Source organism: Mirounga angustirostris, unplaced genomic scaffold (assembly GCF_029215605.1).
Source record: "Mirounga angustirostris isolate CCGP_5_RB_7025 unplaced genomic scaffold, mMirAng1.0.hap1 SCAF_5, whole genome shotgun sequence".
Taxonomy (NCBI): Eukaryota; Metazoa; Chordata; class Mammalia; order Carnivora; family Phocidae; genus Mirounga; species Mirounga angustirostris.
The window spans coordinates 53,717,757-53,789,845 of NW_026991713.1; the positions used below are offsets into that span (position 1 = coordinate 53,717,757).

The window sequence follows — 72,089 nt, forward strand, 5'->3', positions numbered from 1 at the left end:
TAATGATAAGTAGCTTTGGGTCACACTGGGAAATAAGTGGAGGAATCACTAGGAATCACTTATGAAATTGCAGGGTCCTCTTTCAAGGGGAACTGGCCTGCTCTTCAGTTGAATGCTCTGTGTTGAAGAACTAACTCAGGTCTGGAAACTGCATGAGGGATGAGATTTTTCCTTTGTGGCAGCTCACATCAAAGATCTGCTTGCCTGATCTTGATCTTTTTGGGTTGTATTAATCAAGTAATACCCTCCCTGGCTGACCATCTATCTATAGTTCCTATCCCCCAGGAACACTGTGGTAGAACTGCCATAACCACACAACCCTGTGAGTCAAGGCCATTGGCTGTCATTTAGATTTTACTGGCCCACTATGATAGTTACATTTACCTTGCTTGCCCCAGATGGCTAAGTGCAACCCCCTGGCCTTTGTTATTTCAGAGTCCTATCATCTCCATTGACATTAAAAAGCCCAGTTCCAGAACATCATCTATCATTATCTTTGTCTATGAAGGGCAACCTTCACTGAGTCCATTAGTGTTTCTGGGGCCCCCCTCACTAGTGTGTTACTAAAGTAATGAAGGAGCATTCTTTGGGCTTTTCTGGGGAAAACGAATCAGTCATGGACTGTATGGATTAAATGGATTTTTTAAAATGACTGCTTCCTTGCACTTTTTTTTTTATTGTGGTAGAAACTTAGCAGGAAGTTAAGTTTAACCATCTTAATAAATTTTGAAATGTACGATACATGTTCAATATATGTACTATGTTGTTCTGCAGATCTCTAGAACTTATTCACCTTCCATAACTAAAACTTTATACCCAATGAACAATTCTCCATCTTCCTTCACCCCCGCCCCTTGTAATCACCATTCCCTTTTCATGAATTTGACCATTTTAGATACCTCATATAAGTGGAATCATGCAGTATTTGTCCTGTGACTGGCTTATTTCACTTAGTATAATGTCCTTAAGGTTTATCCATGTTGTCACATACTGCAGGATTTCCTTCTTGAAGACTGAATAATAGCCTATTGTATGTTTAAACCACATTTTCTTTGCCTGTTCATCTATCAATAGACATTTAGGTTGTTTCCATATGTTAACTATTGTGCAAAATAAAAAGCTTCTGCACAGCAAAGGAAACAAGAGAATGATAAGGCAACCTATAGAAAAGGAGAAAATATTCGCAGACTCTGTATCTGATAAGGGGATGTCTAAAATACATGAGAAACTGTTATAACTCGGGGCGCCTGGGTGGCTCAGTTGGTTAAGTGTCTGCCTTCAGCTTGGGTCGTGATCCCAGAGTCCTGGGATCAAGCCCTGCATTGGGCTCCCTGCTCAGTGGGGAGTCTGCTTCTGCCTCTGCCTCTCCCTTGTGTACTCTCTCTCTCAAATAAAATCTTAAAAAAAAAAGAAACTCTTATAACTCAACAGCAAAAAAACCACAAGTAACCCAAATAAAAAATAGGCAAAATAACTGAATAGACATTTCTTCAAAGAAGACATATAATGGCCAAGAGGTCTATGAAAAGGTACTCAATATCATAAGTCATCAGGGAAATGAGACTAAAAACCACAATGAGATACCACCTCCCATATGTTAGGATGGCCAGTGTAAAAAATACAGTATTGGTGACTGTGTGGAGAAATTGCAATCCTTGTACACTATGGGTGAGAATGTAAAATGGGGCAGCTCCTATAGAAATCGGTATGAAAGGTCCTAAAAAAATTAAAAACAGAACTACCATATGACTCACAATCCCACCTCTGGGCATATATCCAAAGGAATTAAAATTAGGATCTTGAAGAAGTACCTGCAGTCCCGCGTTCGTCACAGTATTCTTTGTACATGTTGATCCCCTTCTCTCAGTTTTCCACCAGGACAGTCCCAGTCTCCCCGACTTCTTCACTGAAGATCGCCATTGTTACCAAGCTTCAAGAAACCATTTAGCAGGAAATTAGGATCAGCTATAGGCATCCTTTCCAGGATTAAATCTCCAGTCATGAGCATGTGCTCTCACACAGTTAACTCTTCTTTATCTGGATTTACATGACATCCTCCCTAGTCAAGTGTATTAGCTTCCTATTTCTGCTATAACAAATCACAGATTTAGTATCTCACAGTTCTAGAGCTCAAGAGTCTAAATAAAATGTGTCCTCCAGGCTGCATTACTTTTGGAGGCTCTAGGGGAGAACTCGTTTCCTTGCCTTTATCCACTTTACAAAAAACATGCTTATTTCTCAGCTTGTGGCCCCCCTTTCCAGTTTCAAAGCTAGCTGGATAGAATCTTTTCTATCTGGTTTGTTTCCTTCCTTACATCTTCTCTCTCTGACTCAGCCTCCTGTCTCCCTTTCATTTCTGTAAATAAATAATCCTTGTCATCCCACAGCACAGATACTACTATTTTTCTGCTTGAGCTTACTTGTGATTTTGCAGCCGCCCCCACCAGGGGTATCTGGCCAAGTCTGGAAACGTTTCTAGTTCGCAACATCAGGGCATTGCCAGCATCTTAGCGGGTGGAGGCCAAGATGCTGCTAAACCGTGCCCAGGACAACACGCCCCTTCCCAACAAAGAATTATTCTGTTCAAAATGTCATTGTCGAGAGACTGTGGTATAAAACAGTGGCATGGTAGGGGTAGATCTGGAAGAGGACCACGGCAATTTTGTGAAATATCTGCTCAGATGAGGCATTTTAGGGCTCTCCGAGCAGCCTTGTTATAAGGAGGAAGGAGCCACTGATCTTGGCCAGATTCAGGGTCATCTGTATTTCAATTACTTCAAGCTCATCTCCTCTTCCCCTACCCCAAATTCCCACATCCTAAAACTCAGGGCCTTCTTCCTTTCCTGTCAAGTTTCCGACGTTAGGGTAGGAGACTTGTCAGGGCTACGAATCCAGCTTCTTTGCTAACACAACACTTAGAAACAAAGCTTGGGCCCATTTTCAGCACATCCTTCTCTCTGCCTGCAGGTAATGAGAATCTCCTTTGATAGTTGTCTTATTTTCTTCCTTCAGTGATTTTTTTAAATGTTATGTATCTTAGGCACTCTTCATTTTTTAATTGAGGAATAATTAACATACAGTGTTATATTAGTTTCAGGTGTATGACATGGTGATTCAACAATTTTACACATTATCCAGTGCTCATCATGGTAAGTGCCATCACCAAACAACCTTATTACAATCTTATTGATTACATTCCCTATGCTGTACCTTTCATCTCTGTGATTTTTTATTTTGTAATGGAAGTTTGTACCTCTTAATTCCCTCTATCTATTTCACCCATCTCCCACCCTCCCCTCTGGCAACCATCAGTTTGTTCTCTGTACTGAAGAGTCTGTTTTTTTATTTGTCTCTTTTTTTCTTTATTTGTCTGTTTTGTTTCTTAAATTTCACATATGAGTGAAATCATATGGTATTTGTCTTTCTCTGACTGACTTATTTAGCGTTATACCTTGTATATCCATCCATGTTGTTGCAAGTGGTAAAATTTCATTCTTTTTTATGGCTGAGTAATATTCCACTGTGTATATATATCACATCTTCTTTACTCATCTATTAATGGGCACTTGGGTTGCTTCCATATCTTGGCTATTGTAAATAATGGCAATAAGCATAAGGGTGCATATATCTTTTTGAATTAGTGTTTTCATTTTCTTTAGGTAAATACCCAGAAGGGAAACCAGACCACTTTCTTACACCATACACAAAAATAAACTCAAAATGGATTAAAGACCTAAATTTAAGACCTGAAACCATAAAACTCCTAGAAGAAAATATAGGTAGTAATTTCTTTGATATCAGCATTAGTAATATTTTTCTAGATATGTCTCCTCAGGCAAGGGAAACAAAAGCAAAAATAAACTACTGGGACTATACCAAAATACAAAACTTCTGCATGGTGAAGGAAATCATAAGCAAAATGACAAGGCAACTTACTGAATGGGAGCAGATATTTGCAAATGATATATCTGATAAGAGGTTAATATACAAAATATATAAATATATTGTATAAAAAACTTCTACAACTCAACATCAAAAAAAAAAAAAAACCAAACCCAAATAATCCAATTAAAAATGGGCAGAAGACCTGAACAGTTTTCCAAAGAAGACATACAAATGGCCGACAGACACATGTAACGATGCTCAACTTCATTCATCATCAGGGAAATGCAAATCAAAACCACAATGAGATATCACCTTACACAGAATGGCTAGAATCAAAAAGATAAGAGATAACAACTGTTGGTCAGGATGTGGCAAAAAAGGAACACTCATGCACTGTTGGTGGGAATGCAAACTGGTGCAGCCACTATTCAAAACAGTATGGAAGTTCCTCAAAAAATTCAAAAAAGAAACACCATACGATCCAGTACTTCAGTGATCTTTTGGCTAATAATAGCAGCCTACTAGCTCTGCAGTGATTGCAATTACCATCCCTCCCATGTCTTTCAAAGGCGAGATAGACTATTGCAGAAGCATGTACACTGACTTCCATTTGTACCCCAACCCAACTTATCACAGGTAAGATTCCTAATAATCTTGTTCCTATCTCATGTCAGGAATTCCACTGCACAAATCAGCTGTGGGGCCCTTGCTGTCAGTTGGCCAGTGAGTGATCCAATTCAAGAATTTCGCCTAGAGGGCCTGCATCCTGAGGCTACTTGGGCATCAAATCTCTTAGGCTGGATTCTCCCAGAAGCAGACTCCAAAAGAAGGCTTTGTGTACTTCAGTACTGTATTTTGGAAGTAATTCCAGGCAGAATTGGTAGTGAAATGGGAAGTGAGAGAGGACAGGAAGGAAGCCAAGTAGAGACATGTTAACAGTCTACCTCCATGGAAAACTGAGGTTCAATCCACCTGGGAGCACTGCAAGACAGTCTTGGACCTACCGTAACTCCAAGGGGGAGGAAGCTGACGTATTTATTCTCCAACTCTTGTCTAGCTTTCATTTACGGCTGTTCCCAGGGGCTCTACCTCCCCAGCATTTCTGACCTCCTCTGCCCTCAAGCCAAGCGTGCTGCTGAAGCAAGAGGGAGGTTTCATGCAGAGCTGCTGTTGTTGGCAGTCGGAATGAGCAGGAATCACAGGGGCTGCAAAGATAAGGGCAGGGCACTGGCAATATCGGTCACATATGCTGTCTATTTTACTTAGTTTTTTAAATATTTATTTATTTGGGCAGAGGGAGAGGGAGCAGACTCCCCTCTGAGGATGGAGCTGAAACCAAGAGTCGGACACCTAACTGACTGAGCCACCCGGGCACCCCATTTAATAATCTCTTAACAGCATTTATAAAATCTGTTTTACTCTGATCTGGGTTTACCGAGGTGAAGCTGTCAGTCAGCTGCTTATGTCTTCTATGCTTTAAAGCTTCTAGGATGCATCTTAGATGTCATGTTACTACTAATTATGTCACTTGTTTTGGCACAGCACAGTTTTCGGGAAGAATGTTTTCTATTATCAGTGAGGGGTAACATATTTAACATGGATTAGGTGATCCGATGAACGAGCCCGAGCAAGGGCCTCACGATTTGGGACATCTAGAACTGAAAGGAAATTAACATTTCTCAAGCACCTGCTATCTTCCAGGCTCTGTGCCAGGAACTTTACACACATCATCTCCCTAATCCTCACAACAAGCATATGAGGAGGATGCAGTGATAGTCGTTTACAGATGGGAAAACAAAGGTGCATGGGGGCTGACTAATCCTGCAAAGCTCCTCCAGGTAGTGTGAGGACACTGATTCCTATCCAGGGGCCTCCATATGCTCTGTATGTTGTGACGGGGGACAGGAGGTTAGCATCTGTCTCACATGGCCCATAAACCAAAAATACAGTAGGCCTGTGGCTAAAAATACTGCTTTTAGCTGGCAGTAGGTGTCTTTAGGGGAAATTCTAATGGGACCATCTTCAGGGGAATGATCTAATCTTCAAAATTAAGGAAAGGGACTTTGGGAGTTATTTCCATTTTTTGGGCTACGATGAGAATGTATATTTAGTGCCCTTCAGTCCATGCCAGGAAAATGCTCCATAGTTCCTTTTAAGGAAAGAAGTTATAAACTTTTCCACCCTGATAGCTTCTGTTGATTTAAGAAATGCCTTCCCCCACATACGCTTAGCACGTACACAACATTCATGCACCTTGAAGCATGTAATGCTCATTCTCAGATAACAACACCTGAATCATTATTTGCATCACTGGCCTCCATGGCACTTTGGAAGATAATGTGGGAGGATATGGAACATATTTTAGAAATTGTGCAGCATCCTTCATATTTTCAGCGCACATTTGAGGGAAACGTATCAGCTCTTACACTGGGGTCCTTTTTATTTCTATTTATTTATTTCTGCTGTTATAATTTATTCTGTCTTTATCTTCTCACCCACAGTATTTTTGGATGAGTAAGAAGATCACTGACATGTGACATTTGAAGAACAGGGTGCTTGTCCTGGCTAATGCAAATAGAAATAGTACCGTGGCCAAACACCAGTAGCAATAGTAAAATTACCAGATATTTATTAAGCTCTACCATATTCAATAAATATTTACTGAGCATTACATATGGAACAGGTATCCAGGCAGTCTTCTATTCACTGGGAATACAGCAGAGAACCAGACACAAATCCCTGCTGTGATAGCTTACAATGGTGTGTGTGTGTGTGTGTGTGTGTGTGAGAGAGAGAGAGAGAGAGAGAGAGAGAGATGAGGAGAGAGACAAGAAACAAAATAACTAAAACATGGAGTATATCAAATAGTAAAAAGTATTGTGGAAGCAAATGCAATAGGGAGGAGGTTGGGCAGTTCATGGAGTCATGGGAGGGTTACGATTTAAAACGGGGTGGCTAGGCAAGCTGAAAGGTGACCTGAGGACCTCAAGGAGGTAAAGAAGTTAGCCAGGCAACTATGTGGGGTGGAGTGGGGCTGTGTAGGTGGAGAAGAGCAGCGCAAAGGCCTTGAGGCAGCTGCATGCACGGTGCCCTCTATGAACAGGAGGAGAGCCAATGTGGCAGGGGCAGGTGAGTAAAGGGAAAATAATTTCAGGTCACCTGAGAGAGGTAATAGAGGGCCAGATCAGATAGAACTCTCTAGGGCATGGTCAGGACTTTGGTTTTGATTCTCAGTGAGACAGGAAACTACTGGAGGACTTGAGCTGCAGGATGACATAATTAAATCTATGTTTTAAAAATATCACCTGATGTGCTATATTTTGGCTAATTGAATTTAAACAAACAAAAAAAGAAACAAACAAACAAAAAACCCATCACCTGAGATGTTATGTGAGAATGAATAATAAACCGTGGGGGTACCAATTAAAAGCCTACTAGAATAAGCTGGATGAAAGAGCGTGATTTGGCCAGGTGGTGATGTGGAAGTAGTAAGAAGTATAATTTGTCTGCTAAGCATTTTATAGCTCATTTAGCTAGCTTTATGCATGTGCTAAAAGAACTGAACTAGTCCGAGTGTCAGTTTTCTCATCTTTAAATTGGGAACGTAAAATGAATTCGGTTTCTCAAAATTAGCTTAAGGATGGACAGTGATAGCTCTAAAGAGAAACATAATCAAGCTGAACTTGCTGGCTAAACTCAGGGAGATGTGGCAGGAGAGAAGGCACAGGAGAAAGACAGTTCCTTGGAAAAAGGCAGGGCCTGATCTGCCTGTGGAACTGAATGTCCATGTCAAATAAAGAGAATCTCAAAAACTAGGTCAAAGATGAGGCATAGGAAACAAAACGGAAGAACCATCGGAATGACAGAATTACAGAGCAGTGTTATCTGACTGGTGGCTCTGGACGAGCCCTCTACACCCTTTGGGGTCAGAACTATGGGGGAAGAAAACAAGAGGCTCAACCTATTAACCCTGGCATGAGACTTCTCGCCGGAGAGATGGCAAGTTGGTTGTGACAAACCAGTGTGGTTCATCCCATCACAGCAACACAGGTGGGAAAGTAATGTTGGCGCCAGTTACTCATATTTTTATGGAAAAATTTCCCCTCATCACCAGTGAGGAGAACTACAAATTCCAAGAAGAACAAGAAACATGTGCTCAGATATCACAGAAGTCACAGCTCCCAGTGACCCTGCTCTACATCTTTATCCCTCATACTGAGGTAGGGCCTTTTATTCATGAGTTGTGGGGATCTAGCTGGTGGAGTTGAACTATGGTCTAAAGGGTATATAATCACATCGAGTCCTGTCTGGATCCCTGCATGGATGGAACTTGAGAGCTAGTTGATAACACTGAATGATTTGAAAACATATATATTTTATTCATGAATAGCATAATAATAGTTAAATCTATAATCAGGACCAACATCAGGCAAACTGTGAATACAGGAAAAGGCTAGTAACTGGCTCCGTCCCACATACTATTACTTGACCTCTCTGTTGCCCAAAGACCTTCACTAAATGCCTCTATGTTAGCACATCACAGTTTTGCTGAAACCCCACTCTTCTTTCCAAACTGATCTCACCTAATACCAATCTCCAAGTGTTCATCCTTACCAGATCTTAATAATAGCCTACTATTATTTTTAGAAATCTATCCTCTTAGGGCTCTATTCCACGGTCTTCCTTGACAGCAAGCACTCTTAGTCTCCTCTACACTTGTGATCATTACCGTGACCATTTTCTTTACACACTCCTGATTTTCTGTTGTTCACATCATGGTCCTGGTATATTACCTTTCGTCTTATTACTCATGTATTTAGTTTGAAAGTGCCTATAAGAAATCTGGCAGTAGATGTCAAATAGGTAGTTGAACAGATTGGTCAATTGGTCCCAGACTCAGTCTGAGCTGGAAAAGTACTTCTAAGAATCATAAGAGAATAGACAGTAGGTAGAGCCATTGGAGTAGAATGCATCACCAGGCAGAGAGTAGCCCTGAAGAGAAATACACCTCGGAGAGACCCCCGGGGAAGCCTGACATTTAAAGTTCAGGTAGAGGAGATTCAGCCACCAAAGGAGCCCGATATGACATAGCCTTGGAAGTAGAAGGCATGTTGTGAGAATGAGAAGGTCTGCAATTAGAAGTAGGGGAAGGTCATCTGACCAGTGCTAATGAGAAGTCAACCAAATAGTGTTTATTGGATTTAATGACATTGAAGTCTTAAGGGACATTATATGGGCACTTTTACTGGAGCTGGTATAGGAGCAGAAGCTCAAAGAGAGAGGTGAGGATCTCACACATCTATATGAGATGATGAATGTCAACGAGACTTACTGTGGTGGTCATTTCACAATATATACATCAGGTCATCATGCTGTACACCTTAAACTTATGCAGTGCTGTATGCTAAATATATTTCAATAAAATTAGGAAAAAATGCCAATGGGGTTTTGTTGAAGGAAGATAAATTGTTCACACATGCTTATCTCCACTCCTTACCAAAACCAACTAAAATGAAAATAAGGGGATTAAGATAGGTTATGTATTACAGTGATGAGAATGAGACTGTAACACACTTTTAAAAAAATTTTTATTTAAATTTTAGTTAGTTAACATACAGTGCAATATTGGTTTCAGGAGTAGAATTCAGTGTATAACACTCTTTTAGAAGCCAGAAAGCAGATAGAGAGATGATAAGCCACTTATGGAGCATATAAATTTAGAAACTAGGCTCTTATAGAGGGAGATACCAACATGGCTGAAGTTTCAGTACCCCAGAATGACTCAAGACCCTCCACAGAGCTTCAGATCTTAGAGACATCATGTACCACGGGAAGTAAATGGTAGACAGAGGAAGAGACCGATTTTGAAGATCTGTGTATAGAGCACCTGGGATTGCTGATCTGCTGCCCAGTCAGCAAAGCCAGAAACATCGTTCCACACAGCAATCCAGAGGACTTTTTCTCTGAAGAAATTAAACCAAAAAGGCTCAGGACACCTGACACAACAAGAGGGGTGTGTGTGTGTGTGTGTGTGTGTATGTTTGGATGTGTAGGTGGTGAAGTACAGGACCAAAAACAAAGGAATTAAGTGGAAGTTTACATACTGAAGAGTGGGCATCCCAGATGATATTCTTCACCTTGCCCGTTAAATGGCAGAAGCTAGAAACACTCTCCTGGAGGGCACTTAAAAGAGTTGTTGTATTCATTTGCTAGGACTGGGTGACAAAATACTACAGACTGGATGGCTTAAACAACTTAATTTTATCATCTCAGAGTTCTGGAGACCAGAAGTCCAAGATCAAAGCGTCAGCAGAGCTGGTTTCTTCAGAGGGCTGTGAAGGAAAATCTATTCAACACCTCTCTCCTAACTTTTAGTGTTTTGCCTATAATGTTTGGCATTCCTTGGCTTCTACTGCATGACCTCAAGGTCTGCCTTAATCTTCACACAATATTCTCCATGTGTGGGTGTGTGCATGTGTGGGTGTATGTCCAAATTTCCCCTTTTTATAAGGACACCAGTCACATTGGATTAGGGACCCACCCTACTCCAGCAAGACCTTATCTTAATTACATCTGTAACAACCTTATTTCCAATTAAATTCACATTGCAAAGAAATGAGGGTTAGGACTCCAACATATGAATTCTGGGGGACTACAATTCAACCCATAACAGATGTCAAACTTGAACTAACCCAATATATTTTGGAGTCCCCAAAGTTCAGATTGCCCTTCCCCCAAACAGTGATTCCATTAGGGCATCAGCGCTCTGAAAATGAAGAGAGCAAACAACATGCTTTAGAAATCTCCATCATGAAAGGCAGATCAAAATAAACAGAGATGAAAGGATCATGGATGACACAGATATAATTATGGAGAAAACAAAGTAATCATCAAAATGTTATAATTAATGTCCTTCGAGAGACAAGTTTTTGTGCACCTTAAACAAGAAAAAGGTAAAACTAAGAAAGAAGTAACTGGACCAAGAAATATCTCTCAACTGCTAAAAATATAATAGCAAAATAAGTTAAAAAATTTTTTTGGAATGTAAGAAGAGGAGATTCCCCAGAAATCATAATGTTAGGGTCTCGAAGCAGAGGAGAGAGAGAGTATAATAACCAGAGTAAGACTTCTGAGGCGATGGGGGGTAGGGAACGGCAATCCAGAGATAAATAGAGGGATTATTCTAATTGGAAGAATGGAGGAGTGTCGGAAAGAGTGGGGACACATACCTCCTTTTAGACTTGTTAGTGGGACATTGAGAGAATGTCTATAAAATGGTGTTTATATGTTTTCTGTGAAGGATGATGAACTAAGAGCAGATTCTGTACAATCAGATTGCCTGGGTCTTGAGTCCTGGCTCTGCCTCTTTCTTGCTGCGTGACCTTGGGAAGCTGCTGCTTCTTTTGTGCCTCAGTTTATTTCTCCGTACTAACCTCATATATAAAATGAGTTTTCGTAAGCAAAAAAACTTGGAACAATGCCCGGCATAGAAGCTTTCAAATATATATTAGCTGTCCAAGTGCAGGTATAGAAAAAAAAAAACACATGAAAATTGGATTCATTTCAAGTTGTACTGATGATATTTGGTTTCCAGGTGGTCCTAGAGAAGGTCAAAGCAGCAAGGAAGTTTATTGACAAATGGTGGGAGTGAAAACCCAGACCATTTACACTGAACCAGGAGGGAAGTGAACACACAGCAGGGTGCTTTTGGTAGAGTGAAGGTTGAAGTACCATTGGACTGGAGAATTAGTTGGGATTGATGAACAGGCAGAGGAATTAGATGAAAAGCCAAGTTGGAAGAACATAAGTTTGTGGTCAGAAGAGGGACATTGGCCCTAGTGATATTGGGGGAAGTACTATTTGGGGTGCTGCCAAGGTCCATGTGACTGAAGACAAGTGAGAGAAGGAATCTGGACATGAAGCATTACTTTAGTTAAAACTCTCCAAGTAACTCAAGAAAATAATAAAGAACATTTATTGGATATATTTATATAGGGCTAGTTCATGGAACAAATCCAAGGGCAGTCTGGCACTAAGCCATGTTATAAAAGAAAGTATAAAACATTAATAATTCAAGTGATATGCTGTATCTTTTTTGCTTCTGCTCTATGTATCTGCTTCAGTATTCTCCCTCTGCACACCAGATTTTACTGCTTGGCATGTACATGAACAAAGGAGGCCACTTCTCAGGGCCAGAGTTTAAACATTTTCTCTGTTCAACTGAACAGCCCAATTCTAAATTCTTAGGAGGGAGATGATTGGCATAGCTGCAGTTAAGTATCTCTGCTCATCTAATTAACTGTGTCTCAGGAACGTGTTACATACTGCTAACATGACTTCCAGGATTCATATCCCTGCACACAAGGGTCCGTTCCCAGAGAAAGGAGATCTGGATAAGAGTAGGAGATGTCTGCAGAGATATCTACTGAAGGCCTTCAGGAAACTGAGATACCAGCATGCTGGAGGGGGTACCCAATCTTACCCGGGATGATGGCAGGTGTTGAAGGAGAGAGACAGTGAGCTAGGTGTTTAATTTGTCTCCAAATGTGTGCGATTCTGCAGGATAGTACCGTGAAAGTTAACACAACACGAGCTCTCATTCATTCACTCGTTTTCGTAAATAAGTATTTATTTAGTATCTAACAAGGACTAAACATTGCCTCAGTCACTGAAGACAGAAGACCAGTAATGCAAACTAGCGAAGACCGGCTTAATTGTATGGCCTCAAGCAAACCATCTTTTTGGGGGGGACACCCGGGTGGCTCAATTAAGTGTCTGCCTTCAGCTCAAGTCATGATCCCAGGACCCTGGGATTGAGCCCCGAATCTAGCTCCCTGCTCGGTGTGGAGTCTGCATCTCCCTCTGCTCCTTCCTACCCCCGCCCCCCGCTCGTGCTCACTCTCTTTCTCTCTCTCCCAATGGATAAATAAAATCTTTAAAAAAAAGAAGCCATCTTTTTTGTTTGTTTGTTTTCTGAGACTGCTTTCCCTTTTGAAATATAAAGCAAACAATTCCTATCTCTGACTTTTAACAATTAAAGGCTACCCCAGAGGTCTGGGTACTTAGCATAAAAGCAGATGCAGAAAGAGATCCTAAAATAGACACATGTTAATGTATCAGTGAGTCAAACTGCTTGCGGGTGGCAGGCCAGTGAAAGAGCCGTGGAAAGTTACCATAGGTCTGTGTACAGCAGATCTCTGGGGCACAGAGGTGAGAGAGACTTGGGGAGGAGGGACATGGAAAGCTTCCAGCAGGTTCTATGCCTGAGCAGTTTTGAGTGAGCTTCCTAAAGGGAGAGAAAGAACTTTCGAAGGTACAGAGTCCGGGGACCCTATGCCTCCGTCACAGAACTCCAGGTGGTGGAGTAGGACTTCAGGAACAGGCGTGTTTTGTTGTTGGCGGCACTGGAAGGGCGAGAGAAGAGGCTGGGCTACAGTGATGAGTGTTAACAGACGGTCGGCAGCTGGTGTTTAATCTTATCATTTAAAATTAGGGCTACGTGAGGGTCTTTGGCACAGAGCCAGTAGAAGCCCAATTATTAGACACAGGCTGGACAAGGCGAGGTGGGTATGTAACAAGTTGCCTTGTTACCTATCCAGTGCATCAGATCACGATGACCTAGGAACCAGAGTGCTTGCTGCTGAACCTGGAGAGCTGAGCTTGTACGAGCTCCAGCCTGTAGACGTGGCATACACTTCCCCAGGGCTACTGATGAAATACACCTACAAAATGGGTCGGGTGGCCCAAAAATCCTAGTATGTGGAGAGGGGGGTGAGGGCCTTAGTCCAGTAATAGGTGGGAACTAAATCTAACACGTCCATTCCACCTGCAGCAGTCTTTTTTTTTTTTTTTTAAAGATTTTATTTATTTATTTGACAGAGACACAGCGAGAGAGGGAACACAAGCAGGGGGAGTGGGAGAGGGAGAAGCAGGCATCCCACCGAGCAAGGAGGAGCCCGATGCGGGGCTCGATCCCAGGACCCTGGGATCATGACCTGAGCCGAAGGCAGACGCTTAACGACTGAGCCACCCAGGCGCCCCAGCAGTCTTTTTTTTTTAAACGATTTATTTTCTTTATTTGAGAGAGAGAGAGAGCACGTGAGCAGGGGGAGGAGCAGAGGGAGAGGGAGACTCTTAAGCAGGCTCCACACCTTGATCTCATGACCCCGAGATCATGACCTGAGCCAAAAATCAGGAGTGAGGCACTCAACCGGCTGAACCACCCAGGCACCCCTGCAACCATCCCTCTGACAAGGAGGCTGTGCGCAGGGCATGAAGGCAGAGGCACTTTGTGGGCACTGGCTGGCTCCGCATTAGGTAGTAAAGTGGGAGGCGAAGACAGTGTCAGGGTGCACCGCGCGTCCTCCTAATGAAGCAGCCTCAAACCATGAAAGCAGAGAGCCTGGAACAGTTGCTATGCCATGAATTTTTGCTGAATGAATATTATATCTCATTCAAAGTCTTCCAGGAATATCAGAGGAAAATAAAGGAAAAATTTTCAAGAGTTTTCTTTTCCATAAGAGGAGTTTCTTAATGACTGAAATTCAGGCACATTAGAGGTTTTACTACAGAAACCGGAAGACAGGTGAACCTTATTTTAAGCAATAAATGTGATGGGGGAAAGATATTTTAGCCCAGTTAAGGTGCACGATGCAAGAGCTAATTTACAGGAGACCTCCTGAATCCTTTCAGTGATATTTTTCATAAGCCACTCCTTAATTCATTTGTCTCTCTAGCTTGAGGTGACATCTTACAACTACAAAAACTGTAGATATGGTAAGATATACGGTCTTCAGAGCTTTGAGAGATAAAGATTGATGATTTTTTTTCCTCCTTCCTTTTCTGGGGTTCTCTTTCTCCCCTGTACCTCTGGAAATTTGGCCTAAACTCAGAATCAGGCCTTTTCTTTTATGTTCTTTACCTGATTGCACTCAGTCAGGTCACATACTACAGAAACCTTTAAAGAGAAAAAAGTTCCATTTTCTGATTGTCTGGGGACACTTACGATTTAATCTTAAAAGTGCTGATTACTAGTTCCTTGATTTCTCTCTGGGGCCCTAAAAAGACTTAATATAGAGAGATGTTTGGAGTTTTTTTTTTATATTTTGGAGCTTTTGAAGGTGCACTTGAATTTGAACGCGATGATTAGCAACTTTTAAACGATCTTTCTCCTAAGTTCTTATTTACCAAGTCCAGTTTAGTTTTGTCCTCCGTAGGACTGTGATTTAGGGGAAATTGCTTTTCATTCTTTCATATACCAAAGCCATTTTAAAAGAAGCAACCTAAAATATTCCTTTTCTTTTTTTTTTTTTTTCTTCTTTTCATTTTTGTTTCATGCTGCATGGTCACATCTTCTTCCTCTCTTCCTTTTCTTCCCTTTATGGCCCTGGCTCCCCCCAGATCATATCTGGAACAAGATTATTATATCAAGCGATCTCCTTTTATGAAGTTTTCTTGCCAGCAGCTTCAGTGGAACTCGGGCGTGCAAAGCTGTGATTTACCACCACTCAGCACTGGGTGATTTAATATATTCACACATCTGGAAAAGCAAGGCTATTAGATAAATGGGAAAATACCTGGGAATGAAAATGCTTGGTTCACTCACTAACACTGCTCAAGTGTGAAGCTGGCTGCTTAAGTAAATGAATGGAGCTTGCTTATTGAAATGAACAGTTTTGGGAATTCAGGCAGGATGTCATTGTACTTGAGCTGTGTTTGAACACTGTATAAAACACCTTCTCCTGCTTGGAGAGAACTGACTGCTTGTTCTTAATAGGAGAGCTCCGTGTACAGAACTGATGTAAGGAAATGGTAAGTGCGGAGGAGGAGTCATGCGAAGAAACGGACTTTGCTCTTCAGGAATTCTGAGGCAGCAAAGCAGGAAATGACAGGTTCGAATAGAAAGACATATGTCTTAACACACAAATATTTGGTTTATTTTTTTTCCTGAAAACTCATCCACTGAGAGCGTTCACTTGTTTCAATAAAATATTCTTGGTTATAAGACAATCACTTACGGTTTGGTTCTTCCACCTGAGGTGATCAGCAGAGTGTGGTCTCCAATGTCAGTGACATGTGACTCCCTGAGAAGAATTCTACATTTGGCCCTGGATAATGAACACCTTCCTTTCCTGTGGAGATCCTGGACCGTTCCAGGGAACTGGAGAGCTCTTTTGCAATGTATTTTGAGTCAGAACTTAAGAGTTGTTTTGTAACAGTGGTTCCAGAATTGCCTCTTTGTGTCCCACAGTAACTGTCTCTGCTTTCCTGTACCACTCTGGCCCCATGTAGTTGGTCCATATATCAACTGCATCAGTCACTGGGGGGGTGCCTTGGAATGTGTATTTCTGGGTACTACTCCAGACCTATTTGTTGGAATTACTGGGAATTGGAGACCAGGAACCCACATGATTACAAGCACCCTAGAAGGCTTTGATGTACAGTAACATCTCGACCACCAAATAAAGAGATGAGGGAAAAGAGCACACATTTCATGAGCGCCTCTGTCTTGTCACTTTTCCATGTGTGTTTGCATGTGAGCATTTTAGCCCCTGTGCCTGATAGAAGCCAGTCATTATTATTTCACAGGAGAAAATGTGGTTCAGCTCTCTCTTTTCCAAGATCACAAAGCCAGGAAGTACAATAGCTTACTGCAAAACCAGGTTTATCGAACCCTGCTTCGAAGCCTGTGTTCTGTTCTTTCTCTTAAAGCCTTGACCTCTCTTCATCATCGAGGTTGAGTTATGTCCCTGGAACTTTCCCAGGCTGCGCTGCCATGTAGCTCTCTGCAATGAGGATAAATAGACGCTCCTCTTGCCTGGTCTACTTCTAAGCCCCAGCATTTCCTTTCGCGGCATTGCCAGGTGTCTCTTCGAGCTCTGTTAGAGATGGTTCAGACTAACGATGGACTCAGGATCATTCTACAACAGTGACTCACGTGTACGTTGCTCTGCCAACCCATCCGTGTGATTGCTTAGCAAATACTGCAACACTACGCTGACCTGTTGACTCCCAGTGTGTTTCACTTCATAAGATTCGATTCTCCAATTTCAGGTTTCAGGTGGGTAAACCCTGTGATAACCAGCATTAGTCTCCATGTTCAATCTGCTTTACAGACTCGGGCACTGTCTCTTGCCAAAATGATTTTCATTCATACAGGGTACTCACACATCAAGTTACGGCTGATTAAATGTGACATTTGAGGTCTGGAGTGTAAAATATTGGATATCAACCTTTTGGTTAGAACATCATTCCCCTTTATGAAAATATTTGGGGAATTAGACTTCAATGGTATTATTTTGACTTCTAGGGTTATTCTGAGTGTTATTCTCACGCTGATATGTTATTAGCAAGAAGGTGGAAGGAAGGATTGAGGGAAGATGTCCATTAGGCTGTTGGATTGCAAAGTATATTAAGTATTTCAACTAAGTCACATTGCAAGTCATCAACCTCTAACCTAGACTTTCAAATCCCTTTCTCCTCTCCTGTGTCCTTCCCTTACTGATGTCACCAAATCCTGGGGGACCACCAAAATCTTGGCTTAAAAAAAAAAAAGATTCGGATTTCTAAGAATTGCTTAAATCCATCCTCTCCCGTCTAATGCTCCAATGGTAATGCAGACCTTCATATTTTCTTCCTGTAGTTTTGTCATCACCTTTTAACTGGTCTTTCATTGGGCTTGCCATCTTCGATTTACTAAAATGACAACCTTACCTTCCTGACCCCTGTTTAAAATCTTTCACTATCACCTCCACCCCCACCCCCATTCTTCCACCATTGTCTTCAGCTACTTTAATAGTTTCCTAATTGGTATTAGCTCTGGCCTCATTCCAGACCGTATGTCAGAGTGATTTTGAAATCTGATCATGTCCGTGCTTGCTTAAAACCTATTTATGCTCTTCAGATCAACACAAAGTTCCTCAGTATGGCCTCAGGGTCAGGCATGGTCTGGCACCTACCCCAGCAACTACCTTCATCTCATGCCAGGTTGCCTCTGGTTCTTTGCCCTCCCACAAAGCTAGCCATTTTCAATGATTCCTTCCCCCCATGCTGTATCTGGTCCCATTGCCTTTTCACACGCTGTTGCCTTTGTCCTAAAAGCTTTTCTCTTCCTACTAGTTAACTTTTTCTCCTCCTGAAAATCTTTTATTAGCACTGGCTGATCAGATGTTCCTCTGCCTGGGAGATCAGCTCCGAGTGGCTGTTGAAACTTCTCAGCAGCCTTCGTAGAGTTGGTCCTGTGTCTGCAGTCTTGTGAGCTCAGGACTTCTCTGAAACTTCTGGCTTTTGAGCCAGCCCTAAGATTTTGGGCTTGGCCAAGAAGCTGACATTGGGTGCCCACGTAGGGCTGCCTTTTAGAACCTGAGGGGTTCTCAACTTTGTATCATTCATTCTCATTATTTTTGGAGAAAGGCTAAGATGTGAGCTGACACTGTAAGTATATATTTATCTGTGAAATAGTATAAATATATATGCATAAATATTGGGATAGTTGTGAAATAGTGAATACATATCCCCCCCACACACATGCACACACAAACATACATATATTGCCACACTATTCCACTGTTTTGATAACGCTAAGCACTTATCCCTCTGTGTCTGTTAAACAGCCCATTAACAGAAAAGGCATTAATTCTTCACTAATCTCCCTCCTCCTTCTCCTACTTCTTCCTCTAATTATCTTTTATGTGCCAAGCACTGTGACGAATATTCTACATACAGTCTTATATAACATCGTTCTACAGCTGATATTGAGCAGGCAGAGGGTTCAATAACACGCTCAAGGTCACACAGTTGTTAAGCGGCATAACTTGGATACAAATAACTTGGATACAAAGCGGCATAACTTGGATACAAATAACTTGGATACAAATCCAAGTTATTTAATTCTAGAGCCACTTCCTTAACCACCAAGCTCCTGCTCTTTGAAGTGTGGTACCTGGCTCAGCAGCAGCAACATCAACCCAGAGTTTGCTAGAAATGCAGAATCTCAGTCCTACTCCAGACCTACTAAAATGGAATTTTAATTCAACAAGATCCCACAGTGATTCATATGCACTTTCATGTTTGAGAAATACTGCAAACATGCTGTGGGACTTCTTCATTTTACAGGGGGATTCACTTCCTATTTTCACTTCCATCTCTGAAGAATATTATCTTGAGTTGATAGTCATATATTTGTCTCCTTTCATTCACTGTTACAAAGTGTAGGAAAAATGGGCCTAGTAAGTTCTCTTTGGACAGTTAGAATGTTGTATTTTTAGTTATTGCTTCCATTATTTTAAATGTCTGATAGATCATAATTCAATGTACCTGAAATAACAATCTACTAATACAGAACTTGCTAGGAGATAAATATTCAGAAGATGTTTTGGGAGTGAGAATTTAGGGAAATCAATGACTGTAAATTATTTTTCAACTCAGATGTTCGATATGAAAACAAGATTAAGCTGTAAGAATCCTTGTTCTGGCCTGAAGTTATCTTTTAATGAAATAAAAGTTATTTTTGTTTGATATTATGTTTGGGTCTGGAGGGCATTTTCATAAGAAGAAAGTAAATAGGAGGCGGAAAGCATGGGGTTGTTCAGGGAGTAGGAAGCACTGGGGGGCCCGTGAAAATTGTGACAGTATCTTCCTGCCAAGGAAATGCTTGGCAGCCTGGCATCATGAGAGTGGCTTTAAAAAAGAATAGCATTCTTGGGGCGCCTGGGTGGCTCGCTTGGTTAAGCGTCTGACTTCAGCTCAGGTCCTGATCTCAGGGTCCTGGGATCGAGCCCCACGTTAGGCTCCCTGCTCAGTGGGGAGTCTGTTTCTCCTTCTCCCTCTCCCTTGCCCCCTTCCTCTACCCCTCCCCCTGCTTGTGCTCTCTCTCTCTCTCTCTCTCATATAAATATAAAATCTTTTTTTTAAAAAAAGGAATAGCATTCTTTGTAGTTTGGAGTACTTTCTGGATAGTCCAACCTTGACCAGATTATCTCTTTAGAGTTTACGCTGTATCACCCAGGGCCTTTACTTGCCTTTGCTTATGTTGGCATGTGCCTTAAGTCAGGTGCTTCTGTAAGGATGCTAATTCACTTGGAGGTTAAATGAGGGTCATCTGTACTGTGGTTTGGGACTATAACCTAATCTTTAAGGCTAAGAAAGTTGAGCAGGCCTTAAATTTTGGTTCTGACATGCTGTATCACCTTGGGCTATTTAGTTCACCTTTATGAACCTCAATTTCATTTTTTTTTAAGATTTTATTTATTTATTTGAGAGAGAGAGAGAGTGAGAGAGAGAGCGCAAGAGGGGGTAGGGTCAGAGGGAGAAGCAGACTCCCTGCCGAGCAGGGAGCCCAATGCGGGACTCGATCCCAGGACTCCGGGATCATGACCTGAGCCGAAGGCAGTCGCTTAACCGACTGAGCCACCCAGGCGCTCTATGAACCTCAATTTCTAAAAGTAATATAGGCATACCAGTGACTATCTCTAGGTTGTTGTGAGGATAAATGGGGATACATCTGAAGTGCTTAGCGTGATGTCTATTACACAGTTAGTGCTCCCAAGTCATTTTACCACAAGAACTTTGTCTCCTATTTTGCTAGCCATGACTGAAAAAAATAGTTTATGATAATTTGTTTCATTATATATACTTTATGTGTATATTTTTATATATATAAATAAGTTACCTCGCAAATAATCTTTGTGTTTTTATAGACACACATGGAGCATATGTATAGCAAAAGCCTACAAAGTGCCTGGTTTCTTGCGCTGGAGAACTCTCACTGTGAAGTAGCTCTCTTTTTAAGTGGACTACGTTCTTTATCCATGATTTCTTCTTGAGGGGAGGCAGGCTGGGCCTATAAAAAAAGCATGGGTTTTCAGGTAGGTGCAGTGGCTCCTTCACTTGGATCACGATAAGGTTATGGACAGTGTAGTCCTGACAAGAAAGTGTTAATTTTGGAGACGGAGGTCATCTTTGAAGGGGTTACCAAGTGGCACGGAAGCCTGCATGAACAACGTGTTTGAACACTTCCGATAGTGGTAGGCTTGGTATTAGAAAATCAGGATGAGAAAAGGAGGAGAGGATCAGAAAGTAATTTCTGGCAAAGGGGGTCTGAGGGAACATGAACCCAAGAGTCGTTGAGCCTTAAGTCCACACAGGCATTGCTGTAGTTCATGTCCTTAAGTCGCTAGCTTCTTGGGGGGGCAGCTTCCTATGCACAAAACCATAAAATTAAGAACTCTCCCAGGAACAGAGATTCTCCACTAAATAATTACACGTCTCCTAAAAATCCATGAAGCAGAACATTGTGAATTCAAAGTCTAATAAGACAAAAACACCAATGCACACCATTTCCGTTCACTCCCACGTGATCCTCCCCTGCAAGCCCTGACAAAACTGAGCTAAGTTTAGGAAGCCTGACTAGTATCTTGTGTTGGTTGTCATGCTCACCATCGGAACCCTGCCTAGCCTGACCAAGACACCAAGGGTTAGCCCCATACTTCAACTAAAGCTAGCCTGCTCCCTACCCACCTGTGGAAATGAAAATGGAAAGACCAATAACTGCCAAGCAGCTTGCACAGACTGGTTACACTGGAGCATGAAAGAGTTTAAAATTATTAGCTCAACATCTTCTGTAAAGTTTAAGTCTTTCATCTTTTGTTATGGAATAAATGTCTTGTTTCTTTTTAAGAAAATGCAGGATTTAGCAGGCAGATAGAATTTTCTTTCTTTCTTTCTTTCTTTCTTTCTTTCTTTCTTTCTCTCTCTCTCTCTCTCTCTCTCTCTCTCTCTCTCTCCTTTCTTTCTTTCTTTCTTTCTTTCTTTCTTTCTTTCTTTCTTTCTTTCTTTCTTTCTTTCTTTCTTTCTTTCTTTCTTTCTTTCTTTCTTTCTTTTTTTTCCCAGAATTTAGATGGGAGTGTCCCAAGTAATATGAAATATTCCATACTGGAATAATATGGCCTATGAACCTTTTTTCTTTTAAGATTTTAGTTATTTATTTGTCAGAGAGAGAGCACACAAGCAGGGGAGCGGCAGGCAGAGGGAGAAGCAGGCTCCCCGCTGAGCAAGGAGCCTGATGTGGGGCTCCATCCTAGGATCCCGGGATCGTGACCTGAGCCGAAGGCAGCTGCTCAACTGACTGAGCCACCCAGGTGCCCCTGCCCTATGAACTTCTTATTCCACCCCAGTAGGTTCCCCCTTTCCTCAGGAAGCTGGGCTGACCTCCCCTGGCCTTGGGGACCTTGCATAGGATGATGTTGAGCCCTGCAGGCTGGCTCACTGGAAGGACAGCTTCTCCTCACTCCTCTTCTCCTCCCCACCCTGCCTCTTCTCTTCCCTTTGCTCTCTTCTTCACCCTGTCTCTTAGCATTTCTTTCACTTGGCACTGTTCAAAATCAAATTTATATTTCATAAAAATATTTTATTTATTTATTTGAGAGAGAGAGAGAGAGAGAGAGGGCATGAGCAGGGGTGGGGCAGAGGGAGAGGGAGAAGCAGACTCCCCGCTGAGCAGGGAGCCTGATGTGGGGCTCAATCCCAGGACCCTGGGATCATGACCTGAGCTGAAGGCAGACACTTAACCGACTGAGCCACCCAGGCATCCCTGTATTTCATTTTAAATACATGAGATACCATTTTAGCTGATAATGAATATAATGTAATGTGATTATATTGCTTTCCTAATGAAATACCACACAGTCCTATATATTGAAAACTATATTTACTGCCATTTGTTAAGTCATTACTAAATGCCAGGCACTACACACTTACATGTCTTTTCTCATTTAATGCAATGAAGTAAGGATCATCATCCCCATTTTAGTTGAGGAAATTGAAGTCTGGAGAGGTAAACAAACTTACTAAGGCAAATAGTATCCAATGATGAAAAGGCAAATTTAGTTTGATTCTTGCCTTGGTAAATAATTGAATAGGGAAACAGACAACTTACTAAGAATCTTCTTAGTTCATGACATGATAAGTTCTATGCTAGAGAAGCACTACAAAGAAGTGGAAGCTAAGCAAGACCTGGGAGAGGTTAGGTGGGTGCTTTTCCATCTAAGTAAGTCTAAGCAGCAACCTGGAATCAACAGTTAGCCAGCAAGGGCAAAGGCGAGACCAGAGTAGAGGGTAAAGAGAATATTGCTTTGTAGGAAGTGAAAGAAGGTCAAATTGACAGGCATATGAGTTTCAAGGAGAAAATGATTATGAAAGGTCCTATGAGCCATTGATAAGCTGAATTACAGACTAAGGATAATGAGAAGGCATTGCAAGTTTTAAACCATAGAGAATGGTATGGTTAAACTGTCTTTTAAAAAAGATCAGCCTGATAGTACTGGGAAGAACAGTCAAGGGGAAAGACTGGAGATAAGACTAGTTAGGAAGATGTTTCAGGGAAGGAGGTGAGAGAGGATGGATGCTGAACCTGATTCATATGAATGGTGGTGAGAAGTGGACAAACTTTAGAAATCATTTTAAAATAGAAATGCAGGACTGGAGTCCTAATCTGAGGTAGTATAGTCTATTTATATTTACTAAGAGTATGTGATCTGGGGACAGACTTTTTTAGGACCAAAGTCCACTTCCAATACTTACAGCTATGTGGCTTTGGTCAAGTCACCAAAGTGTTATAGACCTTAGTTTTCTCATTTGTAAAAATGTGTTGGGCAAGGCTCACCTAAGCCAATACACATAAAGCACTTAGAATAATATGTAACAATAGTAAGCCCTTAAAACATATTAGTTATCACTTTTTGCACAAGAATCTAACGCTCCGGCATAAAAGTGCACTCATTCATTCCCCGAGCCTGTATTCAGTGTCTACAATGTCCCAGTGGTGCATTTCCTCTTTGGACTTCAATTTTCTCATCTGTAAAACGACTGCCTCGGAGAAGTTCTCTGGGTAGCTTCCAGCTGAAATTTGGTTGGACTAATGTTCATTCGCACTGAGACTACCATGCTGATTAAGCTGCAGTTAAGGAGAAAGGGACTCATTTCACTAACCAGGCCTCTGTGTGTCATTTGTCAATCCTCTTCTGTAGTGGGAAACAGGGAATGGGAATGTAATTGATTCTACAACTCGAAGTGACTCCCTATTAAACCGCAGAGCAGGAGGATTTACTCTGGAGCATTTAATGACTTAGCAAGACTGTGCCACAGGATAACAAAGTTTACCTGGGCGAACGTTAAGTTTGCTTTCTGAGTTATTACAGCCCTCTAAACAAAGTGATACAAGTCAAAGACAGAAAGTGAGAAACGTAACCAGTCGCTGTGTTGGTTCCAGAGGCTCACAGGAGGCGTAAAAGGCAGGTCTTCTATGGCTGAGGATCGTTAGTGCAGACAGACAGGTAGGGCTGGGAAACTTTTAAGCGTGAAAGGTGTTTCAATGGATTTCCTGCTGAGTTGAATAATGTAAGCCACAGCTTTAGGGTATTAAAATAGTGTCTCTTTCTCTCCAGAGGCTGAGAAAAGAATGATTAAGAAGTACAAACTTTACAAGATGTAATAGTAGTTCTCTGCATTGAGCATTTACTATGTCCTACATTTTGGGGCTTCACATTTATGTTTAGTCAGAGCCCTTAGGTCAATCCTTCGAGTTAAAACTATACCTGATTTTCAGATGAGTTAACTAAGATTCAGGGAGCTTATGTAATTTACCAAGCCCATATGGCTAATTAGTGGTGCAACAGAAGACTCACGCTCAACATGATCTCCCTCCAACACACTCAGTCTTTCAGCTACCATGTATTTTGTTTAAATCATCAATTATTTTAATTAACTCAATTCATCTTTTACCAATAATGAGAATAATGTATAACTATTTTGGGAGGAAAACACAAAAATATCTATGAAAAACAAATCACTGATCATCTCAACATTTGATTTAATTACTGATAGGATTTTTAAGCATTTCTTTCTAGGTCACATGCCATCTTTCCTTAAGAAAAAAAAAACCCCTTATTGAGGTATGATTGACTTGCAGAAAGCTGTACATATTTAATGCATGCAACGGCATGAGTTTGGGGTAAGTATATACCTGTGAAACCATCACCACCATCAATGCCATAAACATATCCATCACCTTCCAAATTTTCCACCTGCCCCTTTATTATTTTCTTTCATTCATTCATTTATTTGTGTGTGTATGTGGGGGGGGGAGATAAGAACACTTAACACAGATCTAATCTATTAGCAAATTTAAGTATATAATGCAGTTAGCTATGGGCATTATGCTGTACAGGGGACATCTAGAACTATTATTTATCTCGCATAACTGAAATGTGTGCGACCATCACTTCTGCATTGCCCCCTACCTCCCAGGCCCTGGCAAGTACCCATTCTACTTTCTGCTTCTGTGAGTTTGATTATTTCAGATTGCATACATAGGTGAGACAACACAGTAATTGTCTTTCTGCGTCTGGCTTATTTCACTTAGCATAACATCCTCCAGTTCCATCCATGTCCCAGCAACTCTTGATGTACCAATGTTTTAAATGTTACATTTTTCTTTGACTTCTTCCATTATATTTAAGGACAGAAATCCTTTATTATAAGGAAAATTAATAAATATATCTATTTTCTACTTTTTTTCCCCTTCTAGATATACCTGGAATTACTCTATTTTTTAAGGGGGGGGGGATTAGAAAAGATCAGAATAAATTGGATGGGTGATACTTTTCTCAGCAGAGTGGTGCTCAGAAGTTCTTTCTTTCTGCCTCCAACAAAGGATGTGAGAATTCAGAAACCGGTACCTGGCAGGAATCCAAGTGTCAAGGGTGATCAGGAAGATGTGATGAAGATGAGGCTCCTTCCAGAAGATTTGGAAGGTGTGGCCACCTGAAGAGCCTAGGAGAAGATAGGATCTGTGATCTGACTAGTCCCAGGGCCAGGGCAGAATTCCCCTTGTCTCAGGCATGTGCCCAGGGACATCACTAACAGCCCTTAGAAGACTGGTAAATCTGGGATTGTACCTAGAGAAAACACAGCCCGGGGAAACATCACAAACAACACACTAGGATTAGTTACTAGAGAAGAGAAATACTGAATGTTTTGCAAATGATTGCAGGATGACAAACAAAGAAAATCCCTTTTCCTGAATAGACTGTGTCTTTCCTGGATAGAAGTGTCTTTCTCTCTTTGTTACATTGCACATATATCCTCATGCAAAGACCCCCAAATAGGCAGAGGCTAGAAGTAACAGTAATAGAATGCTAACACGGCTTTCAGCAGAAATCTTCATCTGTTAAAATCAAGGACATATGAGGACCACCATTGTCAGCATAATTTTTGAGATTATTTTTATTAGCAGCAAACGCAGTCAGTCCAAATTAGGCAATTGGGCTTCAAGATCAGGGCACTGATAAAAAGGACTGGGATCAAAAATATAACTTGGTTGCTGGTGCAGCTTCCATGGAAAACAGTATGGCGATATGTAAAAAATTAAACTCAGAATTACCATATGACCCAGCAATTTCACCTAAAAGAACTGGGTACACACCTCAAAGAAGTGAAAGCTGGAACTGAAACAGATCTTTGCACACCAATGTTCACGGCGGCCAAAAGATGGAAGGAACTCAAGTGTCCATCAACAGACAAATGGATAAATGAGATGTGATACACACACAATGGAATATTATTCACACTTAAAAGGGAAGAAAATTATGACACGTGATACAACATAGATGAACCCTGAGGACATTTTGCTGAGTGAAATCAGCCAGTCACCGAAGGACAAATATTATGATTCTATGTACATGAGGAACCTAGAATAGTAAAATTCATCTGGTCAGAAAGGAGCATGGTAGCAGCCAGGCGCTGGGGGGAAGAGAAATGGGGAGCTGGTGTTTAATGGACATAGGGTTTCAGTTCGGGAAGTTGAAAAAGTTCTGGAGATGGATGGTGGTGATGGGTACACAAAAATGTGAACAGACTTAATACTACAGAACTGAACACTTACTGGCTACAATGGTAAATTTTATGTTGTGTATGTTTTCCCACAAGAAAAAAAGTAGATATACATATTTTAGGCTTAGATCCTTCATCATAGCAATATAGATCATAAATAGATTGAAATTAATAATTTAGTTTTAGTAAAATAACACAACCTGTTAAATTAACGATACAAAATTTGTATTAGTGGTATGAAATTTGTATTTTTTACTTAAAGATTTTATAAATTTAGAACAGCTATCCACATATTAAGTTTGTAACTAATTATAGGTTTGTAGTATAGTAAAAATAGTAAGAAGAAGTGTGACTTGTCATTTGTAGCTAGAAAATTAAGATTGGAGCCTAAGAATTGTTCAAACTGGAAGCACTATTTTATTGTTACTATACACAAAATACCTGATTATGCATACATCTTTGTTCCCTATTTTTTCACAAAAGACTTCATTTTTTACAGCAATTTAAAGTTTACCACAAAATTGAGAGGGTCTTTGTTAATTATTTACTGTTTTATTAATTATATGTAGTTCATCCATTGTGGTATTTTGGGTCATCTATTTATGTCCTTTGACTCTCAATTGCCGTTCAGGGATTTAAGTTGAAATGTCTGATATTTTGGATACAACAGTCCTCTGATTATGGTACGTCTGCCTGGGAAGGTACTAAACTGAATCAGTCAGACCGCATTGATGCTGATGGCATGAGTTACCCTAAGGGTTCTTCATCAGAAGCTGTCCCACCTATTGGGAACCCATCCTGCAAAATGTCCCCTGCGTAGTGCTTGTGAGTGATTCGGCTACAGCAAACTGGTTGTTACAAAAGTCTCCTGCAGGTTGCACCTAGAATTCTGACTGAGGTAAAGTATATTTGCTCCCCTAATTCTTTTCACTCTTGCAACCTACCACGAAGTATAAGCAGGTAAACTTGTCCAAGTGTGTGGGCCACTGTGAGCACTAGAATTTTAGAAAAATCCTGCTGCTAGCCAAGCAGAAGAAGTGATTGAAGTGGCTATTTAGAAGTGAGTTTGTTAGAGAGGTTAGTGAAAATGTGGCACTTTTCTTTAATGGCTTTCTTTTTACTGATGACATTGGAATAAGCCTGCAGTCCGGGATTTACTAAAAAATGTCGTAAAAAACAGAAGTCCAGACATTCAGTTGCCACTGATCTTTAGTCTTGATCGTGCAGGTGACAACTTAAATGCACTGGCTCTCAATTAAGTTAGTAGATAATATTCAAAATTCAAATGTGTGTTATTCTTCACCATAAAACTTACCCATTGTATCTGGGTTCAAGTCAACCTGGATCTGGGGAGACTTTGTTATGCTGTGATCAATAGCCAGAGCCACTGAGTTTTAAAACCAAATAAATATTAACCCTCCACTTTTTAAGAATTGAATGATACAACCAGGTTTCTCATGTGTCCATTTAGGTGATTAGTAGGTTTAACACTGCCAATTCAAAATAAAAATAGGTTTAAATCCTTACATATTTGAATGTTTGTTCAAAATCAAATGTACATTTCTTCTAGTTGCTTCTGCAGCTATTTATACCTAGACCTCTGTACTTTGTTTCTTCAACACCATGTGCTTTCTAATACTGTGCCAGAGGTTATAGATCATACAAGACAGACATATTCCCAGGGTGTCTTTACAATGAGCTACCTTGAGAGTACTCTGCTCCTGCACACATTAGCGGGTTGGCCCTGTTAGGCTGGTAATGCTTCATGGCTACGACATAGAAAATGGTATCAGGCACACAGTCCTGCATCGTAGAGAAGGAAGACAGCAATTTGGTTTTCTCGGAGCTGAATTCTCTCAGCTGTGGACTGAGCACAAAGAGCTTATTTTAAATACTGTTTTCACCAAATCTGATGAAGATGACTATTTAGAAGAGAGCGTGCTATCCACTGGCAGGAGAGGGGTAAAAAGTGAGGCACACAGCAGAAGTGTGTTCATGCTTTATTACCTGTGATGAGCTTACCTTTATTAAACCACAAAACCCAGAGTGATAATGGATGATCCATTTCCAGTGTAATGCATCCCCTCCCTGCCACCCTCCCTCCTCCTTTCTCCCTTACCTTCTCTTTTTTTCTTTCATTTTATTAAAGCAGATTTATCTTTTTAAATCATATCGTCACTTTGGCCAAGACACTAGTACTCTGTGGTAACACCACACGTTGCTGCACAAATCAAGACCTACAACAGTTCATGGCACGTGATCTCACAATGACAGAGAGTGATCAGAGATGCTCTTCTATTTTGAATTATCCCCTCAGTTTTTTGAGGTAGTTATTTTTCCTGCTTTACAGTTGAGTAAAATAAGACAAAGAGGAGTTGTGAAAGATCATACAGCCAATAACTGAAAGAAGCTTGGAATTGAATCCAGGTCTTTTTGCCTCTTAAACATGGCATATTTATTCTTAACTGCAGTGAGGTTTTCCTCCTTTCAAAGGTAGCCGGAATGGAAGGGCGACTCTGCTTTCTCTGATATAAGGAGAAGGATAAGAGGGTGATTGAGATATTGAGAAAATTTGAGGTGAAGAGGCAGCAGGATGAGATAGCTCATATTGAACGTCTTTTTCATCAAATTATAAAGTAGTATTTGTTACAGAAAGCAAAGATGGTAGGGTTAGAAATCAGAACTTAATGAAAATAGAAAATGCTTGGAAATAGCAGTGTGGATGCTATGTAGAATTCAACTGTGATATTTCATGATCAACTGGTTTTGATAAACAGCTAGTTGGAAGGCAATTGTTAACCTTCCAGTCAGGGTGGAAAACTATTTGTAATTCCGGTAGGATGATAAAAAGTTGAGAAGAGGTGCAGCTGTGGTCTATATGAGGGAGAAATGAGAAGGGTTTCACATATGTGACTGCAAGGGCATCCTTATGGAGATGTCCAAGTAGGAGGTTTCTGAATTACACAGGGAAGAGCAGGGTTACAGAAAGACAACTATAAAAGGGTGAAGGGAGAAATAAATGATGTAAAATAATAATATGACAACTGATTAAATATATACCATGTGCGGATATATTCTATATGTTGTTTCTGATCATCCAACAACTGTATAAGCAGGTGTTCCGGTCATTTGGGAAATGAAATGTTGCTAAACAATCTGACAGTATCACACAGCTATTGATTGTCACAGACAGGATTGAAACCTGAGTGTGCAAGTGTATGAAGCCAGTGTTCTCTGGAGAAACTATATAAAGGAGGAATAGATCATACACTGGAGGAAGGGATGTTTCTATTTAATGAGTTGGTAGAAGAAGGAACAACAAAAGAAATCAGGAATAGAAGAGAATTAAGAGCCGGTGAACCTGCATATGTTAATTACCTTGAATGTGGGTGGTGATTTTTTCCACAACAGATATATTTATCAAGTCATCAAGTTGTACACCTAATAATTCTTAATTACCAAATATAGCTCAACATGGGAGAGAGAGAAAGAGAGAGAGAGAGCATGAAACTAAAATGTGAAGGAGACTTTTCGAGAAGGAATGTTGGTCAATGGAGTCTACCAATGTGTTTGCATTTCATACTTAAGGAATGAGAAGTAGAAACACAATTTTTCCATTAAGAAGTCATTATGGGCTGTGTTTTAGTTTCCTACTGCTGCTATAAATTACCATAAACTTAGTGGCTCAAAACAACACAAATCTATTTTATTACAGTTCTGGAGGTCAGGAGTCCAAAGTAGGTTTTGCCAGGCTAAAATGAAGGTGTCAGAATGGCTATGTTCCTTCTGGAGGTTCAGAGAGAATGTTTCCTTGCCCCTCCACCTTCTAGAGGCAGACTGTATTTCTTAGCTTATGTTCCCTTCCTCCATCTTCAAAGCCAGCAGCATAGCATCTCATATCTCTCTGTGATTCTGACCCTCTTGCTTCCTTTCTTTTATAAGGACCTTGTGATTATATTGGGTGTGCCTCGGTAATCCAGTACAATCTCCCCCTGGCAAGACCCCTAACTTATTCACATCTGCAAAGTCCCTTTTACCATACAAAGTACCATACTCACAGGTTCTGGGGAGTAGGGTGATTAGGACGTGGATATTGTTGGGGGACTATTATTCTACCTACCTTAGTGTGACTTGTTTGGTGACAACTCTTCTAGGAATAGCTCTCCTTTTCTGGAACTAGCTCTTCTCCTCACTTCATCCATATGGGCACTAAGGCAATGGTTATGTTCTTATATGAACTTTCTCCCTTGATTACAGTTAACTATTATATTCTGGGCACCTGATCCAAGCTGAGCCACACCTGGGAACCTAGAGGGAAAAGTCCACTGAGTTTCTCAATGCTGAAATACTCAAAAATAAACCTTGAGGGTTTTTGGAAACCATATTTTTTGCCACGTGCCCAGTTTGTAAGTTTGAAATGGGTGAGACTAATGAAATTGGCGAGCACAAGGAAGCAGAGATGAGGCACAGGGATAGTTCTGTGGATACTTGAGCTCTTGCTCCTGGGCTTCCTGAGGTCTAGCCTATATTCTTGCCCTCACCATATAAGCTCATTTATTCATGTGGTCTGGTTGGTCAACTCCTTCATGAAGTACTGAAGTTTCTATCCAATCAAATCCCCTGTTTTGTTTAACCTATTCTGAGTTGGGTTTCTTTGCAACCAACACTTTCCTTATTAACTCAAGAGCTTGAGTAAGTAAGGTCTTTTAGAATGGGGGAAGCTTATTTGTAACATGATGATTAAGAGTCACTGTGGGCAGTGATTCCTTTTTTAGTCAAATAAATTTGGTATCTGTATATTGTTTCAAACCACATTTCTAATTTCCTTTGCCCAACAGTAAAAATAAGAGTTTTTTCTTGAAACCCATCCTTATAACCCTTAGACCTCTCCTTCTGTCATAGTACAAATATAGAGCAAAATTCTCTGAATGCTTCACAGAAGACCAATTTTCCTTTCTTTTTGTGAGTGAAATTTGATGGTAACAGACATCATGTAGTATGCCTCAATAAGCTTCATGATTTTTAGAATCTAATTATGAATTTACCTCTTTTCATCTTCCCCCAGCATCCCTTCATCAATAAAGTAGGTTCCCTTTCTCAATTCTCTTTTCCTAAAAACTTCTGAGGTTTAGAGATCTTATAGCTTCTTTTATAATAACAAAGAACAAAATTGCCTTATCTTTAGTAAAAAGAGAAGATTTAGATTGAGAATTCTTTAAAAAAAATCTTACATATTTAATTAGTTACCTTACATTTATGACAGCCTAGATGCTCAAGATTCTATACAGTCTTTATTAAGCCCAGTGAAATATAGCAGGAATTGTCAAATTTTCAGTAAATGCTTTTCTGGCTATAGTAGTTAAATGATAGAATTTTATTAAATCCATCCCTGCCCCCAAACTCTATGTGCAGAAACAGAAATATCGGTCATTATCTGGACAAATATTGCTATCTCCACTTTCTCTAAAAATCTTTTTTTGTGTGTGTGTGTTTTGCAAATTAAAGATTTTATTTATTTATGGATTATTATAAATCAGTGATTCTTAATGTTCAGAGTAGAGCTACTTGGTTCTGGATTTTTCAGGGTCCCTGGCTCAGATCAGCTCTGACTTTTTAAACTGTCAACACATTGGCTCATCTATCCATTTCTAAAATGTTTGGCAAGTACATACTATGTGCCAAATGCTGGGGTGCAGTAAAGAGTGATTTATGGTTCATCTTGCCGTGGAATTTATGATTAAGGGGGGCAGACAAACAAACAAATCCTAGGAAGAAGTGGGTACGAGTCCTTTCCAAGATCTGAAACTGTTAGAGAGCTTTAGAAACACTAAGGAAACCACACGTTTATTATCACTGAGCTGAGGATCAAGGATCCAAGGGAGACTGGGAAAGCAGATACAATGCAAAACTTCATCTTGCCCTTGTAGAGACCAAACATTCCAATAGTTACATGTGTGAGGACCAGGCAGGATGACCTCCACAGCCCTAGCACCTGAGGATCCTTCTGGTTCTTGGACACATGCTCAGTTTTCTAACTCATCTTACTGTGTTATCATCTAAAGTGATTAGTGTTGGGGGATAAATATAGTCAAGCTGTGGCAGTTGTACGAGCAATTTTCATCAACAAGAGGGTAAACTCTATAGGGAAATATTATTTACTGTGGGATCTTTGGAAATTCACTGATTTTTTCTGTCCTTTTTCCCCTCACTTGTATATGAGAGAATTACTTGCCTCTGTTTATATCTGGGGATACTTATAGCTCCAAGAGGACCTATCTTTAGATTTTTGGCAGTATTTCCAGCATAAAACCCATTTCAAAAGCTGGTCTTAAAAAAAGGAGAGGTATAAAACTGCACAAGCAGTAAGTATATGTCCCTTTCTCCCATGCCACTCCATTTTGGAGTTACAAGAAGTACTCTAATAAAAAGAAAATGTGTTTAGCATCACCTCACCCTGTGTTTCCCAAATTTATTTGCCCAATGAGCCTTTTTTTTTCCCCACATAGAATAACATGTCAAAATTATAAGGAATTGGCTTCCCACCGACCTCAATTGGGGATCTCGCCAGTGAGAGGCAGTAATAGGAAAGAACAGACATGCACTGAATACCTATTATGTGGCAGCACTCCTGATGGGAGTCGGGAACGCTACCATGAAAACAGTGACCCCTGCCCTCATCAAATTTATCATTTACTAGGGGAATACCAACATCATAAATTACACACAAAAAACATTTTAAGTTATAATTGTGATAAAATTCCAATGCGATGAGCTTTCTCATACTATATATGTGGGGAAACATATAAAGGTGTAGTTGAATCACCATGTGTGCATGTATGTATGTGCAGTCTGATTTCATCCTCATTGTATCATCAGAAGGTAGATTTGATGATCCTTCTATGCAGCTCATTGAGGGGACTGGTCTTCTTAGGCTCAATTAAACATTTAGACTTATGCAACTGTATAGGCCATATTTGACACTAAATATGCAAAAGGATATATAAGACAGGAACACAGCATGCCAGCAGAGAAGCATCATACATTTTTCTTGTATGTGAGACTAAGCAGCAGTCCAGCAGACAGCTCAGGTATTAGGAGATGTGATTCATCAGAAGGATGCAAAATGGCCTCATGCTTACAGAAGCCAACAGCTTTTGAACAACTCCACGAGAACAGTTTCCAGAGTCCTTGCAAGGAAGGGGATGCTAGTTTCAAGTCTTTACAGGTAGGGAAGTCCATACCTATGGCTTCCGCATCAGGTAATCATAGCATGTTTATAGTTCTTCCCTGTCCAGATGCAATTTACCATGCAGGATTCATTTGGCTACAGTTAACCCATGGTTAAGATTTCATGCCATAGGAAAAAGGGTTTTGCAAACTCTTTACCTACAAGGGCAAGGTGAATAATTTCCCTAAGGTCACACCTTTAGGAACCAGGAAGCAGTAAGTTATCAAGATCTGAACCCAGGTCTGTTCATTCCCGAAAGCGTATGTCTTTCAACTCTTACAGTGTCTTTCAGTAGGGAAGGACTTCTCTGAAAAAAAGCAGCAATAGATGAAAGTAAGAATAGAAACAGAGACATCAGTCATGAAAAAGACTAGGGATAATTTCTCCCCTGGAATAGGAGGGGAAGGAGGAAGAGGGAGATTGATTTTGAGAAAATTATGAATTGGCAATGTTATTTTCAAGATTTATGAGCTTTAGAGTGCCAGGCATCAGAACATCCTAGGATCAGTTTTATTGACGGGCAGGATAATCTCTCAGTGTAATGCATTTATTTCTAATCAACTTTAGTGAAAGTTAGTTTCCTAACAGAGGAATAAGTGGCACTAACTTAAAATTAGAAGTTATAAACCTGATTACATAAACAGTAGTTCAACAGTTTCAATTTTCTAGTTTCTTTCCTATGTGAATGAATACCACAAGCCTTTCACATTACCAGTTGTAAATATTTGGTAAAAACTATCTCAACAACAGAGATTGTTTTGATGTTCAGTATGATTTACAATGTCACTGGGCAAAATAAAATACTGGAGCTAACATAATTCATTTGGTTTAGAGCCAAGGAGAAAGGAAGCACATATAAAGGAAACTCTCCTTTAAAAAGTAGTAATATTATGTAGTCATCTTGAGCTAGTGGAGTGGAGGCTGTCCATTTAGGAGAGTAAGAATCTGTTTTGTCAGATTTGGTGCTTTTTTTGGGCACTGAGATGGAACATGCCCCACGAATGCTATTGCGTCTGTCGGTGGATTGCCCAAAATGCTCATGCTTTTTTCTGTATGTTGTTATCTCAGCAGAGTTTCAATTGAGGAAATTAAATGTGTGCAGTGGTTTAATGGAAAACAGAGGTGTTTAAAAATGCTGAAATGGGTGTACTCAAACATGGCTCGGTTTAAAATGAAACTGCAGCAGTTTTCAAAATGGGATTCTTACTCTATTAAAATGCAAATAAACAATGTCTTGTTTTCTTTATTTCTGTCTTTATTTCTATGTCAGGTCTTGTCATTGTCAAGACATGATTTTCTTTTCTACGCTGAAATTTGTTAACAGATTCTAAAAGTATCACCTTCTTATTATGTGCAGCAGGGACCTGGTCAGATGAAATTTAAAGACTGATTTTTTTTTTTTTTTAGTTACAAATAAACAGAGGAGATTCCTAAAAGAACTAGAAACCCCTGGTGAGAAAGAAGTGAAGCCTCCAAAATCTAAAAACGTGGCTTTCTCTGAGAATTGATAGCAGTCTGCTGGATTAGGCTTTTAGGTGATTCCTCTCTACATTTTACTGTATCTCAACTCCCCAAAATTAAGTGGAGAAGTGGAATTTGTCTTTGATGATTGTACAACTTCACAGCAACTAAAATTAGTTTCCATTCCTATACTCATTTTTTTTTTTAACTCAAGATATCCTGTTTGTATCTAGATGACCCAATTCAGTTCACTGTGGTTGTTTTATTCTTCTTTCTAGATGGCTGGAAGCACTGAACTAGGTGTTAGAAACTGGCAAGTGAGGGTGTGTAACTTCTGAGTCTAGACTTCCCTGACTTGCCCTCCAACACTCCTACTGCTCTCTGAGTCTGAAGCTGAGGCCGAGATGCCACCCTAACTGCTAGTTGTGGCCACTCTGTTTCCTTGAGAGAGCCTCACCCATGTCAACTTTCTCATTTTAGTCTTCTTTTACAGTTCAGCAACTTTGCTGGTAGATTTTAAAACTGATTAACTGGAGTTAATTTCCAGAAACAGCTACTTAACAGTGTACTAGAAGAATCTTCCAAAATATATCCCTTAATATTTCTGTAACCATTATCAGAAGGAATCATAATGAGTCTAGATGAGTCTAGAACATGGTGCAAAATTTTCTAGACTCATTTGTTGGTGCACATGACATCTATCTCAGATGCGTATTTTGGAGTCTCTCTCTCCCCTCTTTCTCCCTCCCCCCTCATCCTCCATGTTTCTCTTTGCATTTTCTACTACGATGCTGTCCCTCCAAGATTCTGACTGCATTCTTTAAAGGATAAGCAAGGTTCTTCTGTTTCTGTTATTGAAGCAGAAAAGGCAACAGATTATTCTGGCCCTTACAATGAGTATGATGGGGAAATTTAGATCTTCACATTTTCCAGAGGGAATCAGCTATAAAAACACCAAAACTTTATCTTGCTACTTTTGACTGCCTCTCTTAGCTACTTAGTATCCATTATAAAGCAAACTGGATCTCCCTCTCCTTTTCTCCCTCCTTCCCTTCCTCTTTCCCTCTCCCTCCCTCTCTCTCTCTCTCTCTCTCTGACTCTTACTTGTTTCACCAAACTCTTACACCAATAAAGAATTGGGGAATAAAGCCCTGTTCAGACATATATCAAAATTATCCATTATATCTGTTATCTATTACCATGTAACAAACTATCCCAAAGCTTAAGGGTACAAAACAAACACTATTTTCTTATGCTCCCAGGTTCTGTGAATCAGAAGTTTAGAAAGGGTACAGTGGGTATAGTTTGTCTCTACAATATTTGGGCCATAGTTGGGAAGACCCAGATGGCTGTGAGTGACTTGAATGTCTGGGGGGTTGGAATCATCTGGAGACTTCTGGATGATTCTCTTGGTGGTTTGGGCTTCTTCATGGCATGAAGACTTAAAGGTAGTCAAACTTGGAGCTTGGGTCTCCAAAAGCAAGTGTTCCAATAAAACGAGGGCAAATTGCATGGTTTTATATGAACTATCCTCAGAAATCATTTGGTGTTATGTCCATTGTAGTCTCTGATGGTAGCAGTCACAATTCCACCTAAATTGTCAAGGGGAAGGGGCATAGACACTATCTCTTGATGGGTGGAGTGTTGAAGAATTTGTGTCCATGTTCTAACACTACCACACTCTTATTTTTAAAGGGTTTATTTCCTTATTTTGGCTTCCTCCTTATTGATTAGATCAGCCAACCTCTTCCTAACAACCAGACAAGGCATGAGTATACATTTAAAAAAAGGTCTCCATTAATTTATTTGCAGAATAATCCATTCTTTCAACTTCCATCCAGTTTTCTTTGGGCCAACTTTGAGAATCTTGACTTTATTTCCCTCTCTAGCATTTAGAATGATAAAATCATTAAGCAGCAGCTTGGGGGAAACTGTTTACTGGGAGTTGGTTGTCTGCCCCACTAGTCAGTCATAATATCTCTCCAAAGACCCAGACAGACATGGCTGAAATGACAAGACCTCAACATTTAGAGTCTTGCTTTAATAACTTTATTTCTTTTAAGTGGGAATCTCATAGAGCTCGTCTTAATAAAATGTTAAAAAAATATGAAATTACAGGCATACCTCATTTTATTGAGCTTTGCTTTATTGCACTTTGGAGATACTGCAGGTGTTTTTTTTTGTTTGTTTGTTTGTTTGTTTTTTACAAATTGAAGGTTGCTGGCAGCCCTGCATTGAGCAAGTCTATTGGCACCATTTTTCCCAACAGCATTTCTCACTTTGTGTCTTTGTGTCACATTTTGGTAATTCTGGCAATATTTCAAACTTTTTCATTATTATATTTTTATAGTGATCTATGATCAGTAATCTTTGGTGTTACTATTGTAACTGTTTTGGGGCACCACAATCTGTACCCATATAAGATGGTGAACCTCATCTGTAAAGGTTGTGTGCATGCTGACTGCTCCATCCACTGACCATTCCCCCATCTCTCTTCCTCTCTTCAAGCCTCCTTAGTCCCTGAAACACAGCAATATTGAAATTAAGCCAAAAAATAACCCTATACTGGCTTCTAAGTGTTCAAGTGAAAGAAAGAGTCATAGATCTCTCACTTTAAGTCAAAAGCTAGAAATGATTAAAGATTACTGAGGAAGGCATGTCAAAAGCCAAGATAGGCTGAAAGCTATGTCTCTTGCACCAAACAGTTAACCAAGTTGTAAATGCAAAGGAAAAGTTCTTAAAGGAAATTGAAAGTGCTATTCCAGTGAACACACAAATGATAAACCAGAAAGTGAAAACAGACCTTATTGTTGATACGGAGAAAGTTTGAGTGGTCTGGATAGAAGATCAAACCAGCCACAACATTCCCTTAAGCTAAAGCCTAATCTAGACCAAGGCCCTAAGTCTCCTCAATTCTATGAAGGCTGAGAGGTGAGGAAGCTGCAGAAGAAAAGTTGGAAGCTAGCAGAGGTTGGTTCGTGAGGTTTAAGGAAAGAAGTCATTTCCATAACATAAAAGTGCAAGGTGAAGCAGCAAGTGCTGATGTAGTAGCTACAATAAATTATTCAGGAGTTCTAGCTAAGAGAATTAATGAAGGTAGCTATACTAAACAATGGATTTTCAATGTAGACAAAATAGCCTGTTGGAAGAAATTGCCATCTAGGACTTCCATAACTAGAAAGGAGAAATCAATGCCTGTCTTCAAAGCTTCAAAGGACAGACTGACTCTCTTTAGGGGCTAAATGTAGCTGGTGACTTGAAGATGAAGCCAATGCTCATTGACCATTCTGAAAATCCTAGGGCCCTTAGGAATTATGCCAAATCCACTTTGCCTGTGTTCTGTAATGGAACAACAAGACTTAGACTAGAGCACATCTGGTTATCACATGGTTTACTGAATACTTTAAGCCTACGGTTGAGACCTACTGCTTGGGGAGGGGGTGGGGGAGGATTCCTTTCAAAATATTACTGCTCACTGACAGTGAACCTGGTCATCCATGAGCCCTGATGGAGATGTACAATGAGATTAGTATTGTGTTCATGCCTGCTAACACAACATCCATTCTTCAGCCCAAGGATCAAGAAGTAATTTTGACTTTCAAGTCTCACTAGTTAAAAAATACATTTCATAAAGCTATAGCTGCCATAGATAGTGATTCCTCTGATGGACCTTGGCAAAGTAAATTGAAAACCTTCTGGAAAGGATTCATCATTCTAGAGGCCATTAAGAACATTCATGACTTACTGAAAGAGGTCAAAATATCAACATTTAGAGGAGTTTGGAAGAAGTCGATTCCAACCCTCATGGATGACTTTGAGGGGTTCAAGACTTCAGTGGAAGACTTAGTTGCAGATGAGGTGGAAACAGGAAGAGAACTAGAATTAGATGTAGAGCGTTAAGATATGACTGAATTGCTATCATCTCATGATAAAACTTTCATAGATGAGGAGTTGCTTCTTATGGATGAGCAAAGGAAGTGGTTTCCTGAGATGGAAACTACTCTTGGTGGAGATGCTGTGAAAACCATTTAAATGAAAGCAAGAGACTTAGAATATTCTACAAACTTAGTTGATAAAACAGCCGCAGGGTTTGAGAGCATTGACTCCAACTTTGAAAATTCTGCTGTGGGTAAAATGCTATCAAACATCATCACATGCTACAGAAAAATTGATTATGAAAGGAAGATCAATGTGGCAGACTTCATTGTTGTCTTATTTTAGGAAATTGCTATAGCTACCCTAGTCAGTCAGCAGTCATCAACATCAAGGCAAGACCCTCCACCAGAAAAATAGTTACCCTCACTGAAAGCTCAGATGATGGTTAGTGTTTTGTAGCAATATTTTTTAATTAGGGTATGTACATTGTTTTTTTTAGACATAATGCTATTGCATCCTTAATAAGCCACAGTAAATAGTATAAACATAACTTTTATATGAACTAGGAAACCAAAAAAATTCATTTGACTCATTTTATTGTGATGTTTGCTTTTTTGCTGGAACCGAACCCTCAATATCTCCAAAGTATGCCTGTACTTTGTAAACTATTAAAAATACTACAAACTCAAGTTATTATGAGTAGCTACATGTTTTTACATACCATGTTCCTAATATATCCTGTGTGAAGGTATTTCCTGTACCAGTTGTGGGAAAATCTCTTTGCCCACACTTTTAGACTAAACATTGATTGATTTTGTTTATACTATAATTTAGTGATTTAACAACTTGATGACTATACAGAAGAAGGAAAGATGGCAAACACTGTAGTATTATCTTTTATTGTTTATGCTAACTTTTAGACTAATTAGATAAAAGGAACAATCTATGCTCATGAATTTGGAAATCATATGGCACTTCCATATTATTTCCATATGGCACTGTACTTAGTAAAGCAGCAAGAGGAAATTTTAATTATCATATAGCAGATAAATAGTGTGAATCATGGAGTATCACCAATATAAAAAGTGACTCAATTTTTCAAAATAAAACCTGGATGCATGTGCTGCTGATGAAATATAATATTTAACACTGGGACTGAGCTGGAAAATTTAGCTTGTATGGTCCACACAGCTATGTAAAAGCATCACATAACTGTTTAAATATATCTTCAGGGGCGCCTGGGTGGCTCAGATGGTTAAGCGTCTGCCTTCGGCTCAGGTCATGATCCCAGGGTCCTGGGATCGAGTCCCACATCGGGCTCCCGGCTCAGCGGGGAGCCTGCTTCTCCCTCTGACCCTCTCCCCTCTCATGCTGTTTCTCTCTCACTCGCTCTCTAAAAAATAAATAAAATCTTTAAAAAAAAAAAAAAAAAAATAAATAAATAAATATATCTTCAGTCATAATTCAGGCCAAGCTAAATTTAATGCATAGCTATATTGATCCTGAGCATAGTTAGTGATTAATAATAATAGTTAACCATAGTCAGCAGCTTTCTTATGAGGGTTCAAAATTATCCCAACACAATGCTATTAGTTTCTATCATCTTGGGAGGTAAATGGCAAGAATGATTACCCTTGACTATAAAAGACAAACATATAGAGATGTGCTATAAATTTCTTTTTACCATAAATGCCACGTTTGTATTTGTTTTTTATTTCAAGCTTAAAATCCTTTTAAAATACCAATCCAGCAAATATTTTTACTCTGTTATTATACCATTTCAACTATGTGGGATCCTATTCATGAGCAGAAGTAATGCAACTCTTAATCCTGTTTTTCCATCATCAATAAATAGAACGCATTACTGTATTTTTTTGTTGTTGTTTCTATCATTTAAAAAACACCTACCCAAGTAGGACATAATATATTAATTTAATGTATTTTCCCTTGAGCTGTCTATTGGTTCTAGCTAGATGTTTCTTGGGCCAACTGACTGGATTGCCAATTGGATCGATTGTTAAGTTGGCCATTCACCATGTGCTGGATCAGAGTCCATTTATTTGGCCACATATAAACATAGAGTAGAATCGATTGACCCTTTTTTCAGACTTGCTGATCTTGCTTAGACTCAAATTGCCAAGCATGGGACAAAGTTATCTGTGGGTCAAGAAAAAGAACAAAATGCTTAACACATTTTACTATAAGTAGGGTGATTTTCCCCCACATCATTCTGTTCACTTCCAAGATTTGTGAGTTGCAGAATGGTATACACTCCATGACATATTCTCTTGAGAGCAAAAGTGTAATCCTTAGGGACTTACCCATCATTTATGTGTCATTATTTAGAGGAAAACAAAGAAGGAAATTGTTGTATATAAAGTAGTTAAATATTTTCCTGAATTAGATTTCAGAATTGCTTTTGCATTACTCTGGGGAGAGGCTGCTTGTGGCTTTCTTCTCTTTAACAGTGCTAAAAATTGAATTGGAGCTGGAGTATGTGTGTGTGTGTGTGTGTGTGTGTGTGCGTGTGTGTATGTTGAGGGCATAAGTGGTCTTGTGTGTGAAGAGTACAACACCTAGTAAAAGGGAAGAGAAGATAAATTCAATTAGAAAACCAAGCATTTTCCTAAGATTTAATAATTGTTTTACAATTTGGTATATTATAAAGACGGTTCTATGTACAAGTGTTTTATAGAAACAGTTATATTATTTTTTTTAAGATTTTATTTATTTGAGAGAGAGTGAGAGAGATAGAGAGTGAGAGAGCACGAATGGGGTGAGGGGCAGAGGGAAAAGCAGGCTCTCTGCTGAGCAGGGAGCCTGATGTGGGGCTAGATCCCGGGGCTCTGGGATAATGACCTGAGCCGAAGGCAGACTCTTAAGCGACTCTGCCACCCAGGTGCTCAAAACAAGTTACATTATTAATTTCATATATTAATCAATCATATATTTAAAATATTTGTAAAATTATTATTACATGGATTAAATGCATACAGATTACAGATACAGTTCTCTATTTTTCAACTATAGTTTTGTTTCTGAATGAGTTGACTAAATCAGGCCAATGTGTTTTAAGTATTATCCCCAACTTTTTGGTACCTGCTCCTAATGTTAAGTTCAGTCCCATTTAAGATGTTAAAATAAACTAAGAGTTTTTCAAAATAATACTTTTGTGTGAGGATTCACGCCATTGCTGCGATGGTAGTGTGTGAATTTGATATGTCTACAGAAAAAAAGAAACAAGATATAAAAAGAGTAATAGGAAAATCTAAGTCAGAAGAAAAGATGTTTATTAATCAGTCACCCTGGGGACGTAGAACAAGGATATTTGATGAATTGTCACCATCTCTTTTTATATCTTTAATCAATACTCTATTAACTAGTGCTACCTTTTATATATTAAATCTAAGTCAATCAACCTTATTTTGCATTTCATTTTCACCTTCTCTAGCCAGAAAATAATGCTATTTGCTTTTTGCAGATGACTTTTTTTATGTACCGTCTACATAAAATCCTCATTAATCACATAATACATTTCATGTTATAAAAACTCATTAAGGTAATAAATGGAATAATTGGAACCTTTTCAATTTTCCCTTTCAATTCAACAGAATGGGCCAAAGAGCCCAGAGCGCTGTGTTCTGCATTTTTCATTTGCGGTGAGCAACAACCTCCACAGAAGAACTTGAGAACCTATCTTTCCATTAGCATTCTCTACAGTTTCCATCTCTAGCAGGGAGCGCACTTTTGAAAAGGCTGTGTGTGAAACGTGCTCAGCAAGGCTACCAGCTTGCGCACATTTTAAGAAAAGAAAATAAGGGGGAATCAGTGATTTAAATTTCTGGTATTTTATAATGAATATTGTTGCCTATCTAAGATGATTTAAATTCTCTTTTCCACATGATGACATAATCTCATTCTCCATTCTTTTCCAAATCAAAGCCTGACACACAGTAAGAGGCATGGATTATCTTGGATGGTAGAGAGATAGGCTTCGGTGGGGTTGGTAAATTTACACAGGAAGTCTCACTAGATTTACTACTTTGCTGAAAAAAAATATATACATAAAAATATAGAATATATACCTATTTGCATTTATAAATATAGCTGTTTCATTTTTCCAAATAAAATAACTGGCCATTGTGTGCCAAATGAAACAAATCTTAAAAAATACAAGGCAAATCCTTTTCACATCAAAAAAGTTTTTTTCAGGATGGCTATCTCAAATTTTAGTGCATAATAAAACATCCTCAGGATACTTAAGTTTGAGAATTGAATATATTTTTTTATTTGGTAACATAATTTAGTAATTCTGTTTAGTGCAGAGATACCTGCGGAGTAGTTGTACTGTAACAACTATTGATAATTCCAGGAATTAACCACACAAAAAAGATGGAATGTAAGCAGCAGAAGTGTTTCACTCATGAGCATTCTTTATATGCTTAAATCATTCACTATGTCCCTTTGATATTCACACTGGTGGAGACATTTGGATCAGCTCTACTATGTCATGGACAGAGACAGAGACAGTGTTTCTAAAGAGGATAAGCCCCGGGACTTTGTGTTGCGATGTTCTGCTCGGATGCTGTGGTCATGTTGTGTGTTTAGCTGGTTTAATGGCATCGTACTGAAGTGGCTACAGATCTCCACTAGACACTTTCCTTAGTAGCGATTCTGCTGCTGTCATGGTGCCTCTGAAGTAATGTTTTAGTAACAGTCATTGCCTTACACCCCTCCCCCCCAGTAGTGAAGGAGATAGGAAACAAAATGTCTTTCCATTCAATTATAATTTTATTACATTAAACAAATAGAATAGAGGGATAGCTAAGCTTGGCAATATTAATTAGCATTGCTGAAACCATATTTTACAAAAGAAATACACCTACTCCCAATTTAATGCCTTCCATTTGTTTCCCCTCAAATGAAGTGAGGCAAAAAAAAAAAAAAAAAAAGACATTTCCTGAAATAATTGTCACCATAAAGCACATTCTGCTTAAAAGAATAGTGCTGCTTGTAGCAAATTCAAACCTATAAGCAAGCCTTCACTCACTGTACCATATGCAAAGCAAATGGATGTTCCGGATGGTCCTCTTTCTTACTCTCTTCTGCTGAGCTTTTCTAAATGATCTCCAAAGGCGATGTTCCTCCGTGCTCTATCAGAAGTGCTAGACCCCTTTTAAAATCTCTTTTTGGAACTATTTTTATGGAAGATAGCAGAAATAATATTCGATATATATCACCTCACTAACAGAAAACCTCATGTATGTTTACACACTTAAGCACAAAGTGAGAAGGCAGTGCTTGGTGGTTGATACCAAATACTAGCACTATCAGGAGTCTCTCCGCAGAAGGCCAATGCTGGCTAAGCAGAGGGGTGAATATTGTGGTTAGATTCAAAACTAAGGTTTTATTTCTGCTTTGTTATTGAGAAAAATTTTTAATGGATACAGGGTGCAATTATTCAGAAGTGCTATTCCCAAAGTATCAATGCTGGATAAGAAGGGGAAATTTATAGAGAGAAATGCCTAGGCACAATTACACTTTTTTCCCCCCACTAAGAGTGGCTTTCATTCTCTTAAATAGTCATTTCAACTTCTGGTTAAAGATGGCAAAGTGAACAGTCCCATTTACCTTTATTCTCTGTAAAATCCCATTAAAACTAGCAAACAGATTTATAACAAGATATAATACTACTTCTGTTGAGAGCATTGGAAACTGGAAAGTTGTGGGTAAGTGATTACTAACTTATCAGATCAGAGGATATGATTCTCAAGCCAAGGATAGGGAAATGTGAGAAATAACCTAAATTAAGTAATCTGCTTAAGAGGAAATTAAACACTTAGTTTTTCTCCCTAATTTAGCTCATCCATTCCAGACTGAACACTAGAGTTTATTCTCCAGAAAGTATAAAGCAGAGTGCTGGGGGCAAATACCTTAAAGAAAACCTCCCCAGCCATCTTCTTGTACCTGGGAGATAAGTATGTACTTTCAGGCAGCTCTGACAAGCCCAAGATAAGAACATACTGATACCCAGGTTTCTCCAACTAAATGGTCTATAAGTGAAGCCTGCAAATAGAAAGACCCTTGACAGGCACAGAGTTTCCAGTCATCTTTTATGTACTCTAGAAATAGATCTGAGGATACACCAGGTTGTCCAATATAAAAAATAGTATGATTTGCCCAAAAGAGAGAAAATAGAAAGCAGAGAATAGAAAAGTCATCAAGGATACAACTCAAGGAAAATACGTAGAAAGGAGCATCACTTCCCAGACTGAAAGTAACCCCCCACACCACAGGTGTACAGCACGCTGGAGGAAATGGATCCACTGGGATGCCCACTATTCTAAAATTTCCAAATAGTACAGACAAGAGATCTAGTATTTCAACAATCAGAATGGCATTAGATAATCTCAATAAACACACTGGAAATCACTAAGCAATAGCTCAGTAATTCTTTTTTTTTTTTTTAAAGATTTTATTTATTTATTTGAGAGAGAGAATGAGAGAGAGAGAGAGAGCATGAGAGGGGGAGGGTCAGAGGGAGAAGCAGACTCCCTACCGAGCAGAGAGCCCGATGCAGGACTTGATCCCGGCACTCCGGGATCATGACCTGAGCCGAAGGCAGTTGCTTAACCAACTGAGCCACCCAGGCGCCCAATAGCTCAGTAATTCTGATGGAAAATTATTTCCTATATACAATTTTTATTTCTAACTAGGGGAAAACAGGGAATGAAAAATACAGGGGTCAGGGGTGCCTGGGTGGCTCAGTTGGTTAAGCGACTGCCTTTGGCTCAGGTCATGATCGCGGAGTCCCGGGATCGAGTCCCGCATCAGGCTCCCTGCTCGGCAGGGAGTCTGCTTCTCCCTCTGACCCTCCCCCACTCATGTACTCTCTCTCTCTCATTCTGGCTCTCTCAAAATAAATAAATAAATCTTAAAAAAAAAAAGAAAAAAAAGAAAAATACAGGGATCAAAAACAGAATAGAAGCAAAGGAAATGCTCAAGATATCAGTGAGAGAAGTTCTCCCCAAAATAACAATGCATCAGGGTTAAAAGATGACCAGGCTAATGCAGAGCAAATGGTTCTGGAGAAGATTTCTTTAAGAAAAATGAAATTAATATAATAATTGTTTCAGTGTATTAAGGAAAGGCTTACATATCTGGGGAAGATCTAGGGGGTTAAGTTAATAGTAAGTAAGCAAGCAAATGAGGGAAAATTTTGCTAAAGGGAAAACAAAATATTGTTCAGGAAAATAAAAATAATTATGGTAGAGAACATATCTCATGACTATCATGCATCTAGTAAAGTAAAACTGAGAATTATTTATCTTAACCAAATTCAGAGATTAGAAGGTTGGGAAATGTGAACGTATGTGTTGGGGGGGAGGATGGGCATTACCTACTTACTTCATAGTGCCCAAAAATGGAAATAAAATTTAAAAATATCACTATGAGCAATTATTTGGAGATAAAGAAGCAAATATGAAAAGATTTAGGTAAAATGAGTCCTCTGGAGAGAGAGGAAATGGGACACACAAAAAGATACTACTTTTTAATAAACCATCTTTATAGAACTATTTGACTCCTTAAATTATGGGTATGCTTATTTTTGACAAAACTAGAAGCTAAATTAATAAAAAAAAATCACTTTCATGTTGTGATGCTTAAAAGGTGAGAAATTAACAGTTGAGTAGTGTTGTTATCAGCTCCTAAGAAATCCCTAGGCATATCTACAATTTAGTCACTTGTTTATTTTTCTTGGAATTCATGTAACTATTTCTTGCACTTTATTGTCAAAATCCTTGTCGGCATTTAAAGAGTCTCTGGAGCTTCAGGTCAGGTCTGTGCAATATTAGAAGTTTTTGCAGTTCCTTGTAGCTGGACCTATAGGTACTTTAGCTCAGAGAGTGACTTGGGGCTCTTTTCTTTGACATGCTGGTGCTCTGATAATTTCACATGCATTCCAGCTCCCTTGTCCTCATGACTTGACTTTGCCTTTTATATAGTTAAGTGAGCAGCGAGAAATGTGGCATTTTGGGGACTTGATGACAGTTTGGGTTTCCCTTCAATGGGAAGAGATCCGCCCTTCTTTTTTGTTCTCTCCAAGATTGCAGCCATCTTCATTGTGAATGGCTTCCTCAGATCTTTAAGGATCACAGCTAAGAAACTTACACATTCTGTGATTTCAAATTGTTTTCTCTTTTCTAAGGAGTGTTCCTTCTCTATTGTGGTGAAGACTATAAATTGAAAATGATCAATTAATTGATATATAAATCTGTTGGGGTTAATGTAGAGCATGAAATCAGCCATAATACCTGGCTTGCTAAAATGTTAACACAGAGGCTGCTGGGGGTGAGGGAAGTTTTTGGAAAAGAGCATAGTAGGCCTTTGGAATGCCGCGGCCTGAGTGACCACTCTGCCCTTGGAGGGCCGTGGGGAGTTGCCTTCCCCAAAGCTTTCTTAGCCCAAACATTGGCCCTGTGATCTAAGAGATGTATGCATTGTTCCTTAGCCTATGTTTAGCAGAACTCAAAGAACATGCAGATTAGCATATATTATCTTTCCCGGTAAACAGATCCTCCTAGTTCCCGTAAGACCCCTTGTCACATATCACGTGCTTGAGAAACAGTGATAAGGATTTGTGATTATCCTGAAGGACCGATAAAAGCGAGAGCAAAGGAGAGCAAAGGGTCTTCGTCTCTGAGCGTTGACCCCTTTACCTTCTCCTCTCTTTCACAGCAAAGTTTGGAGTCATCTTTCAATTGTGGGTTCAGGGGTTGCTGGCCATTCCTGGCATAAACCATACCCCTAAAAATTAATGATTTCAATCTCTCTTTTCTCTTTCTCTCTTTTTTTTTTTTACTGGATGGTAATACACAGTGATATTTTCCCTCTGTACCATTTTGGTAGACTGTAAAGAAAATTTTGAATTGACTGAATATTTTTGGGCTTTAAGGTACAACAAACACACTAGAAGAAATGCCTTTGAAATGTTTATAGTTTATCTGACAGATTAATCAATCAGCCATGGTCCTTTAGGGAGAGAAATCATTGACAAAGTTCTGTAGAAATCAGTCTTTCCAATGGAAACAACCGAGGTGACCAGATGTCATGTCTGGAACAGTTTACAATCATTCTTCTAGCAAATTGATCCACACCTTGTTTTCTGGACTGTTTCACAGTTTGTTTCTTCATTTACTTTCATTTGCTTTTTATCATTTCTTGTAGGTTTGTTTATTTTATGCCTTCCTTACTTTACATTCAGAATTTTGCAAGTTGCTGCAGTAGTTTTATCCCTTTTACGCTGCATTTTGCAGGTAAGCACTGTCCTGTATGCAAATATAAAAGAGTTGGTCCCAGGGAGAGAAAAATTTATTATTAATAATACATGGAGGAAATAGATATTTAGGACAGTTTTGTAAGTGTAGAGAATTGGCTCTGCTTTAGATGTCAGCATCATGGTCCCAGACCAAAGAACATTAAACCAGTTTGCCATTTAATAAACAGAAGAAGTGTGAGTATTTTAAAATACTTTAAGTACTTGAAATGTAAAACTGAAATAACTTGCCACGAAAATTTAATGACCAGGTCCATTTATGAAGTGACATACTTTGCTCTTCTTTTTCCTATGTTCTTGCCTTTTTTCTCCTTCCAATTCCTACTCCCCTTTTTCTTACTTTGCTTCCATATTTATGTAATGAATACTAATATATGAAAAAGAGAAAGCCTACATAAAGTCATTAATTGGTACCAACAAAGGTGGTATTTCCTTTGAATTGTAGTTATTACTGCTTATTAGAAAAAGAAAGAAAGAAAGAAAGAAAGAAAGAAAGAAAGAAAGAAAGAAAGAAAGACCATACACTATTACTTAGCAGAAGTCTATCTTTAATATTAACTATAGAATGACAGTATTAGAGAGACAAGGAGTCAAAATAAACAAGGTCTATTCAGATTTTTAGGGTTAATACATAAATAATCTTCACATGCTGGTATTTAGCACATGTCTATACCCACTGTAAACTTCAAGTAATAATATTTTGGCTATGCACTTTTAGAGATTTGAATGATTACTGAATCATTCACCATGATTTTAATGATTTGCTTTCATTATTTTTTTTTCTTTATTTTCTGTGTTTTGGGCTCTTACTATATTTTCCCCTTCACACATGAGAGTCTACTCACTTTTCCACATTTCTCTTCCCTTGTTCCTACTCTCTTTCCTCTCGGGATTTTTCAGTGGATGAGCATGCATCATGGCCCTGTAATATTTAATTGAAATTTAAGTATGTCTATCTCTGAGGTATGAGCCAAAAAATAAAAATCCTGACAGACTTGTCCATGTGGGATTGGTCTCAATGTAGTATTTCCATATCAGGTCTTTTTTAATTAAAGGAATCAATAGCTCCTGATTTTGGTGTGGTGAGTAGAGATGTAGTGATGGGAATTCTGATTTTAATCAGATCTTCATTTCTACTTTAGATGATAGACATTCTTTGTTTGACTTCTCTTTGAAAGAACTGTGAGACTAGTTTGCCTTTCTTAATGCTTCCAAGACAAATTAAAAAAAAAAAGTAGCATAGGAAAGGAAAATAAGAAAGGCTACAATTAATTTCTTCTTTGGAGGAGATGTGACATGTAAGGTGAGAAGACCATAGGGTTAATTTTTTTTTTTTACTATATTTAAAAATTATACATATTTTGAAAATAACAGGAATAAAGCTTTTTGTTTCCCTCTTATATGCTTACTTTTAGTTTCATTTCATGGTAATTTAGAAGAAAACATCCCTGTCATTCATTCCACACCTCCTTTTCTGAAGGCAAGTGTTGTCAGTTACCAGATTTTAAGGGTCCGAATAGTCTGTGGTAGCTCAAAATGGGTTGTAGGTTTTACGACATTCATAAGACAACCTGAGACAGAAGAGTATAGTTCTGGACAAATGCAATTAAACAAATGTTAACAACCATATTTCTAATTTTTGTGCCTGCCTTCCCACCAGAACTTGCCAGCTCTGTTCCCTCTCTATTCTGGTTCTCATCTTAGTCCCTTCTCAGACTTGCTGCTATATTTATGTATGATTTCAGTGAGTTTAGGCCTTAGATTTTACTCCTACCCTAGATTTGAGCATGCCAGCTCTATTCCCTCTATTATCAGAGATATGTCATCCTGTTATTGGCTCGAGGACTCCAGTGTGGGCTCAGAAAAACTGGGGGGGGGGGGCAATAAAGACCTGGCATCAGCAGGAAGGGGTATGGTGCTCAACAGAGATGGTTATTTCCCCTTTGTATCAACCTATGGGAAATGTGGTTTAGGTAAGGCTGCTCTGCTGTCCAAATATTATACATTTTTTTTAAAGATTTTATTTATTTATTTAAGAGAGAGCATGAGAGGGGAGAGGGTCAGAGGGAGAAGCAGACTCCCCGCTGAGCAGGGAGCCCGATGCGGGACTCGATCCCGGGACTCCAGGATCATGACCCGAGCCGAAGGCAGTCGCTTAACCAACTGAGCCACCCAGGTGCCCCCAAATATTATACATTTTTAATAATATAATTCTTAATAAACACACACTGGTTTTTCCATTCTAGCATCCTCTCCCATTTAGTAAGTATTTAATGTTTCTAGTAAACGCCATGCACTGTGCAAAGTGATACATACACAGTGGTGAACTAAACAGGTAAAATGTTCACTTCATTAATGCTTGCTTTTCCTTTTTGTGAGCACTTCCGTCTAACCTAATTGATGATAGTTGGAGAATTACTGGATATAGAGAGCTTTGTTCTTCTTTACAACATGGGCCACAGCTCTAATTAAATAATTCATTATATGATTAGTAGTTTCATTGCTGATTCATTGTAATGATTAGAGTTTCATCTCTGTCTCCTAGTAAAATGTTAAGTTTATGTAGATAAGACTGCATCAGTCTTTATTTCTGAATCCCCACTTGTTAGCTCACTGCCTTGAAGACAGTAGTATTCAACAAATTCATGTTGAATGTCTAAACTAATCTTCAGCCTATCATTAATGAGGCCCAAACTCATGACCAGCATAAAAACCTGCTAAAGCAATGTTGCTATCCAATCCACTGCACAGATACAGTACCTGAATTTTCTTAATAGCAACGTCTAGTCAAGATGGGCTTTAATCTGATAACCAAACAATAAAATCTGGACTAATACTCCATCATTAAAGTTGTTAAAATTGAGTTCCAGAGAGAACACTGCAAACAGGTTATTTTGCTTTTTAACCCAGTGAGCCTTATCACACACAAAGCAGACTCAACAGATGTACTTCCTGAGAAAGAGAGCATCCCCAATCCCCAATGGTAAAGGTTTTCGTTACTCATTATATCACTCATGGTGTTGCATTTTCTGGGGGCAGACAATGTGTCAAGTGTTGTTTCTACTCTCTGTGGGATCCTGAAAAGCTGGTACTGTCTTGTCCTACCAGAGGAGAGTAGAAATTTTATTAACATTGTGACAGACACAATAATAGCCCCCCAAAGATAACCATGTTCTAATTCCTGGAAACTTTTAATATGTTGGGTAATGTGGCAAATGGGAATTAAGGAAGCAGGTGGCATTAAAGTTGCTAATCTGCTAACCTAGAGATGGGGAGATTATCCTGGATTATCCAGGTTGGCTCAATGTAATCCTAAGGGTCCTCATTTGTGAAAGAGGGAGCCAGAAGAGAGAGAACCAGAGAGATGGCAGTGTGGAAAGGACCCAGCTCACTGTTGCTGGCTTTGAAGATGGAGGAATGGGGCCATGAGACAAAGAATGTGGGTGGTCTCTTAAAGCTGGAAAAGGAAGGAGACAAATTCTCCCCTAGAACTACCAGAAGCAACTCAGATCTACTGATATTTGATTTTTAGCCACTAAGACCCACTTTGGACTTCTGACTCCTGTGAACTGTGAGATAATAAATTTGTGTTGTTTCAAGCCACTAAGTTTGAGCTAATTTGTTATGGCAGCAATAGGAAACTGATATAAGCACATTCTAGCAGGTGCAAGAAAAATGCCATAATGTGGAGAGTATTCTGTTATCTGAGGTAACCTCTACAAAGAACTACAAATCTCTTTTTTTAAGGGTCAAACTGGTCTAGCAGTCAGACATTCAGCATTTAGGTTTCATATGCACACATAGCCAAAAGATATTTCTAAGCTATAATGTTAAAAATGGATACACACTTATTCTTCAAAATTGGAATTTGTGCTCAAGTTCAAGCTACTACTTGTTAATCAATTTGCATCATCTTTCAGGTTTTAACTAATTTAGAAAGATGTAGGGGAACTGTAGTAAAAAAAAAATGGATGTGTGTAAGAGGTGATAAACTCTGACTCAAAAATATTAGGAGGGAAAATATACGTGGAATGGATGGGAATTTGAGCAATTTACAAATATTACCTCTCTTTAGACATAGTCTTTAGTGTTATCATTTAAAGTAAACATTTTACTTTAGAATACTTTTGATTTACAGAAAAATTGCAAAGACATTTTTTTTTTCATGAAGAAAGAAATTTTTTTAAGTAGGTTCCACACACAGCATGGAGCCCAACACAGGGCTTGAACTCACGACCCTGAAACCAAGACCTCAACTGAGATCAAGAGTCGGATGCTTAACCAACTGAGCCACCCAGGTGCACTTCTTTCATGGATATTTAAACATTCTACTCAATAGGCCCCTAGATGTTCAGTGTTGTAGTATTTGCTATGAGTTTAGGAGGCAAAGAAGAGATCTACAGAAAAATACATGTCACCTGGAACAAGTGAATACAAGTAGAGTATGACTGACTCTAGCCTCTTCTCCTCCAAATAGCATTTCCTGAATACATTTAACACATCATTTTCCTTGTAATTTTTTCCATGTCTGTGTCCCTTAGTAGACTGTGAGCAACTTGAGAGAAGACATCATGCCTTATTTATTATTGCTTCCCTGGCACCTAGCACGGCACCTCACAGGGTAGACACTACTCATTCATTGTCTGATGAATGATGCCAAGGTGCATGTTATTGATATTATTGGTACTTGAGAGAATGGGAAGATTGATAAGGGTTAGAATGCTCAACGAAAGCTTCACATGGAAGAAGATCCTTAAGGAGGCTCCTGAAGGAAGGGTCAACCCTTCAACCTCTGAAGTTATATAAAGGAAAGGAAGCAGAATGAGTTTGGCTATTTGCAGAGAAGGCACTGAGGATAAAAAGTATAACGAGAAAAGAGAGTTTATGTTGAGAATACAAGGGTTTGCTATAGAGAGCACAAATGTACTTAATATTATTGATACTATTTGAATACTGAGTATTTCCTGTGCCAAAAAGACCATTTTGCTTGCCCTTTCTGACCCTGGTAAAATCTTAGCTTTTTACTTTTCTGCAATGCTCAAATTGTTAAGTGTATAACAATTCTTTTGGCTTGTCTCATTTGGAAGAAAATATTCCTCACTGAAACGCAGCTTACTCAGTTACTCAACTAGACCATATTCATTTAATTGTTTTCTTAGGTGCATTCTTAAAAATCTGGGTAATATATAATATTGCTTCAGCATCTTTAAATGCCTTAAGGATAAAAAAAGAAAAGCCAATATAGAAGAAGTCATAAACCAAAGATGTTTTGAGATTCCTATAATAACAGTTAAACTTTTAGTAGGTTAAGAATCTATAGCTATAATTGTATCTGTTCTGTCAATAGGCATTTCATTAATGAATACTGACTTTTTCTTTCAACATTTGCAAATATATGTACAGCAGGGGTATTATTGGATTTTTTTTTTTTTTTTTACCATTTCCTGGATTAAAAAAAAACAAAAAAAACAAAAGCACATCAAATTCAAATATACATCTTCCTTGGCTTAGCACTTACAGACGTCTGAACCTATCACACTCTTTCTCACCCTAAAGCATCTGGCCAGACTCTTTTTCACCACCGTGGACACACTAGTTCCTATTCTTCCTTAATTCTCAGCTTACACCTCACTTCTCTGAAGCTTTTCCCGACACACCACATTCCCCATGTCACCAAAAGCTAACAGCCAAGGAGCCTGTTCTACACCCTGGGCTGACATCTAAAGTTGCAAATATTACATCCTGAGTTATAATTGCTGGATTACTTGCATAGATGCTTCACTGGTAGTCATTTTTATACTCTCAGCATCTAGTATACTTCCTGGTGCATATTAAGCATTCAAAAATGTTATTGAATGAATTAAATAAGTATTTGTTGAAAAAATTTTGCTACACTGAAAAAAAAAAGAGAAGTCAGACTACTTTATTGGTTTGGGATATCATACTACTCCAATTATACTATAGTTGTGGTCTTTGCTTTTAGATTTTAAAAATATTTTTATCATAGATACTTATCTTAGAAATTACCTCAAATATAGACAGACATTTTTAAATGCTTATTATATGAAACACTGTAACTCAATAAGCTATAAATCAAGAAATGTACTATATTCTATCTAAAAACTTCCCTAAAAGATTAACAAAACTTGTGATTGACTTCAGTTCCGTGTCCTTTTCTTTCATACATATTGAAAAATGATTAGCATGAGGCAGGTTAGAATGAAGAATAAGACCAAAAACCAAAGAACTTAGAATAAGGCATTATTTACCAATTGTAAAAGATACGGAATACATTTTGTATTAAGAACCATCTCCAACCACTAACGCATGTTTCCAGTTACTAAAGTATGTTTGATAGTTTCCTGAATTATTCAGGCTCAAACTTAATGTACAAACTAGTTTTGTTCAATTAAAGTTGAATTAGGTAGCTTATTTCAGAGCTGCATAACCCATTCTCAAATAAAAAAAATGTGCAAAACTGACAGGAAGAAAATGAGAACTTTTCTGATGTTCTGAAAGAATACTTGAATAAATAAAAATACATACTTTTTTGGGGAAAGAACTATTGAATATGGCGAAATACTAATTTTCCCTAAATAAAACTGCAAATTAAATAGGATCCTAGTCAAATGCCAAAATTTTTTGGAATTTGACAAGATTATACTCAAGTTCATATGGCAAAGCTCATTTGATAGTATCTAAGAAAATTATAATAAAGAGTAATACAACTTTTCAGTTATATAATGGATTGGTTTATAAAGATACAGAAAGGAAGACAGTGTGGTAGTGGTTTAGAAAGACATGGGTCAATATGGAGATTTCAAGTAAGATAAAGATAACATTTCAAATTAGTGGGTGAAAAGATGGGTCATTCAATCAATGGTGCTCAGACAACTAACTAGTCTTTGAGAAAATAAATTAAGGTTTGATTCCAACTTCATTCATTAAACTAAAATAAATACCGGGTCGAGAAATGCTATGTTTACTTTTATTAACGTTTTGTATTTAAGGTTTTACTTTATTAAATTATTTTCTCAAATTGCAAATGAATTTTGCATTCAAACTCTCATCCTTGTGTGTAGATCAGTTTTAATGGCTTGATCAATACACTATTTTCCTCATGTTAACATAAATATACACAAACATATAAACCCATTTTAAATGGTGCTCTTAGTTTTGCAATTGTTTTTAATAAAATGAGGCCATTTAGAACACATTATATTATAACTATAACTTCTTTTTCCTTTTAACAGTGTATCCTGGGTATTCTTCCATGTGAACAGCTATTAATTAAATAATTTTAAATAACTGCTTAATATCCCATTGAAAAAACATACATATTCTTACATACTAACTCTTATTTCTATGGTAATGATTTCCAAACTGGGCAGGTTCAAAGGGTCCATTCATTTTTAATTTAATAGATATTACCAGACTAGTTTCCAGAATGTTTGTAGCAATTTACACTTTGACTAGGATGCACATTTATCCATGTTCTTACTAGGACTGGATGTTGAATCTTAAATTTCTGCCAATCTGATGGCTTAAAAATAGCATCTTATTATTCCTTTTATTTGCATTTCCCAGGCTATGAATGAACTTGGGAATTCACAGATTCATTGAACTTGAATTTCTACTTCTATGAAATTCTCACTCATATCATCTGTTAATTTTTTTAGGTTGTCTTTTTCTTCTCTATCTATAGACATCGCATAGTGGTAGGATTATTGATCCCTTATCTGTCCCACATTTTACCAATGTTTTTCTCAATCTATCATGTCTTTGCGTTTTACTTATAATTATCATATCCATTTTATTCATTTGTGTAAAGTCAAATATGTCTGTATTTTGTCTCATACTATACATTTTGGGTTTATTATCTTTGTAGGGAGATTTTCCTCCTTTCAAATTTACACTAATAGTCTCCTAACTTTTCTTCTAACATAAGAGAAGCTCTCAGCGACATAAATAATGGCCTAAATAATTCAATAATTGCCTCACTCCTTCAATTAAAAGAAAACAACTGAACAAACCAGTCAATTTAAAATTCAAATTGTCTTAATTTGTTTTAATACATTTGTATTCTGTAAAACACCTTTATTAATGATATATTTTTGAGCATAATAGGGTTACCATAAACGTTCACAACACTTCCTCAAAACAAAATAGCATCTTATTTGTTAAGCCTACAAAAAAATGTTTTCAGTAACATTCAGACTTTCTACCACTTTCATATTGTTAAACTGACCAATTCTCAAATGCTAATACATACACATCGACAATTAATTTCTAGGGAGATAAAAAGAGAGGTACGAAGAAATACTATAGAAGATCTTGTGGAACATTTGTTTAAGAGAACACGCTTTGAATTCCTGATACCTACTGCTCTGTATATAAATAAAGTTCTTTAATTTTATACGTGCACATTTAAATATGGTTTCTCTGAGATCTGCCATTCAGGACTTTCACAGGATTCGTTTTAAATCGAGAGCACCACTGTTATAGCTCTTCTAGATCTAGGTCACAGCTGTTCCCTCAGCCACGATTTGGCAATCTTTCTTTACTTTTCATGTTGTGCTTCTCTTGATTCTTGAGACATTATCTGCTTTAAACTGATAGTCAGTGCTAAGCATTAAGTACTTAACAAATAGGTTCTACACAACTTCTACAGACTATGGAGAATATTATTTTCTGCATAATTAAAAGATCAGTATATCTGAGGATGTTGACATCACAGAGAATTAGTGGCAGCAGATTCTGTTTGCATTGATAAGATGCTTGTGTTCGGTTTGCTGAGGTAGAGACTAGGGTTTCAGGGTGTGGTAAGGGCTTGAGAGCTAGAGGTTTAGAACCAAGTAGACAGTGCTAAGTGAATGCATTTCCAGGTGCTGAAGTTGCGTGAGGTTCAGAGTCACAACAGTGAAGTCAACCAGCAGTAAAGCATCCACAGAAGGCTGAAAAAGCATTCAATTAGAAATTCCCAAAAGACTGGAAAAGCTTAAAATATAAATTCCTAAAGTTAGAACAGAAATCTAATCTAATTAGCAGAATGCTTAAACAAAAACAAATACCAACAACAATCCTGGGATCTAGGGATACACTGCTGATGACAGGTCATCAATATGGCCACCAGGCAGAATAAAAGGCAAATATTTAGAGTGATTTTGTCCGAAGGTAGAAAAATGCTCTACTGTGTTTATGGGATGGTTGGGGGAAAGCAGACCAAGAGCGAAATTACCTTGTTTAATGGTAACTGACCCGTTTGATTCAATTTAGGAGATACTGATGGGAATTTCTGTAATTCCTGGTGGGGCAGAATCCAGCTTACAAATGTGGCTTCCTTGGAGCCTAGGGCCAGAATTAAGGAAATAGCAGTAACTCGGTGGAGGGAGGAATAAATAGGTGAATAGCTAGCTGTTCATCAGTTAGCTGGTAGTAGTTCCTTAGAAAGCTATTGTGAAAGAAAGAAAGAAAGAAAGAAAGAAAGAAAGAAAGAAAGAAAGAAAGAAAGAAAGAAAGAAAGAAAGGAAAGAAAGAAAGAAAAGAAAGAAAGAAAGAGAAAGAAGAAAGAAAGAAAGAAAAGAAAGAAAGAAAGAGAAAGAAGAAAGAAAGAAAGAAAGAAAGAAAGAAAGAAAGAAAGAAGAAAGAAAGAAAAAGAAAGAAAGTTATTGTATCTAAAGTAAAAATACTCCAATGGTTTCTGCTCTAATGGAAACATTACCAGAGATTATCTGCTTTAAGGATGATGGGGTAAATTTGGCATTTCTTTTTTTTTTTTTAAGATTTTATTTATTTATTTGAGAGAGAGAGAACAAGCGAGGAGAGGGACAGAGAGAGAGGGAGAAGCAGACTTCCCGCCGAGCAGGGAGCCTGATATGGGGCTCGATCCCAGGACCCTGGGATCAAGACCTGAGCCGAAGGCAGAAGCTTAACCAACTGGGCCACCCAGGCACCCTTGGCATTTCTTTTCCTTCCTGAGAATCACCCAAAAGCAACAGGAAATATAAAGCACAAAATTAAACAAATCCATTTTTGTGAAACCAGGAGATGGCTAAACCCACAAAATACAAACTAAATGGAAGGGTTAACAAAGCCTAGGAGTATGGAGCAGGAGTGGGAGGAAGAGGAGAAAGGATACCACCTTTTCGGGTCCGCAGAAGGACTGGTGCATGTGATTCTGGAAGCTGGGCGTACTCCCTGGGCTGCACGCAAAATCCAAATCCTTTGTTTACAACAGCATGAGCAACATACTTTCTTGCTCCTATAGTTGAAGCTGCCCTGAACCAAGTCAAAATTCTAGAAGCAGATGAGAAGGGGTTACAAGCCTTATCTGTGGGATTCTGTGTCTCTGTTAGCAGGAAAAAAGCGAGTTTGGGCCTTATGCACAGCTCCATAGCTGGGACGTCATAAACACAAACACACATAATCCTGGGTCATGAGGAAAAATCCATCTAGCTAGGATCATAACCTGAGCCAATACCCAGATATTTAGTTGGGGCCTCTTATGCACTTTATGTTCTGAAGGAACCCAAAATAAGTTCACAGTATTCTATACACTCAGACATGATTTTGAACAAGTCAGATGCCCAAATGTCTAAAATTACTGTAACTTTTAATCTTGTATTTTTCAAAATATAGATTTAGCTTCACGTCAAAATGTTTTATTATCAAGTGAATGTAAATATTCACACAATATTATTAAATACAGATTTTACCATAATAAAGAAAATTTTATGTGAGTGTGTATACACACACACACATTCTTTGAAAATACTTAGTTAAAAATTCAATGACTCTTTAGAAGTTATCTTTTATTTTTTATAGAATAAAAATACAAAATAAATGGGAGAAAGGAAAAATGCTTCCTTTTGCAGCTTGTCTTTACGATCATGTCTCTATTCATTCAAAAGTGTATAATAAGCGCCTATTCTCCACAAGCCTAAGGAAAGAGAAGAATACAATGCTACCCTTTTCATCAAGTAGCTCACAACTTGAGAAGTTAAAGTGTTGGCACGCATACACATTATTTAAAGCAGGACACACATATCCACGTAAGATTCCTCACAGTGTATAAGCTAAGAGATCAAGATCTACTCATATCTTTTATCCCCCAAACTCTTCATGCCACACAGTTTAGCCTACTCAATCTCCTTTAAAAAATGTTATGTTAGTAAAGGGAATTAGGATTACCGTGTTTCGTTAAAGCTAAAATGCCATTTGTTTGTTGTCAGAGGTACCACAATGTCAGAAATGGTAAAATGCAAACAAGAATGTGCGTCTTAGGGGCGCCTGGGTGGCTCAGTTGGTTAAGCGACTGCCTTCGGCTCGGGTCATGATCCTGGAGTCCCGGGATCGAGTCCCGCATCGGGTGCCCTGCTCAGCAGGGAGTCTGCTTCTCCCTCTGGCCCTCCCCCCTCTCATGTGCTCTCTCTCATTCTCTCTCTCTCAAATAAATAAATAAAATCTTAAAAAAAAAAAAAAGAATGTGCGTCTTAGAATTACAGCATTAAGGCTCTCAGGCACCCTGAGCAATCCCTATGTTTGTGCAGCATCCAGCCCAGAGCGGGTTCTCAGAGCCTTTGCTGACTGAAGAGGTTACCTGCTTTTTAATCGGATCCTACCCATACTTCACTACACCACCTTCAAGTATGCCAGGCATTGTTACCAACATTTTAGAGTAATCATTCAGCCACATGGGATGGGGGACTGACTAAAACCTAGAGTTCTCCTGACACAGTGTTTAAATAGAGACGAGATTGTTTTTGAGTAAGATATATTTTGTTTTATATTTACAAGTTTTCTCCTTTAAATAGACACATGTATTTACTCAATGTCTTTTATTTATTTATTTATTTTTAGATTTTATTTATTTGAGAGAGAGAATGAGCTAGAGCATGAGAGGGAGGAGGGTCAGAGGGAGAAGCAGACTCCCCGCTGAGCAGGGAGCCCGATGCGGGACTCGATCCCGGGACTCCAGGATCATGACCTGAGCCGAAGGCAGTTGCCCAACCAATTGAGCCACCCAGGCACCCTACTCAATGTCTTTTAAAACGGTGAATAATAAAAGAGCCAAACTCTCATTGTATAAGTAAATTTTTGGTAGTGTATGCAATTTCTACAACTTCCCATTGTCTTGAAGTATCATATAATGTAACACTTCCTATCAAGTATGTGGCTCAGGGAGATATGAATTATATATATTATGAGGAACTAATGCAAAAGGAAGAGAATTTTGTAAGGCTTATTTTTAAAATGTCAAAACAAATGGCAAAAATCATACTAGTTCTAAAACATTTCATAGTTGGATTTACTTAAAAGCTCTAGTAGATAAATTTCCACTTATTTTACTTGAAGTTCCAGTTGTTCAGTAGTACTATTTATTTATTTAAACTGACAGCCTCCTGTAGTAATAATAGTAATACCTCCTTGAAACAGCTTAAAACTCTGGGTAACTAATAATGCATTATAATCAAGTGGTTTTCTATAACTTGTATGTGCAGCTCATTATTATGAAAATAGTTGAATAGTTTTTTTAAATGAAGTGGATTGAACTTTGATACTAAAAACAGTTTCTCCATGTGATTATACCTACTTAGCTTTATTTTTCTCCCCCAATCCAAAGTAGCTGATTTCTAACAAGGAAATATCAGTAATAGTTTGCTTGAGTATACTGCAAAGAGTCACAGGACCATGCTTAAATGAAATGATAACTTGGTTCCCTTCCACTTCAGAATGAGTATGTGGTCATCTCATCAAAAATGTCCACTGTTAATAACATGCCTTTGGGTTCTAGCACATGATGCTTGGGCATTTATATTTTAACTACAATTCTGCAGCAAGACTAAGATGGGACAAGTAAAGACAAGCACTTTTTTTTTTTTTAAGATAAGGAAACTTAAAAAAATTATATTGGTGTGCTTTTATTTCAAAATAATTTTTATTTGTAACAAATAACTAAGGTCAATCTCTATGATAGTACCTTGGAAAGAATCAATTCCTTCTAATTTCTTCTAACTGCTCTGTCACATAAAGGATCAAAGAGGAATAAAAATTAAGCAACCAGATTATCACTATGGAAGACTGAAAAATTGTAAAAGACAAAGTTCTTCTAGAAGATGCTCATATATGAGAAGTGATACAAATAACAAATGACATTTTCTACAGCACACATTATCAGTTTTGACCTGAATACTGCTGTGAATGAATCTGGAAGGGCAGAAATTAATATCCTAGCTCTATCCCTTGAAAAACTGAGATTAAGAGAGGTTTCATTTACATAAAGCCACAGTATTAGACGTTATTTTTTAGACCAAGTTCAGAACATTGACCTCAGAATAAATTACTTAAATATACTTTAAGTCATGATAGAGGAAGCCTAAACAAAAATACTGTAAAATCCTTGAATCCTGTTCTGAAATTTATGATGTCAGATGTCAGAAACAAACAGAAAGGAATCTGAGGGAATTTGAGAGGTGGAGCATGGTTAGTATTGGTCTTCTGTTTCCATCTTTAGAAGCAAATGAGAGCTAGGTACAGGAGACAGAAAGATGGACATCAAAATATCACTTTCAGTAGTGATACCTTAAACTTGCTCTACTTTCAAAATGTATCCAGAACCCAAGCACTTTTCACCACTTCTGCTACCCCTCTGGTGGCATCCTCAGCATCTCTTGCCTGTGTTATTGTAATAGTCTCCAAACTGGCTTCCCTACTTCTCCTTTTCTCCCTCACAGAACACAGTAACAAGAGTGAGTCTTTTAAAATGTTATCAGCCGCTTTCTCTCTTGCTTAGAGTAAGAATGCAATATTCTATTACCTTTCTACCACTTCCTTATTCACTCTGTCCAGTCAACTTGGCCTTAATGGTTTCTGGGCTGAGCCCGGTGTGTTTGTGCCTCAGGGTATTTGCATTTGCTGTTATCAGTGTCTGGGGTTCCTCAGTTACCCTCACCACTCTGACCCTCACCACTCTCAAATCTCCACTCAACTGTCACCTGTTAAATAAGGCCTTCCCTGTCATTCTAACAGCATAGCCCAGCTTCCTCCTATTTCGGTGCTTTCTCACCTTACCATTTACCGCCAGTTAACATGCTGCTTCACTAATTTATCTTGTTCATTATCATTCCCCTGCTTCACAGACATTCCATGAGGGCAAAAAGTTGGGGCTGTTTTATTCAGTGTTGTATCCTCAGCACCTGGAACAGCACCTGCCATATAGAAGCTGCTCAATAAAAGCAGCTGAAAAAAAATGGTTTTTAATGGGAAGCCACTGAAGCTATATACATACAAGAATGCATGGGGAAAATGAGATAGAAGCCTCAAAGTACCTAGGTGTTTGAATCTAGTATATATGTTTTTTAAAGATTTATTTATTTTTGCGAGAGAGAATGAGTGGGGGTTGGGCAGAGGGAGAAGCAGACTCCCCGCTGAGCAGGGAGCCCCATGCAGGGCTCAATCTCAGGACTCTGTGATCATGACCTGAGCCGAAGGCAGACGCTTAAACCAACTGAGCCACCCAGGCACCTGAGCCTAGTAGATTTGAAGAATGGCTTTACTGGTCTCCCAACTTCATTCAGCAAAATTCTCAATGCCACGTGGCACTTCTTGAATCAGCCAACTCTCCCAAGTCCCCGCCCTACTCACTAGACCTTCACCATATAGCTGACTTCTTTAGGTGACGGTCTCTTTTTTTCCCCCTAAATAAAATATTAGCTTCTAACATGAATCAAGCACTTATTATGCAATATAATAATCACTTGGTTATTATATACATTATCTCAATTAATTCCGTATCACCCCATTTTTCTAAATAAGGAAACAGGCCTGAAAGAACCCATAACTTGCCCAAGCAATGTGCGGGGGATTTGGACCCACCCCTGTCTTTCTTCAGAGCCCCAGCTAGTTACGATGATATTATTCTGTCTCCTATTAGAGGCCATTTGGCAGAAACATTGTTTCTTCTTGTATTCCAGGCTAATAAATCTACCTGTATTTTAGAAGCCCATTCTTCTTCTAAGTATTTCTTTTATTACTGTGTATCGTCAACCTTTCTCTGTACATGGACTCCTTCTACACAAAACACAGATCTAAGTGTCTCCCATCTAAAAACGAAATAAGAGAAAACAAAAGTAAATGGGGAAACTTCTGTTGCATCCTGTGTCTGTGCATTCTCATCACCCTGCAGTTAAAGCCTTCATTCCCTACCTTCCTTTCACATCCAGCATGAAACATCCGTCCTGATCGTCTCTGCACTATATCTCTCCCCTTGTCATTAGCACTTCCTCACCAATTCTCTCTCACTTAGCCCTGCTTATTCCAACCCCACCACATTCACACTTCCTAATTATAAATGAAACGTCATTCCTTTCCATGTTTTTTTTTTCTGTACCATTTGTCACTGCTTAAGTCTCTCTTTTTGAGATCTTATCCTCCCTTATATCCTATGATTTCAATCTCTCCTACTCCCTTTCCCCCTTCCTGACAGTTTATTCTTCACTTTTCCAGGGTTACTCTTCCACCACTTGCCCCCTTTACGTAGGGGTAACCAAGGTTCGATCTTCAGCTTGAAACTGCTCTCATCCTACCTAAACCTCTTTGGCATTCTCTCTGCCACCTCCATAGCTTTAAGTTCAAATTTTATGACTCCTATTTATGACTTCAAATTTTATGACTGAAATTTATGTCTCCAATATCCCTCACTCAGACTTCCTCCCTCAGGTGTCTATATTTCTCACTGCCTACTGGACAGCCTACACTAGATAGCACCTGACATCTCGCAATCAACATGTCCAACGAAAGACACATGACCTCTCCTGTCCCCTCCTCCAGGCAAAGAATCTTCTCTTCCCCCCTTTTCCTGAATCTGAGATTGTCCCCCTTCCCCAGTCAGTTGCACAGCTTGGAAATAAAAGATTCAGAGACTCCTTCCTTTTATCCATGCCCATGCTAAATTCACCCTAAAACACAATTCTGCCTCTCAAATATTTCTTTAATTGCTCGTTTCCTTTTTCTTCACTTTTTTTTTAATTGTGCTAAAAGACACATACAATTTGCTGTCATAACCATTTTAGGTATATGATTCGGCGGTAGTAAGTACATTCACATCCTTACACATCTGTCACCACCCTCCCCCACCAGAATGCTTTTTATCTGGTTCTCATTCCTCTTAATGCTATTGGCAATGCTTAATGAAAGCACAGGCCATCTCTTGATTAATTCTTGCAATATCCAAGACCTCCTTACTGATCTGCTCAGTTTCATTCAGACCTCTTCCCCACTCATCTATCCTGCATCGAAGTGTGAAAGCAAATTTTCCAGAAACCAACACTGTTCCTCCAGTCTTACTGTCAAATATTCTCTGTCTAGTCCGTAGGATAAAGTCTGAATTTCCAAACTGGCCATATAAAGCCAGTTTAATAAGTCAGTTCCTTACTTACCTCTGTAGCTTCATGTTTCACTGACTCCCCCCAGTGCCACAGCACAAACCCCACACAAGAACATGTGTGCACATATGTGTGCACCTTTTGTATTCCAGCCCTATGGAAATGAAATACTTAGTTACTTGATTACATTATATTCTGTTCCTTTGTTGCACATAATTTCTACTAGGCCTGTAATATTTCTTTTAGGCCTGTTTCAAATGCTGGACACACAAATACATAACATGATCCCGATATTTGCTCTTATAAATTTCTAGGTTGCTTTACCATTCTGCTGTTTGCCCTAGAAAGAGCGAGCATCTGTGGTCATGACTGCATGATTTTCAGTCCAACCTGATGGTGGGGATGTGCTTCAGCAAATGATAATGGAACTGTATTGCTTCTCTAACCCCTTTGTTCTCTGATCATCTTCCCCCGTAGTTTTCCTTCCTCTTCTTTAGAACGTCAACTAATTTTGCAATGGACACTCCAATTCCAGACTTCTTCTGCTATCATAAATCCTGCTAGTAATTGAATTTACCACCCCATTCTCACTTGTCAGTAATGGGAGGAGGCAAGGACTTTATTCGAGTAAGTGAAGCAAGGACATTTTGAGTGAGTGTCCTCCACTTCTGTAGAAACCATGATACTAATTCAAACAAAGAAAGAGGAAACACCAGAATCAAGGTCAGAAACAATAGATGACTCCTGTGTTACAACACTACATATTTACCAGCCTTTCATTTCTCTTTCTTGTCGAAGCTTCAGAAGGGCTGGATACAGGACCTTCACTACCTCACAGTGGTGTCAAGCAGAGAGGAGCACCTGACAGTCTGCTACGCTTTTCAGACTGAGAAGGGCTTTTTTTTTTTTTTTAATGCATAGATGATATTCTTTTGTAACAAGTGTCTTACTATCTTACTTAGAATAACATTAGTTCAATGTAAATGCAAATTCTTAATTATGACCAAGAGTAGGAGTTGCATTTGCTTCCAGCAAATCCAAAACAACAAAATCCAACTCCCTTTGATGGTTAGAGGTTGGGGTAAGTCAGATACAATTCCATGCCATGGGCCATGGACAATGCACCCTATGTCTCCCGATCTATTTGAATAGGCTTCTTTCCATAAAGGCTCATGTTCCGGGCCATCCTTGCTTCTAGAGATCCTTCTCTGACTCTCCCATCTGAATGAGAAGACATCTTTCTATGATGCCACTGTACGTATCTGTCAGAACATCTAACACACTGGGCCATAACTCTTCATCAACTTTTCTCTCTACTCCACCAAGATACGAAAGAGGGAATGGGTTTCATTCAATCTGTGCTCCCAAGGTCAAGCAGTTTATAAGACCAGTATAAAATTGTTAATAAAAGTAGAAGGAGAGAATGCCATGAGGAGGTGGGGAGGCAAACAAGGAGAGGACAAGAAAAAAAAATAACTGAGAGGGAAGGAAGTTAGGAAAATGGATTTAATTCATGAGGTTATAGTAACCCTCACACTTAAGCCTCCAAGCCATCTTGACAGGTAAATTCATTCCTATTGTGACATCTTGATGTTACAATGTGGAAAATTATTCAGAGTGAGAGTAAGCTGATAATTCTGCTCTCCAATTGACAACTGGTAGTAGTGATTACTTACTTTTCTGTGACAGTATAAGGAATTAATAATTGTAGTTTTAAAAAAGTCTTTAACTAGATATGAGATGACATATCGTAACTCTACCAAAGCAACTGTTATGGTCAATTAGGTGAATAACTATTGCTTTAAAAAGCCGTTAAATATTTTTTTTTTTTTAGTCGTTAAATATTTTTAATGATGGACATTAACAGCTCCTTTGGAGCTGTTAGTTGGATCAATAATTCATATTTTAAAAACACCCAAAGTACATATTTTTACACTAGATTATTAGGGCTTTCTCAGTCAATATCTTCTGAAGAGTCAGATTTACAGAGTTAGCAGTTTTGTAAGTAATTTGATATATTCCTATGTCAATGAAATAGGCAATGATAATTAAAATTAAACAACTCACTCCCTCCAAACCTCTCTGATTATGGAAACAACAGATATGTAGAAACTGAAAAAGCAGAAAATTCTTACCACTATGTAAGTGATTTTTAGTATTTAAAAAGTTAAACATTTATAAGAATTGACAATATTGCTCGTGCTTTTAGTCAAATATTTCTTAAATAGACCTTTTTTAACCATTTAGGGCAAAAGGTAATCACTGAAAAAGTTTATAATTCCTTTGTAGGAATTTTCAAATAAGTTTTCAGTTGCATATTATTTTATATAGAAATTCAGTAATATGATTTTTGTGAATAAGAGATGGAATCAAATTAGAGTCAAATAATTTGGGCAATTCTTATTTTATAGAGTTGCAAAATCCCGTTGCCTCCTCTTACCTAGTTCTCATTGGTCTGTGTATTTTATTCTGGGTTGTGTCCATTGTGTTTCAAGAATTATGGTCTTTTTGGATTCTGCAAACATTTATTGTTTGCCTACAATGTGGAAGACACTGTCTAAGTCTTTTTCCCCCCCTTCAAAAATTATCTCCTTAATCAGCCTCATAATCCAGAATGTTTGGTATTATCTTTTAAAATTTCCGACTGAAGAAATTTTGGTTCAGAGGGCTTTAAATGAGTTTCACAATGAGAATATGGTATCAGAACTGGGATTTAGTCTTCTGCCCCCAGGTTGCATGCTTTCTCATGGATCCTAAGCTGCCCATAATTACCTTTTGAATCCACCAGAAATGTTGACAAAACCCTGGGAATCTCTGCTAAGCAGATGAAAAATTGGGGATTCAGAATTATCCCAAGTTCCCTCTTCTTTTGCATTTGCTTTCCTCCCTTCTAGATGTCCTCATCACCCATGCCAGTCCTCGTTTTCCTTTTAACACCTCTCTTCTCTCTTTGGATATATTGTTTTTGCATTAATGTGAATGCTCACCTATGTTCTCTCTCTCTTTTCCTCCCTCCCTATTCCCCTTCTTTTCTCTGCCCCCCCCCCCCTGCTTTTTCTGTCTCTCCTCCCTCTTTCCCTTCTGCTCACATTGGTATTCCTTCTCCTTTGCCTTTGCCCTTTCTTCACTCTTTTCTGGTCTCCAGATCTTGCTCTCTGAGAATCTCACAATTCCTTATTCATTCTTTTGTAGAACAATCTGCTTGGCTTTATCTTTTACTCCTAAATGTCAACACTCAAATTCATCGAGATCATTAAAAAACATTTAAAAGGATCTTCCATTTAAAAGGACCAGACACCCAAGAAAGCAGTTTAGTGCTACTCTTCTATTATTGAAATAACCCTGGGGGGGAGGGTAGGGTAGGATTAAATACTAAACAAATGGAGAGAGAGGGAGGGATAGATTTCCCCAAGGAAGATACTGCCCAATGAAATTCTTCCATTCTTGTTATGTAATGTCAGTGAAGGTATGAAGAAATGAGGGTGGCAATGCAAACTAGGATAAAATTTCTGGAGGTGACAGTCTGTATATACATCTAAGGTTTTAAAAGTTATGTATCCTTTGGCCCACTAAAATTCAATTTTAGTTCTATGTTCTAAGAAAATCATTAGACAAATCACACAAGCACATTATCTAGGAAATCGCTGGAGCATTGTTTACAAGGGAAATTGGAAACAACTTAATTATCTATAGGTAATTGATTAAATTATAGTATAATCTAACAATATGCTGCAGTATTAAAATTTAAAAAGTATATTTATAATCTTGGTATAAAACATACAGAGAATCTATTTCCATGAGGTTTGTTTTGTTTTTTTAAGTCATGTTCCAAAAGAGTAGCTATGGCGTGGTCCATTTCCTTTTTGGGGTGTGTGTGTGTGTGTGTTATGCGTATAAAAGCCTCAAAGAAATGTGAACTGGAGTTATTTTAATGTTGGTGTTATAGATGCACTCTGTTTTCTCTTTTGTGTATCTCTCCATTGCATTAATATGTCCAAAGAGTTTGGATTAATCTTTAAAATCAGTGAAAAGCTATAAATGCTCAAATAACATTATAATTGCTTAATTAGTAGCAATGTATAAATCTAAGAGACCTTTGTATGTGCAAACAAATGAAAGCAGCCTTACTCTATGCAGAGATAAGAAATCTATGTCTTAGAAAGAGACAAGAGGCTTTCTTCCATATACTTTATCTGCAAAGTGATTCCAGGGTACGGGACACCGGGACTGAATAGCAAAGGATGGAGAACACAGGATATTTTATCAAGTTGTCAACCACAGGTGCTCAATCCCATAGCACCTTCTAAAGAACCACAGAAAACGTTGTCTTAGAACCGTTTGCCAAGAGGATCAAAGCGCAAAGGTTCCTCCATCTATTCCCAAGTCCTGTAGTCAAGGGTGGCCCTGCAGGCGTTAACCCTTCTGCACTTAGGAACTTTGCCCGTGTGAGTGCTGACCGGGCGACCCTGAGTGTCCCACACGCGGATGTCAGAGAAGCAGTAGGTATGGCATACAAGCCGGAGGTGAGCCACTGGAAGTCAGACCGCCGACCCCAGAATGAAGCCTGCACACAACTGGTCCCACCACAGCTGCTGAGCACGAGACGGGCCGGACAGGACGGGCCAGACAGGAGCCAGAGTGATGCTTGATGCACGGCGTCCTCTTTAACCTGCTGCTGACCATAAACGCTGTAAGGAACTTACCGGAAGAGCAGTCCTCACCGCTGCAGTTGGTCCAGAGGCTGTAAACAGCGTCCTTCATTTCCCTCTCCCATTAGTCATTCCACGTCTCCTTCCCCGCTGGTCGGCACCATACGTGTCACGCTGGAGCGAGCGCAGGGGGATGCGGGGCCACCCCACCCACCGGCGGCTGCGCTGGCTCCACCGTGTTGTTCGCTCTTGGGGGTCCTCACGCCGTCTGGCGCCTTCTCTTACACGTCGAAATGCATGCCTCGTCCCCAAATCCCAAGCTTGCTCTTTTAGACCGTTGAATCAGCCAATGCTTTTGCTACTACCCAGGGCATCTATCGTACGTCAGGCCGTTTCTTCCAACAAACTGATGGATCAAATGTGCTTCTCCCGGAGCTGCCCCTGGGGAACCTCCCTTCACCATTAACCAACAGGTCCGTCCTGAGACGGTGCCAGTATGGGAGCAGTGCCTTGCTGGCGATCCTTACACACTGGGCTGATCAATCCGGGAACCAGGCCAGCACTCCCTTACTTCTGGTGCTGCTGGCAAAAGAACAGTGGGAAGGGAAAGTAAATACTCTTGCATGGTAGGTGTGCGTTTTGATAAGGATTTTTTTTTTTCTCTCCTCTATCCATTGAATATAAGAAATCCTCTATAAGGCCAAATGAATGAGTTGAAAGAAAGTGACAATACAGAGGGGATGGGTGACACGGAAATCTGGGCTACGTGTTCACGTGATTTATTCATAATTTCTATAATCACTTGTGCCCAGTTCTGACTGTATAGTTTCTACTGTCTAAGGAATTGCTGCTGAGCCCATCAACCATTATACTTGGTATCATATGATATGGTTTGATAATACCCAGTTCCTAATGTTTTTTTCTCATCTCATGATCACTTGTCTCATTGCTAGACACTGTCTTTACTAGAGATGAGGCGTACAACAGGAACTGTTTTTTAAAATAGTGAACAGTGGGACACCTGGGTGGCTCAGTCGGTTGGGCATCTGCCTTCGGCTCAGGTCATGATCTCAGGGTCCTGGGATCGAGCCCCGCATCGGGCTCCCTGCTCCGCGGGAGGCCTGCTTCTCCCTCTCCCACTCCCCCTGCTTGTGTTTCCTCTCTCGCTGTGTCTCTGTCAAATAAATAAATAAAATCTTAAAAAAAAAATAGTGAACAGTTCTCTAGAAGAAAAGACATGGCCTTCCTCCAAACTCCTAGGGGTATGTTGTGAAATTTTCCTATTCAAGCTTGTCAAAAATTCTACAGTATCCCCATCTACTACGGCTGCCTTTACCACTGTCCTATCTGCTGGCCATATTGCTCAAATATCAGGGCGGCAGGCAACACAGTCTGAAACTACTGTAGAGCCTTCTCCTTCTCTAGACCCCACTCCAAATCGGCACTCTTTTCGGTCCCCTGAAAAATGGGATAGAGCACTATTCCAAAGTGTGGTATTACTGCCTCCAAAATTCAAGGAGACCAACCAAGTGCCTTTTTCTTAGTGACAGCATCATCCAAATTGCAACACTTTGTAGGCTTGTATGCTCTGGATTATTGGAGCACTTAATATTTTACCTATATGGCAGCCTCTTAAGTATACCTAAGATTTATCTCCTACCCTTTGGTATGCATATGTCTTACGAGGGCATCTAGAGTGATTCTTTATCTGCTCAATAAATCTTGTTCACGTGATGTCATCAATCTGGGAAAAGCATGATAATCTGTGTAATATCAAAATAATTAAGGATTATATTGTGACAGAGTGGGAGAAAGAATATGGTCATGGAGCAAAGAGAGTATTTTCCAACGCAATAACAAAGAACTGCTTTTGATTCTGCCTACTGAGGAAGATTTAGAAGGGTGTATTGACCAGATCAATAGCTACACACCAGTACCATGTGTTCCATTATCCTTTCCAGTAAAATACCTCATTTGGCATGGCAGTTGTGATGAGGGCCATCACTTGGCATAATTATGGGGTTCGACATCACCTGCCATTATCCATTTAGTCTTTGTACAGTCCAACAAATCTACTGATTGGGGATATAACAGACATCACCACCCCAAAATCTTTTAAACCCTTGATGGTGGCACCAATCCTCGCACTTTCCTTTGAGATGTACTGTTGCTTCTAATTTACCATACTGATGGGTGAGGGACGTTTCAGGGTTATCATTAAAGGGGCTTCATACTCTTTGCCCGTCAGAGTTGCTGCGTTCATAGTTACAATGGAGCAAGAGCATATTAAGAGGCACCTAAGTGGATCACTTGCATTCAACTCATATTCCCTCCTGCCTCCAGAGTGTTAAAACAGTACTATGTCCTCCTGATTAGGGTAAATT

At 39.0% G+C, this 72,089-nt stretch overlaps 1 pseudogene; it reads left to right on the forward strand.

Moving 5' to 3' along the window:
• Positions 1-33,895: 33,895 nt before the first annotated feature.
• On the forward strand, positions 33,896-39,786 carry LOC135364286 (tigger transposable element-derived protein 1-like; annotated as a pseudogene).
• Positions 39,787-72,089: the final 32,303 nt, after the last annotated feature.